This window comes from Procambarus clarkii, chromosome 45, assembly GCF_040958095.1.
Source record: "Procambarus clarkii isolate CNS0578487 chromosome 45, FALCON_Pclarkii_2.0, whole genome shotgun sequence".
Taxonomy (NCBI): Eukaryota; Metazoa; Arthropoda; class Malacostraca; order Decapoda; family Cambaridae; genus Procambarus; species Procambarus clarkii.
Window position 1 is genome coordinate 22,427,111 of NC_091194.1, and position 69,522 is coordinate 22,496,632.

The following is a 69,522-nucleotide window of genomic DNA, read 5'->3' on the forward strand; positions in this document are numbered from 1 at the left end:
ATGGCGTGGTGTTCACTACCCTTGGCATGTTGTTCAATACCCTTGGCGTGGTGTTCCCTACCCTTAGCATGGTGTTCACTATTCATTGTGTAGTGTTCGCTACCCTTGGCGTGGTGTTCACTACCCTTGACGTGGTGTTCAAGACCCCTGACATGGTGTTCACTACCCTTGACGTGGTGTTCACTACCCTTTGTATCGTGTTCACTCCTCTTTGCGTAGTGTTCACTACCCTTAGCATGGTGTTCACTACCCTTTGCGTGGTGTTCACTACACTTGGCGTGGTGTTCACTACCCTTAACATGGTGTTCACTACCCTTGACGTCATGTTCACTACCCTTGGCGTGGTGTTCACTACCCTTGGCGTGGAGTTCATTAACCTTGGCGTGGTGTTCCCCACCCTTGGCTTGGTGTTCACTACCCATGGCATGGAGTTCACTACCAATGGTGAGGTGCTCACTACCCTTGGCGTAGCGTTCACTACCCTTGGCGTTATGTTCACTACCCTTGGCGTTATGTTCACTACCCTTGGCGTGGTGTTCACTACCATTGGCTTGATGTTCACTACCCTTAGCATGATGTTCACTACCCTAGGCGTGGTCTTCACTACCCCTGGCGTGACATTCATTACCATTCGCATGGTGTTCACTGCCCTTGGCATGGTGTTCACTACTCCTAGCGTGGTGTTCACTACCCCTGGCGTGGTGTTCACTAACCTTGACATGGTGTTCACTACCCTGGGCGTGGTGTTCACTACCCTTGCTATTGTGTTCACTACCCTTATCATAGTGTTCACTACCCTTGGCGTGATGTTCACTACTCTGGGCGTGGTGTTCACTACCCTTGGCGTGGTGTTCACTACCCTTGGCGTGGTGTTCACTGCCCTTGGTGTGGTGTTCACTACCCTTGGCGTGGTATTCACTGAACGTTGCGTTGTGTTCACTGAACTTAGCGTGGTGTTCACTACCCTCTAGCGTTATGTTCACTACCCTTGATTTGGTGTTCACTGAACTTGGCGTGGTGTTCATTATCCTTAACATGGTGTTCACTATCCTTTGCGAGGTGTTCACTACACTTAGCATGGTTTTCACTACCCTTGGTGTGGTGCTCACTACCCTTGGCGTGGTGTTCACTTCCCTTGGCCTGGTATTCACTACCCATGACGTGGTGTTCACTACTCTTAGCGTGGTGTTCCCTACCTTTGGCAAGGTGTTCACTACCCTTGGCATGGTGTTCACTACTTTTGGGGTGGTGTTTGCGACCCTTGGCGTGGTGTTCACTACCCTTGGCGTGGGATTCACTGAACGTGGCGTGGTGTTCACTGAACTTGGCGTGGTGTTCACTACCCTTCACATTGTTTTCACTACCCATGGCATGGTGCTCACTACCCTTGGCGTGGTGTTCACTACCCTTGGTTTGGTGTTCATTACCCATGACGTGGTGTTCACTATTCTTAGCGTGGTGTTCACTACCCTTCGTGTGGTGTTCACTACCCTTGGCGTGGTGATCACTACCCTTAACGTGGTGCTCACTACCCTTAGTGTGGTGTTCACTACCCTTAGTGTGGTGTTTACTACCCTTGACGTGGTGTTCACTACCCTTGGTGAGGTGTTCATTACCCTTGGCATAAGGTTCACTACCCTTGGCATGGTGTTCACTACCCTTGACGTGGTGTTCACTACCCTTGGTGTTGTGTTCAGTACCCTTCGCGTGGCCTTCACTACTCTTAGCGTGGTGTTCACTACCCATGGCAAGGTATTCACTACCCTTGGCGTGTTGTTCACTACCCTTGGCGTGGTGTTCCCTGCTCTTAGCATGGTGTTCACTACAAATGGCGTAGTGTTCACTACCCTTGGCGTGGTGTTCACTACCCTTAGCGTGATGTTCACTACCCTAGGCGTGGTCTTCACTACCCCTGGCGTGGTGTTTATTACCATTCGCATGGTGTTCACTACCCTTGGTGTGGTGTTCACTACCCTTGGCGTTGTATTCACTGAACGTTGCGTTGTGTTCACTGAACTTGGCGTGGTGTTCACTACCTTCTGGTGTTGTGTTCACTACCCTTGATTTGGTGTTCACTGAATTTGGCGTGGTGTTCATTGAATTTGGCGTGGTGTTCACTATCCTTAACGTGGTGTTCACTATCCTTTGCGAGGTGTTCACTACCCATAGCATGGTTTTCACTACCCTTGGTGTGGTGCTCACTACCCTTGGCGTGGTGTTCACTTCCCTTGGCGTGATGTTCACTATCCATGACGTGGTGTTCACTACTCTTAGCGTGGTGTTCCCTGCCCTTGGTGTGGTGTTCACTACCCTTAGCATGGTGTTCACTACCCTTTACGTGGTGTTCACTACCCTTCGCATGGTTTTCACTATCCGTGGCGTGGTGTTCACTACTCTTGGTATGGTGTTCACTACCTTTTGCTTGGTGTTCACTACCCTTGACGAGGTGTTCACTACTATTGGCGTGGTGTTCACTACCCTTGGTATGGTGTTCACTACTCCTGGCGTGGTGTTCACTACAATTAGCGTAGTGATCACTACCCCTGGCGTTGTGTTCACTATCCTTGGCGTGGTGTTCACTACCCTTGGCATGGTGTTCATTACCCTTGGCGTGGTGTTCACTATCCTTAGCGTGGTGTTCACTACCCTTGGCGTTGTGTTCACTACCCTTGGCGATGTGTTCACTACCCTTGGCGTGGTGTTCACTACCCTTCGCGTGGTGTTCACTACCCTTGGTGTGGTGTTCACTACCTTTGGCGTGGTGTTTACTACCGTTGGTATGGTGTTCGCTACCCTTCGCCTGATGTTCACTATCCTTTGCGTGGTGTTCACTATCTTTGGCATGGTGTTCACTACCCTTGACGTAGTGTTACTACCCTTGGCGTGGTGTTCATTACCCTTGGCAAGGTGTTCACTTCCGTTGGCATGGTGTTCACTTCCCTTTGCATGGTGTTCACTACCCTTGGCGTGGTGTTCCCTACCCTTAGCATGGTGTTCACTACCCATGGCGTAGTGTTCACTACCCTTGGCGTGGTGTTCACTACCCTTGATGTGGTGTTCACTACCCTTGATATGTGTTCATTACCCTTGACGTCATATTCACTACCCTTAACGTGGTGTTCACTACCCTTGGCGTGGAGTTCATTAACCATGCCGTGGTGTTCCCCACCCTTGGCGTTGTGTTCACTGCCCTTGACGTGGAGTTCACTAGCCATGGCATGGTTTTCACTACCAATAGCGTGGTGCTCACTACCCTTGGCGTGGTGTTCACTACCCTTAGCGTGGTGTTCACTACCCTTGGCGTCATGTTCACTACTCTTGGCGTGGTGTTCACTACCTTTGGCTTGGTGTTCACTACCATTGGCTTGATGTTCACTACTCTTGGCGTGGTGTTCACTACCCTTTGTGTAGTGTTCACTACCCTTGGTGTGGTGTTCACTACCCTTGACGTGGTGTTCACTACCCATGATGAGGTGTTCATTACCCTTGACGTGGTGTTCACTACCCTTGATGTGGTGTTCAGTAATCTTCGCGTGGTCTTCACTACCCTTAGCGTCAAGTTCACAACCTATGGCGTGGTGTTCACTACCCTTGGCATGTTGTTCACAACCCTTGGCGTGGTGTTCCCTACCCTTAGCATGGTGTTCACTATTCATTGTGTAGTGCTCGCTACCCTAGGCGTGGTGTTCACTACCCTTGACGTGGTGTTCAATACCCCTGACAAGGTGTTCACTACCCTTGACGTGGTGTTCACTACCCTTTGTATCGTGTTCACTCCCCTTTGCGTAGTGTTCACTACCCTTAGCATGGTGTTCACTCCCCTTTGCGTGGTGTTCACTACACTTGGCGTGGTGTTCACTACCCTTAACATGGTGTTCACTACCCTTGACGTCATGTTCACTACCCTTGGTGTGGTGTTCACTACCCTTGGCGTGGAGTTCATTAACCTTGGCGTGGTGTTCCCCACCCTTGGCTTGGTGTTCCCCACCCTTGGCTTGGTGTTCACTACCCATGGCATGGTGTTCACTACCAATGGTGTGGTGCTCACTACCCTTGGCGTTATGTTCACTACCCTTGGCGTTATGTTCACTACCCTTGGCGTGGTGTTCACTACCATTGGCTTGATGTTCACTACCCTGGGCGTGGTGTTCACTACCCTTGGCGTGGTGTTCACTACCCTTGGCGTGGTGTTCACTGCCCTTGGTGTGGTGTTCACTACCCTTGGCGTGGTGTTCACTACCCTCTAGCGTTATGTTCACTACCCTTGATTTGGTGTTCACTGAACTTCTCGTGGTGTTCACTATCCTTAACATGGTGTTCACTATCCTTTGCGAGGTGTTCACTACACTTAGCATGGTTTTCACTACCCTTGGTGTGGTGCTCACTACCCTTGGCGTGGTGTTCACTTCCCTTGGCCTGGTATTCACTACCCATGACGTGGTGTTCACTACTCTTAGCGTGGTGTTCACTACCCTTTACGTAGTGTTCACTACCCTTGGCGTGGTGTTCACTTCCCTTTGCTTGGTGTTCACTACCTTTGACGTCATGTTCACTACCCTTGGCGTGGTGTTCACAACCCTTAGCGTGGGGTTCACTACCCATGGCATTGTGTTCACTACCCATAGCGTGGTGTTCACTACCCTTGGCGTTGTGTTCACTACTATTGACGTTTAGTTCACTACCCTTGGCGTGGTGTTCATTACCTTTGGATTGGTGTTAACTACCATTGGCTTGATGTTCACCAACCTTGGCGTGGTGTTCACTACCCTTAGCGTGGGGTTCACTACCCATGGCATGGTGTTCACTACCCTTGGCGTGGTCTTCAATACCCTTTGCGTGGTGTTCATTACCATTCGCATGGTGTTCACTACCCTTGGCATGGTGTTCACTACCTTGACGTGGTGTTCACTACCCTGGGTGTGGTGTTCACTACCCTTGGTATGGTGTTCACTACCCTTGGCATAGTGTTCACTACCCTTGGCGTGGTGTTCACTACCCTTGGCGTGGTGTTCACTACCCTTTGGCGTTGTGTTCACTACCCTTGATTTGGTGTTCACTGAACTTGGTGTGGTGCTCACTATCCTTAACGTCGTGTTCACTACCCTTTGCATGGTTTTCACTACCCTTGGTGTGGTTCTCACTACCTTTAGCGTGGTGTTCAATACCCTTTTGCGTAATGTTCACTACTCTTAGCGTGGTGTTCACTTCCCTTTGCTTGGTGTTCACTACCCTCGACGTGGTGCTCACTACTCTTGGCGTGGTTTTCACTACCCTTAGTGTGGTATTCACTACCCTTGGCGTGGTGTTCACTATCCGTAGCATGGTGTTCACTACCCTTGGCGCTATGTGCACTACCCCTTGGCGTGGTGTTCACTACCCTTGGCATGGTGTTCACTACCTTTGGCGTGGTGTTCACTACCCTTAGCGTGGTGTTCACTACCCTTGGCATTGTATTCACTTCCCTTGGCATGGTGTTCATTACCCATAGCATGGTGTTCACTACCCGATGCGTGGTGTTCACTACCTTTGGTGTGGTGTTCACTATCTTTGGTGTGGTGTTCACTATCCTTAGCGTGGTGTTCACTACCCTTGGCGTAATGTTCACTACTCTTGGCGTGGTGTTCACTTCCCTTGGCATGGTGTTCATTACCCATAGCGTGGTGTTCACTACCCTATGCGTGGTGTTCACTACCCTATGGTGTTCACTACCTTTGGTGTGGTGTTCACTATCTTTGGCGACGTGTTTAGTACCATTGACATGGTGTTCACTACCCTTCCCCTGGTGTTCACTACCCTTGGCGTGGTGTTCACTACCCTTCCTATGGTGTTCACTACCCTTGACGTAGTGTTCACTACCCTTGGCGTGGTGTTCATTACCCATGGCGTGGTGTTCACTACCGTTGGCATGGTGTTCACTTCCCTTTGCATGGTGTTCACTACCCTTGGCGTGGTGTTCACTTCCCTTGGCGTGGTGTTAACTACCCTTGACATTCTGTTCATTACCCTTCCACTGGTGTTCACTACCCCTGGTGTTGTGTTCACTACCCTTGGCATGGTGTTCAGTACCCTTGATTTGGTGTTCACTACCCTTGGCGTGGTGTTCACTACCCTTGGCATGGTGGTCACTACCCTTGACAAAGTGTTGGAAAAAATATAGCTTGAGGGTCGAATTTGGGATGTTTGGGATATTTTGAAAACTGTAGGGAGTTTTTAGGGAAAATGTGATCAATAGCCGCTGTCAGTAATTGGCATATTTTCGGTGAAAAAAGTCGTAATTTCAAACTGCGAATACGTGCATAGAGCCAGAATTTGGCTCCAAAATATGGCTCAAGGGTTGAATTTGGGATGTTTGGGATATTTTGAAAACTGTAAGTGGGTTTGGTGCAAAATGTGACCCATCGCCGCTCTCAGTAATTGGCATATTTTCGGTTCAAAAAGTCGTAATTTGAAATTGCGAATACGTGCAGAGAGCCAGAATTTTGCTCCAAAATATCGCTCAAGCGTCGAATTTTGGATGTTTGGGATATTTAAAAAACTGTAAGGAGGGTTTGGGCAAAACATGATCCATCGGCGCTTCCAGTAATTGGCATATTTTCGGTATAAAATGTCTTAATTTCAAACTGCGAATACGTGCAGAGAGCCAGATTTTCACTTCAAAATATTGCTCACGGGTCGAATTTGGGATGTTTGGGATATTTCGAAAACTACAGGGAGGGTTTAGGGAAAATGTGATCAATCGCCTATTTCAGTACTTGGCATATTTTCGTTATAAAATGTCGTAATTTCAAACTGCGAATACATGCAGAGAGCCTGAATTTGGCTCCAAAATATGGCTCAAGAGTCGGATTTAGGATGTTTGGGATATTTTGAAAACTGCAGGGGGGTTTGGGCGAAATGTGACTTATCGCTGCTGTCAGTAATTGGCATATTTTCAGTATAAAGTCATAATTTCAAACTGCGAATACGTGTAGAGAGCCAGAATTTGGCTCGAAAATATGGCTCAAGCGTTGAATTGTGGATGTTTGGGATATTTTGAAAACTGCAGGGAGGGTTTGGGCAAAATGTGATCCATCGCCGCTTTCAGTAATTGACATATTTTTAGGTATAAAAAGTCGTAATTTCAAACTGCGAATACGTGCAGAGAGCCAGAATTTGGCTCGAAAATATGGCTTGAGGGTCGAATTTGGAATGTTTGGGATATTTTGAAAACTGCAGGGAGTGTTTACGCTAAATGTGATCAATCGCCGCTCTCAGTAATTGGCATATTTTCGGTAAAAAAGCCGTAATTTCAAACTGCGAATACGTGTAGAGAGCCAGAATTTGGCTCCAAAATATGGCTCAAGGGTCGAATTTGGGATGTTTGGGATATTTTGAAAACTGTAAGTGGGTTTGGGCAAAATGTGACCCATCGCCGCTCTCAGTAATTGGCATATTTTCGGTTTAAAAATTCATCATTTCAAACTGCGAATACGTGTAGAGAGCCAGAATTTGACTCCAAAACATGATTTGAGGGTCGAATTTGGGATGTTTGGGACATTTTGAAAACTGCAGGGAGTGTTTAGGCAAAATGTGATCAATCGCCGCTTTCTGTAATTGGCATATTTTTAGTAAAAAAAGTCGTAATTTCAAATTGCAAATACGTGCAAAGAGCCAGAATTTGTCTCCAAAATATGGCTCAAGGGTCGAATTTGGGATGTTTGGGACATTTTGAAAACTGTAAGTGGGTTTGGGTAAAATGTGATCCATCGCTGCTCTCAGTATTTGGCAAGTTTTCGGTATAAAGATTCGAAATTTCAAATTGCGATTACGTGCAGAGAGCCAGAATTTGGCTCCAAAATATGGCTCAAGCGTTGAAGTGTGGATGTTTGGGATATTTTGAAAACTGCAGGGAGGGTTTGAGCAAAATGTGATCCATCGCCGCTCTCAGTAATTGGCATATTTTCGGTATAAAAAGTCGTAATTTCAAACTACGAATACGAGTAGAGAGCCAGAATTTGACTCCAAAACATGATTTGAGGGTCGAATTTGGGATGTTTGGGACATTTTGAAAACTGCAGGGAGTGTTTAGGCAAAATGTGATCAATCGCCGCTTTCTGTAATTGGCATATTTTTAGTAAAAAAAGTCGTAATTTCAAATTGCAAATACGTGCAAAGAGCCAGAATTTGTCTCCAAAATATGGCTCAAGGGTCGAATTTGGGATGTTTGGGACATTTTGAAAACTGTAAGTGGGTTTGGGTAAAATGTGATCCATCGCTGCTCTCAGTATTTGGCAAGTTTTCGGTATAAAGATTCGAAATTTCAAATTGCGATTACGTGCAGAGAGCCAGAATTTTGCTCCAAAATATGGCTCAAGGGTCGAATTTGGGATGTTTGGGATATTTTGAAAACTGTGAGGAGGGTTTGGGCTAAACATGATCCATCGGCGCTTTCAGTAATTGGCATATTTTCGGTATAAAATGTCTTAATTTCAAACTGGGAATACGTGCAGAGAGCCAGATTTTCGCTCCAAAATATGGCTTAAGGGTCTAATTTGGGATGTTTGGGATATTTTGAACACTGCAGGGGGTGTTTGGGCAAAATGTGATCCATCGCCGCTTTCAGTAATTGGCATATTTTCAGTATAAAAATTGTAGTTTCAAATTTCGAATACGTGCAGAGAGCCAAATTTTGGCTCCAAAATATGGCTAGAGGGTCGATTTTGGTATGTTTGGGATATGTTGCAAACTGCAGGGGGTTTTGGGCAAAATTGATCCATCGCCGCTCTCAGTAATTGGCATATTTTCGGTATAAAGTCGTAATTTCAAACTGCGAATACACGCAGAGAGCCAGAATTTGGCTCGAAAATATGGCTCAAGGGTCGAATTTAGGATGTTTGGGATATTTTGAAAACTGTAAGTGGGTTTGGGCAAAATGTGACCCATCGTCGCTCTCAGTAATTGGCATATTTTCGGTTTAAAAAGTCATAATTTCAAACTGCGAATACGTGCAGAAACCAGAATTTGGCTCTAAAATATGGCTCAAGGGTTGAATTTAGGATGTTTGGGATATTTTGAAAACTGCAGGGAGGGTTTGGGCAAAATGTGATCCATCGCCGCTTTCAGTAATTGGCATATTTTCGGTATAAGAAGTCGTAATTTCAAATTGCGAATACGTGCAGAGAGCCAGAATTTTGCTCCAAAATATGATTTGTGGGTCGAATTTGGGATGTTTGGGATATTTTGAAAACTGTAAGGAGGGTTTGGGCAATATGTGATCAATCGCCGCTCTCAGTAATTGGCATATTTGCGGTATAAATTCGTAATTTCAAATTGCGAATACGTGCAGAAAGCCAGAATTTTGCTCCAAAATATGGCTCAAGCTTCGAATTTGGGATGTTTGGGATATTTTGAAAACTGTAAGGAGGGTTCGGGCAAAACATGATCCATCGGCGCTTTCAGTAATTGGCATATTTTTGGTATAAAATGTCCTAATTTCATACTGAGAATACGTTCAGAGAGCCAGATTTTCGCTCCAAAATATGGCTCAAAAGTCGAATTTGGGATGTTTGGGATATTTTGAAAACTGTAGGGAGGGTTTGGGCAAAACGTGATCCATCGGCACTTTCAGTAATTGGCATATTTTCGGTATTAAATGTCGTAATTTCTGACTGCGAATACGTGCAGAGAACCAGATTTTGGCTCCAAAAATATGGCTCAGGAGTTGAAGTTGGGATGTTTGGGATATTTTGAACACTGCAGGGGGGGTTTGGGCAAAATGTTATCCATCGACGCTTTCAGTGATTGGCATATTTTCAGTATAAAAAGTCGTAATTTCAAACTGCGAATACGTGCAGAGAGCCAAAATTTGGCTCCAAAATATGGCTTGAGGGTCGATTTTGGGATGTTTGGGATATTTTGAAAACTGCAGAGCGGGTTGGGAAAAATGTGACCCATCGCCGCTTCCAGTAATTGGCATATTTTCGGTATAAAATGTCTTAATTTCAAACTGCGAATACGTGCAAAGAGCCAGATTTTCGCTCCAAAATATGGCTCAAGGGTCGAATTTGGGATATTTGAGATATTTTGAAAACTGCAGGGAGGGTTTAGGGAAAATGTGATCAATCGCCTCTTTCAGTACTTGGCATATTTTCGTTATAAAATGTCGTAATTTCAAATTGCGAATACGTGCAGAGAGCCAGAATTTGGCTCCAAAATTTGGCTCAAGAGTTGGATTTAGGATGTTTGGGATATTTTGAAAACTGCAAGGGGGGTTTGGGCAAAATGTGACCCATCGCTGGTCTCAGTAGTTGTCATATTTTCGGTATAAAAAGTCGTAATTTCAAACTGAGAATACGACTATAGAACCAGATTTTGGTTCCAAAATATGGCTCAAGGGTCGAATTTGGGATGTTTGAAATATTTTGAACACTGCAGTGGGGGGGGGGGGGGGGAGATTGGGCAAAATGTGAACCATCGCTGCTCTCAGTAATTGTTTTTTTTACGGTATAAAAAGTCGTAATTTCAAACTGCGAATACGTGCTGAGAGCAAGTATTTGGCTCCAAAATAATGCTCAAGCGTAAAATGTGATCCATCACCGCCTTTAGTAATTGGCATATTTTCGGTATAAAAATCCTTATTTCAAACTGCGAATACGTGCAGAAACCAGAATTCTGGCTCTAAAATATGGCTCAAGGGTTGAATTTAGGATGTTTGGGATATTTTGAAAACTGCAGGGAGGGTTTGGGCAAAATGTGATCCATCGCCGCTTTCAGTAATTGGCATATTTTTGGTATAAAAAGTTGCAATTTCAAATTGCGAATACGTGCAGAGAGCCAAAATTTTGCTCCAAAATATGACTTGAGGGTCGAATTTGGGATGTTTGGGATATTTTGAAAACTGTAAGGGGGGTTCGGGCAAAACATGATCCATCGGCGCTTTCAGTAATTGGCATATTTTTGGTATAAAATGTCCTAATTTCATACTGAGAATACGTGCAGAGAGCCAGATTTTCGCTCCAAAATATGGCTCAAAAGTCGAATTTGGGATGTTTAGGATATTTTGAACACTGCAGGGGGGGTTTGGGCAAAATGTGATCCATCGCCGCTTTTAGTAATTGGCATATTTTCAGTATAAAAATCGTAATTTCAAACTGCGAATACGTGCAGAGACCCAAATTTTGGCTCCAAAAATTTGGTTTGAGGGTCGATTTTGGTATGATTGGGTTATGTTGAAAACTGCAGGAGGGTTTGGGCAAAATGTGACCCACCGCGGATCTCAGTAATTGGGGTATTTTCGGTATAAAAAGTCTTAATTTCAAACTGCGAATAGGTGCTGAGAGCCAGAATTTGGCTCCAAAATATGACTTGAGGGTCGAATTTGGGATGTTTGGGATATTTTGAAAACTGCAGGGGGGTTTGGGCAAAATGTGACCCATCGCTGCTTTCAGTAATTGGCGTATTTTCGGTATAAAAAGTCGTAATTTCAAACTGCAAATACGTGCTGAGAGCCAAAATTTGGCTCCAAAATATGACTCAAGCGCCGAATTTGGGATGTTTGGCGTATTTTGAAAACTGCAGGAAGTGTTTAGGCAAAATGTGATCAATCGCCGCATTCAGGAATTGGCATATTTTCGGGGAAAAAAAAGCCGTAATTTCAAACTGCGAATACGTGCAGATAGCCAGATTTTGGCTCCAAAATATGGCTCAAGGGTCGAATTTGGCACGTTTTGGGATATTTTGAAAACTGTAAGTGGGTTTGGGCAAAATGTGACCCATCGCCGCTCTCAGTAATTGGCATATTTTCGGTATAAAAAAGTCGTAATTTCAAACTGCGAATACGTGCAGAGAACCAGATTTTGGCTCCAAAAATATGGCTCAGGAGTTGAAGTTGGGATGTTTGGGATATTTTGAACACTGCAGGGGGGGTTTGGGCAAAATGTTATCTATCGCCGCTTTCAGTGATTGGCATATTTTCAGTATGAAAAGTCGTAATTTCAAACTGCGAATACGTGCAGAGAGCCAGAATTTGGCTCCAAAATATGGTTCAAGAGTCGAATTTGGGATGTTTGGGATATTTTGAAAACTGTAAGGAGGGTTCGGGCAAAACATAATCCATCCGCGCTTTCAGTAATTGGCATATTTTCAGTATGAAAAGTCGTAATTTCAAACTGCGAATACGTGCAGAGAGCCAAAATTTGGCTCCAAAATATGGCTTGAGGGTCGATTTTGGGATGTTTGGGATATTTTGAAAACTGCAGGGGGGGGGGGGGGGGGTTTGGGCAAAACATGATCCATCGGCGCTCTCAGTAATTTCCATATTTTTGGTATAAAATGTCTTAATTTCAAACTGGGAATACGTGCAGAGAGCCAGATTTTCTCTCCAAAATATGGCTCAAGGGTCGAATTTGGGATGTTTAGGATATTTTGAACACTGCAGGGGGGGTTTGGGCAAAATGTGATTCATCGCCGCTTTCAGTAATTGGCATATTTTCGGTATAAAAAAGTCGTAATTTCAAACTGCGAATACGTGCAGAGATCCAAATTTGAGCTCCAAAATATGGCTTGAGGGTCGATTTTGGTATGTTTGGGATATGTTGAAAACTGCAGAGGGGTTTGGGCAAAATGTGACCCATCGCAGCTCTCAGTAGTTGGCATATTTTCGGTATAAAAAGTCTTAATTTCACACTGCAAATAGGTGCTGAGCGCCAGAATTTGGCTCCAAAATAATGCTCAAGCGTCGAATTTGGGATGTTTGCGATATTTTGAAAACTGCAGGTGGGTTTGGTCGAAATGTGACTTATCGCCGCTGTCAGTAATTGGCATATTTTCGGTAAAAAAAAATCGTAATTTCATACTGCGAATACGTGCAAAGAGCCAGAATTTGGCTCCAAAATATGGCTCAAAGGTCGAATTTGGGATGTTTTGGATATTTTGAAAACTGTAATTGTGTTTGGGCAAAATGTGACTCATCGCCGCTCTCATTAATTGGCATATTTTCGGTATAAAAAGTCTTAATTTCAAACTGCGAATAGGTGCTGAGAGCCAGAATTTGGCTCCAAAAAATGGCTCAAGCATCGAATTTGGGATGTGTGGGATATTTTGAAAACTGCAGGGAGGGGTTTGGTCAAAATGTGATCCATTGCCGCCTTTAGTAATTAGCATATTTTCGGTATAAAAAATCATAATTTTCAAACTGCGAATACGTGCAGAAAGCCAGAATTTTGCTCTAAAATTTGGCTCAAGGGTTGAATTGTGGATGTTTGGGATATTTTGAAAATTGCAGGGAGGTTTTGGGCAAAATGTAATCCATCGCTTCTTCCAGTAATTGGCATATTTTCGGTATAAAAAGTCGTAATTTCAAACTGCGAATACGTGCAGAGAGCCAGAATTTGGCTCCAAAATATGGCTTGAGGGTCGAATTTGGGATGTTTGGGATATTTTGAAAACTGCAGGGGGGTTTGGGCAAAATGTGACCCATCGCGGCTCTCAGTAATTGGCGTATTTTCGGTATAAAAATCTTAATTTCAAACTGCGAATAGGTGCTGAGAGCCAGAATTTGGCTCCAAAAAATGGCTCAAGCATCGAATTTGGGATGTGTGGGATATTTTGAAAACTGCAGGGAGGGGTTTGGTCAAAATGTGATCCATTGCCGCCTTTAGTAATTAGCATATTTTCGGTATAAAAAATCATAATTTTCAAACTGCGAATACGTGCAGAAAGCCAGAATTTTGCTCTAAAATTTGGCTCAAGGGTTGAATTGTGGATGTTTGGGATATTTTGAAAATTGCAGGGAGGTTTTGGGCAAAATGTAATCCATCGCTTCTTCCAGTAATTGGCATATTTTCGGTATAAAAAGTCGTAATTTCAAACTGCGAATACGTGCAGAGAGCCAGAATTTGGCTCCAAAAAATGGCTCAAGCGTCGAATTTGATATGTGTGGGATATTTTGAAAACTGCAGGGGGCGTTTGGGCAAAATGTGACCCATCGCTGCTCTCAGTAATTGTCATATTTTCAGTATAAAAAGTCGTAATTTCAAACTGAGAATACGACTATAGAGCCAGATTTTGGCTCCAAAATATGGCTCACGGGTCGAATTTGGGATGTTTGGGATATTTTGAACACTGCAGTGGAGAGGGGGGGGGGGAGTTTGGGCAAAATGTGACCCATCGCTGCTCTCAGTAATTGGCATATTTACGTTATAAAAAGTCGCAATTTCAAACTGCGGATACGTGCAGAGAGCCAGATTTTGGCTCCAAAATATGACTCAAGCGCCAAATTTTGGATGTTTGGGATATTTTGAAAACTGCAGGGAGGGGTTGGGTCAAAATGTGATCCATCGACGCTTTTAGTAATTGGCATATTTTCGATATAAAAAGTCCTAATTTCAAACTGCGAATACGTGCAGAAAGCCAGAATTTGGCTCTAAAATATGGCTGAAGGGTTGAATTTGGGATGTTTGGGATATTTTGAAAACTGCAGGGCGGTTTCGGCGAAATATGACTTATCGCCGCTGTCAGTAATTGGCATATTTTCGGTATAAAAAGTCATAATTTCAAACTGCGAATACGTGTAGAGAGCCGGAATTTGGCTTCAAAATATTGCTCAAGCGTTGAATTGTGGATGTTTGGGATATTTTGAAAACTGCAGGGAGGGTTTAGGGAAAATGTGGGCAATCGCTTCTTTCAGTACTTGGCATATTTTCAGTATAAAAAGGCATATTTTCAGTATAAAAAATCGTAATTTCAAACTGCGAATACGTGCAGAGAGCCAAAATTTGGCTCCAAAATATGGCTTAAGTGTCGATTTTTGGATGTTTGGGATAATTTGAAAACTGCAGGGCGGTTAGGGAAAAATGTGACCCATCACCGCTCTCAGTAATTGGCGTATTTTCGGTATAAAAAGTCTTTATTTCAAACTGCAAATAGGTGCTGAGAGCCAGAATTTGGCTCCAAAATATTACTCAAGCGTCGAATTTGGGATGTTTGCGATATTTTGAAAACTGCAGGGAGGGTTTAGGGAAAATGTAATCAATCGCTTCTTTCAGTACTTGGCATATTTTCAGTATAAAAAGTCGTAATTTCAAACTGCGAATACGTGCAGAGAGCCAAAATTTGGCTCCAAAATATGGCTTAAGTGTCGATGTTGGGATGTTTGGGATATTTTGAAAACTGCAGGGCGGTTTGGGAAAAATGTGACCCATCACCGCTCTCAGTAATTGGCGTATTTTCGGTATAAAAAGTCTTTATTTCAAACTGCAAATAGGTGCTGAGAGCCAGAATTTGGCTCCAAAATATTACTCAAGCGTCGAATTTGGGATGTTTGGGATATTTTGAAAACTGCAGGGAGGGTTTAGGGAAAATGTAATCAATCGCTTCTTTCAGTACTTGGCATATTTTCAGTATAAAAAGTCGTAATTTCAAACTGCGAATACGTGCTGAGAGCCAGATTTTGGCTCCAAAATTTGGCTCAAAGGTCGATTTTGGGACGTTTGGGATATTTAGAAAACTGTAAGTGGGTTTCGGCAAAATGTGACCCATTGCCGCTCTCAGTAATTGGCATATTTTCGGTATATAAAGTCGTATTTTCAAACTGCGAATACGCGCAGAGAGCCAGAATTTTGCTCCAAAATATGGTTCAGGCGTCGAATTTGGGATGTTTGAGATATTTTGAAAACTGTAGGGAGGGTTTGTGCAAAACATGATCCATCGGCGCTTTCAGTAATTGACATATTTTCGGTATAAAATATCGTAATTTCTAACTGCGATTACGTGCAGAGAGCCAGATTTTGGCTCCAAAAATATGGCTCAAAAGTTGAAGCTGGGATGTTTGGGATATTTTGAACACTGCAGGGGGGGTTTGGGCAAAATGTTATCCATCGCCGCTTTCAGTAATTGGCATATTTTCAGTATGAAAAGTCGTAATTTCAAACTGCGAATACGTGCAGAGAGCCAGAATTTGTCTCCAAAATATTACTCAAGCGTCGAATTTGGGATGTTTGGGATATTTTGAAAACTGCAGGGAGGGTTTAAGGAAAATGTGGTCAATCGCTTCTTTCAGTAATTGTTATATTTTCGGTATAAAAAGTCGTAATTTCAAACTGAGAATACGACTATAGAGAGAGATTTTGGCTCCAAAATATGGCTCAAGGGTCGAATTTGGGATGTTTGGGATATTTTGAACACTGCAGTGGGGGAGGGGGACGGGAGTTTAGGCAAAATGTGACCCATCGCCGCTCTCAGTAATTGGCATATTTACGGTACAAAAAGTCGTAATTTCAAACTGCGGTTACGTGCAGAGAGCCAGAATTTGGCTTCAAAATATGGCTTGAGGGTCGAATTTGGAATGTTTGGGATAATTTGAAAACTGCAGGGAGTGTTTAGGCTAAATGTGATTAATCGCCGCTCTCACTAATTGGCATATTTTCGGTAAAAAAGTCGTAATTTCAAACTGCGAATACGTGCAGAGAGCCAGAATTTGGCTCCAAAATATGGCTCAAGGGTCGAATTTGGGATGTTTGGGATATTTTGAAAACTGCAAGGAGTGTTTAGGCTAAATGTGATTAATCGCCGCTCTCACTAATTGGCATATTTTCGGTAAAAAAGTCGTAATTTCAAACTGCGAATACGTGCAGAGAGCCAGAATTTGGCTCCAAAATATGGCTCAAGGGTCGAATTTGGGATGTTTGGGATATTTTGAAAACTGCAGGGAGTGTTTAGGCTAAATGTGATTAATCGCCGCTCTCAGTAATTGGCGTATTTTCGGTATAAAAAGTCGTAATTTCAAACAGCGAATACGTGCTGAGAGCCAGAATTTGGCTCCAAAACATGACTCAAGCGCAGAATTTGGGATGTTTGGCGTATTTTGAAAACTGCAGGGAGTGTTTAGGCAAAATGTGATCAATCGCCGCTTTCAGGAATTGGCATATTTTCGGGAAAAAAAGTCGTAATTTCAAACTGCGAATACGTGCAGATAGCCAGAATTTGGCTCCAAAATATGGCTCAAGGGTCGAATTTGGGACGTTTCGGATATTTTGAAAACTGTAAGTGGGTTTGGGGAAAATGTGACCCATCGCCGCTCTCAGTACTTGGCGTATTTTCGGTATAAAAAGTCGTAATTTCAAACTGCGAATACGCGCAGAGAGCCAGAATTTTGCTCCAAAATATGGTTCAGGCGTCGAATTTGGGATATTTATGGTATTTTGAAAACTGTAGGGAGGGTTTGGGCAAAACGTGATCCATCAGCGCTTTCAGTAATTGGCATATTTTCGGTATAAAATGTCGTAATTTCTAACTGCGAATACGTGCAAAGAGCCAGAACTTGGCTCCAAAATATGGCTCAAGGGTCGAATTTGGGATGTTTGGGATATTTTGAAAACTGTAAGTGGGTTTGGGCAAAATGTGACCCATCGCCGCTCTCAGTAATTGGCATATTTTCGGTATAAAAAGTAGTAATTTCAAACTGTATATACGTGCAGAGAGCCAGAATTTTGCTCCAAAATATGGCTCAAGCGTCGAATTTGGAATGTTTGGGATATTTTGAAAACTGCAGGGGGGTTTGGGCAAAATGTGACCCATCGCTGCTTTCAGTAATTGGCGTATTTTCGGTATAAAAAGTCGTAATTTCAAACTGCGAATACGTGCTGAGAGCCAAAATTTGGCTCCAAAATATGACTCAAGCGCCGAATTTGGGATGTTTGGTGTATTTTGAAAACTGCAGGAAGTGTTTAGGCAAAATGTGATCAATCGCCGCATTCAGGAATTGGCATATTTTCGGGAAAAAAAAAGTCGTAATTTCAAACTGCGAATACGTGCAGATAGCCAGATTTTGGCTCCAAAATATGGCTCAAGGGTCGAATTTGGGACGTTTTGGGATATTTTGAAAACTGTAAGTGGGTTTGAGCAAAATGTGACCCATCGCCGCTCTCAGTAATTGGCATATTTTCGGTATAAAAAAGTCGTAATTTCAAACTGCGAATACGTGCAGAGAACCAGATTTTGGCTCCAAAAATATGGCTCAGGAGTTGAAGTTGGGATGTTTGGGATATTTTGAACACTGCAGGGGGGGTTTGGGCAAAATGTTATCTATCGCCGCTTTCAGTGATTGGCATATTTTCAGTATGAAAAGTCGTAATTTCAAACTGCGAATACGTGCAGAGAGCCAGAATTTGGCTCCAAAATATGGTTCAAGAGTCGAATTTGGGATGTTTGGGATATTTTGAAAACTGTAAGGAGGGTTCGGGCAAAACATAATCCATCAGCGCTTTCAGTAATTGGCATATTTTCAGTATGAAAAGTCGTAATTTCAAACTGCGAATACGTGCAGAGAGCCAAAATTTGGCTCCAAAATATGGGTTGAGGGTCGATTTTGGGATGTTTGGGATATTTTGAAAACTGCAGAGCGGTTTGGGAAAAATGTGACCCATCGCCGCTTCCAGTAATTGGCATATTTTCGGTATAAAAAGTCGTAATTTCAAACTGCGAATACGTGCAGAGAGCCAGAATTTGGCTCCAAAATATGGCTTGAGGGTCGAATTTGGAATGTTTGGGATATTTTGAAAACTGCAGGGAGTGTTTAGGCTAAATGTGATAAATCGCTGCTCTCAGTAATTGACATATTTTCAGTAAAAAAAGTCGTAATTTCAAACTGCGAATACGTGGAAACAGCCAAAATTTGGCTCCAAAATATGGCTCAAGGGTCGAATTTGAGATGTTTGGGATATTTTGAAAACTGTAAAAGGGTTTGGGCAAAATGTGACCCATCGCCGCTCTTAGTAATTGGCATATTTTCGGTTTAAAAATTTCATAATTTCAAACTGCGAATACGTGTAGAGAGCCAGAATTTGGCTCCAAAATATGGCTTGAGGGTCGAATTTGGGATGTTTGGGATATTTTGAAAACTGCAGGGGGGGGGGGGGGGTTGGGCAAAACATGATCCATCGGCGCTTTCAGTAATTTCCATATTTCTGGTATAAAATGTCTTAATTTCAAACTGGGAATACGTGCAGAGAGCCAGATTTTCTCTCCAAAATATTGCTCAAGGGTCGAATTTGGGATGTTTGGGATATTTTGAACACTGCAGGGGGGGTTTGGGCAAAATGTGATTCATCGCCGCTTTTAGTAATTGGCATATTTTCGGTATAAAAAAGTCGTAATTTCAAACTGCGAATACGTGCTGAGAGCCAAATTTGAGCTCCAAAATATGGCTTGAGGGTCGATTTTGGTATGTTTGGGATATGTTGAAAACTGCAGAGGGGTTTGGGCAAAATGTGACCCATCGCAGCTCTCAGTAGTTGGCGTATTTTCGGTATAAAAAGTCTTAATTTCACACTGCGAATAGGTGCTGAGCGCCAGAATTTGGCTCCAAAATAATGCTCAAGCGTCGAATTTGGGATGTTTGCGATATTTTGAAAACTGCAGGTGGGTTTGGTCGAAATGTGACTTATCGCCGCTGTCAGTAATTGGCATATTTTCGGTAAAAAAAAATCGTAATTTCATACTGCGAATACGTGCAAAGAGCCAGAATTTGGCTCCAAAATATGGCTCAAAGGTCGAATTTGGGATGTTTTGGATATTTTGAAAACTGTAATTGTGTTTGGGCAAAATGTGACTCATCGCCGCTCTCATTAATTGGCATATTTTCGGTATAAAAAGTCTTAATTTCAAACTGCGAATAGGTGCTGAGAGCCAGAATTTGGCTCCAAAAAATGGCTCAAGCGACGAATTTGGGATGTGTGGGATATTTTGAAAACTGCAGGGAGGGGTTTGGTCAAAATGTGATCCATTGCCGCCTTTAGTAATTAGCATATTTTCGGTATAAAAAATCATAATTTTCAAACTGCGAATACGTGCAGAAAGCCAGAATTTTGCTCTAAAATTTGGCTCAAGGGTTGAATTGTGGATGTTTGGGATATTTTGAAAATTGCAGGGAGGTTTTGGGCAAAATGTAATCCATCGCTGCTTCCAGTAATTGGCATATTTTCGGTATAAAAAGTCGTAATTTCAAACTGCGAATACGTGCAGAGAGCCAGAATTTGGCTCCAAAATATGGCTTGTGGGTCGAATTTGGGATGTTTGGGATATTTTGAAAACTGCAGGGGGGTTTGGGCAAAATGTGACCCATCGCGGCTCTCAGTAATTGGCGTATTTTCGGTATAAAAATCTTAATTTCAAACTGCGAATAGGTGCTGAGAGCCAGAATTTGGCTCCAAAAAATGGCTCAAGCGTCGAATTTGATATGTGTGGGATATTTTGAAAACTGCAGGGAGGGTTTAGGGAAAATGTGGTCAATCGCTTCTTTCAGTACTTGGCATATTTTCAGTATAAAAAGGCATATTTTCAGTATAAAAAATCGTAATTTCAAACTGCGAATACGTGCAGAAAGCCAAAATTTGGCTCCAAAATATGGCTTAAGTGTCAATTTTGGGATGTTTGGGATATTTTGAAAACTGCAGGGCGGTTTGGGAAAAATGTGACCCATCACCGCTCTCAGTAATTGGCGTATTTTCGGTATAAAAAGTCTTTATTTCAAACTGCAAATAGGTGCTGAGAGCCAGAATTTGGCTCCAAAATATTACTCAAGCGTCGAATTTGGGATGTTTGGGATATTTTGAAAACTGCAGGGAGGGTTTAGGGAAAATGTAATCAATCGCTTCTTTCAGTACTTGGCATATTTTCGGTATAAAAAGTCGTAATTTCAAACTGAGAATACGACTATAGAGAGAGATTTTGGCTCCAAAATATGGCTCAAGGGTCGAATTTGGGATGTTTGGGATATTTTGAACACTGCAGTGGGGGAGGGGGAGGGGAGTTTAGGCAAAATGTGACCCATCGCCGCTCTCAGTAATTAGCATATTTACGGTACAAAAAGTCGTAATTTCAAACTGCGAATACGTGCAGAGAGCCAGAATTTGGCTCCAAAATATGGCTCAAGGGTCGAATTTGGGATGTTTGGGATATTTTGAAAACTGCAGGGAGTGTTTAGGCTAAATGTGATTAATCGCCGCTCTCAGTAATTGGCGTATTTTCGGTATAAAAAGTCGTAATTTCAAACAGCGAATACGTGCTGAGAGCCAGAATTTGGCTCCAAAACATGACTCAAGCGCAGAATTTGGGATGTTTGGGGTATTTTGAGAACTGCAGGGAGTGTTTAGGCAAAATGTGATCAATCGCCGCTTTCAGGAATTGGCATATTTTCGGGAAAAAAAGTCGTAATTTCAAACTGCGAATACGTGCAGATAGCCAGAATTTGGCTCCAAAATATGGCTCAAGGGTCGAATTTGGGACGTTTCGGATATTTTGAAAACTGTAAGTGGGTTTGGGGAAAATGTGACCCATCGCCGCTGTCAGTACTTGGCGTATTTTCGGTATAAAAAGTCGTAATTTCAAACTGCGAATACGCGCAGAGAGCCAGAATTTTGCTCCAAAATATGGTTCAGGCGTCGAATTTGGGATATTTATGATATTTTGAAAACTGTAGGGGGGTTTGGGCAAAATGTGATCCATCGGCGCTTTCTTTCAGTAATATAAACTGAAATTCAGGAACATTTTAGTTAATTCTAAAGAAAACACATTGATTTTTATCATTTGAATTGGAAACACCGTTCATATGCATTCTTAATGATCAAAATAATACGCAACCTCGCTCTATGGTGTGATGTAAAAATCCTCGAATTTGGTATTATAGTGACTTTTTCACGTTTTTCATGTTTAGTGATGTTAGGAAATTTTTTTCGAATTTACTTATATTTTGATACTACTTCATGTTGTCTTGCGATATGTAATTTAGCCTACAAATCTCAGAATTTCGCATAATATGGCGTTTTTAAGCAAGTTTTCTTGAATCGTACTTTGTACTTAATATCATCGAATTTAGCAATATTTTGAAGTTTTTCATCCTTGTTTCGTTTATGAGATTTAAACCAAATATCAAAGAATTAGGCAATATTTAGCCGTTTTTCAGCGTTTTCAAGCCTTTTAGGTTTATTGCCTAAAAGGCTTGAAAGCCTAAAAGGCTCTCCTAATTCAATATATTAATGATAAATATGATGCAAACACGTAATTATTTGCATATTAAAATTAAATACCTTATTTTAAATCGACTATTTGTACCTCATTAAAATAGTGTGACAGATATTGATTCGGAAAGATTTTCTGTTTTTATTGCATATTTCGACGTTTCAGCCGGATTAGAGCGGTTTTATGAGTACCTCTTCCTTTAGTAATATAAACGGAAATTAAAGGAACATTTAATTAATTCTAATGAAAACACATTGATTTACACAATTGAAATTCAATTCATTTGAATTGGTAACAACGTTTTCATGTTGCTTTTTAATGATCAAAATAATACGCAAACTCGCTCAATGGTTTGAAGTAAAAATCCTCGAATTTGGTATTATAGTGACTTTTCACATTTTTCATGTAGAGTGATTTTAGGAAAAAATGTTCGAATTTACTTATATTTTGATACTACTTAATGTTGTCTCGCGATATGTAACTTAGCCTACAAATCTCATAATATTGAGATTAAATATATTAAATTGCATAATATTGCGTTTTAAGCAAGTTTTCTTGCATTGTGCTTTGAACTTAAAATAATCGAATTTAGTAATATTTTGAGGTTTTTCATCCTTTTTTCCTTCGTGAGATTTAAACCAAATATCAACGATTTAGGCAATATTTCGCCGTTTTTCCGCTTTTTCAAGCATTTTCGGTTTATTGCCATTTATTCAATAAATTTACGATAAAATATGATGCAAACACGTAAATAATTGCAAATTAACCTTATATACAAGATTTTCAATCAACTATTGGTACCTCGTTAAAATAATGAGTAAGGTATGTATTAGGAGAGAATTTCTGTTTTTATTGCATATTTCTATGTTTCAGTCGGATTAGAGCATTTTACGAGTACCTCTTCCTACAGAAATATAAACGGAAATTCAGGAACATTTCAGTTAATTCTAAAGAAAGCACATTGATTTTTAGAATTTGAATTGGAAACAACGTTTTCATATAACTTTTTAATGATCAAAATTATAAGCAGCCTAGCTCTATGATTTGATTTAAAAATCCTCGAATTTGGTATTATAGTGCCTTTTCTCACGTTTTTCATGTAGAGTAATTTCAGGTAAAAACGTTCGAATTTACTAATATTTTGATACTACTTAATGTTGTCTCGCGATATGTAATTTGGCCTACAAATCTAAGTATTTAGCATAATATTGCGTTTTTAAGCAAGTTTTCTTGCATTGTGCTTTGAACTTAAAATAATCGAATTTAGTAATTTTTTTATTTTTTTCATCCTTTTTTTTCCTTTATGATATTTAAACTAAAGATCAACGATTTAGGCAATATTTTGCCGTTTTCCGCGTTTTCAAGCCTTTTAGGTTTATTGCCATTTATTCAATAAATTTACGAGAAATATGATGCAAACACGTAATTAATTGCAAATTAAAATTAAATACCTTATATTAAATCGACTATTTGTACCACGTTAAAAATAGTAAGTAATATATTAATTAGGAGAGATTTTCTGTTTTTATTGCATATTTCGACGTTTCAGCCGGATTAGAGCGGTTTTACGAATTCAGTAATATAAACGAAATTCTGGAACATTTTAGTTAGTTCTAAAGAAAACACATTGATTTTTATCATTTGAATTGAAAACATCGTTTTCATATGCCTTATTAATGATCAAAATAATTCGCAACCTCGCTCTATGATTTGAAGCAAAAATCCTCGAATATGGTATTATAGTGACTTTTTTTACGTTTTTCATGTGGGTGATTTTAGGTAAAAATGTTCGAAATTACTAATATTTTGATACTTTTTCATGTTGTCTCTCTATTTGTGATTTGGCCTACAAATCTCAGAATATCACATAATATTGCGTTTTTAAGCAAGTTTTCTTGCATTGTTCTTTGTACTGTGACGGTGTTCCCCCCCCCCTTATATTTCTTCCACGCCTGCAGTAAGAGTCATGTCTACTTTTCCCAAGCGTTCTCTACGTAGCAGGCATCAATTTGATATATGGGAGAGAGTGGAGTGTTCTCGGAGAGCCGAGAAATTTGTGAAACAGTAATATTTTGGCCTGTGGTTTAGGCCCTTTAGGAAGCCAAGATGGCGCTGGCTCTCCTGATTCCCCGCCAAAACTGTGTGACGTCAGTGGCACCGGATTGGTCACCGACAGCAATGTGGCACCGAGAGCCAATGAAAACTTCCCGTGGCGAAAGTGACGTCACGAAGGAAGGGGGTCCGGGCAGCGCGCCGCGCTGGCGCCAGCAGTCAGACACGACACGTCAAGGAGGTTGGACGTTCGACGATTGGTCCTGTCAGTTTGACAGTTGTTTCCCGCTCCCGTGGATTTACGCGTCACCTGAAGTCTGCCAGTACTCTGTGAGGTCTTTCCTAGTTCATGTGTTGATCCAGAGAGGGAATCGACGGTTATTGAGCAACAAGTGCTCCAGTCAGGTACTGTGCAAGAAGAAGTGAAGTCTGTGCAGTGACGTAGGCGACGTCTGAAGCAGTTCACCCAGTCGTGACGGCGTAGTGGCTGACAGAGCCACTGGGTAGCAGAGGAAGAAGAGGACTAATTGGGGAATCCGGACGACTGCAGCTGAGACGTAGGCGACAGCCGTTGTTGGGAGAAGTCGACGGCCAGGAGACCGACTCCAACCCTTCAAGAAGTCGAGGAAGAGTACGGACCTGCAGGGAAGAAGGCACGGAGACGACGCGCTAAACGGTGGGACGACGAGTGGTTCCGGTAGGACACGACAACGTGTGTGTGGGGGGCGTTCCCGACACGAGGACCAGGAGCTACAACTCAACTCTCATCGGAGGATAGGTTGAAGTAGGTGTTTCTAGTTTCCCTCCCCATTCCCCTTTAGTTAGCTATATTATTCGGCTATATTATCTAGCCTGAGGATTTTATATGTCGTGAGCAAGTCTCACCCATGTCACAATAAAGCACCAGTGTGCAGGATAGTACTATCAAGAGTACTTATAATTTTCATGTTTATTATTGGTGTGTACAGACACCCGGAACAAGTGATAAATTTACTGTGTTTTGTATATCTTTCTAGAGACTTTGATGAGAACATATAGTGATAAGTTATATATAATATTATGCCAGTATTTGGAAGTTCGGCTATGTGCCCAGAAACTATTGATGTACCATGTATTGATGTCTGATTTATATACACTATATATGTCTATGTTCATGCAGTGATTAATCATTTGTGAGTACAGTGAATTATCGAGTTATCGCCCACGAGAGAAAGTACTGAAAACTCCTGTGTTAAATACTTCATAATATATCATTGAATGAAGGGCAGGTAAAACCATTACAGTGAGTCATTGTCACATTGATTGTAGAAACGACTGTTTGAGCCCGAGTATAGTGTAACTAAGTAATACGTGCTATTGTAGCCAATATCGAGTGTGCGAGTTTCTAGCAATATTGGAGAACTTAAAGAAACAGCGCGCGTGAATCTAGAAAACAAGCAATAAACTTTCGCGCAGGGCCAGGCGATCAGCTGTTCTTAACATTGATGAGGAGGGGAGGTGTTGCCACTTAGTGAGTGCATAATACTCGTGGGAACTACCGGCCACAGCCAGGATCAGCTGATCTATTTATTGATTGACCTTGTGACATCTTTCATGCATTTTAAGTAAAATACAAAATTACTTCTGTGTTTATATCATCCCCTCCATTGATCTTGTGGCTATATTATACTGGAAAGCAAAGAGTGATAAGAGTAAGTACCTGCCTGATTCCTGATCTTTTGAGTGTGACCTTGCCAAGGCTACCACTAATTCAACCAGTCCACTGAGGTGTTACTGGACACCGAAAACACCAGTTGGCAACCTTGTGGTTAATAGTAAAGCCCTATTGTTGGGTGCGGGCCACACGACAGTTAAGTAAACAAGAAGTGTGTTCCCACTCCTTCTCAATCAGAAGGCCGGTTGAGATTGACTGGGATACTCTCCTGGCATGCAGTGGCGCCGAAAGGATTAGAGTGAAGACCCGCTGGGCTACGGTGAGTGACCTTGAGATACCGTTGCTCACCCAGAGTAAGAGCAAGAGTAAGTGTAAACCCCGACATTGGCGACCTTACCAGGATTTCGATCGAAGTAAAGGTTGCAGTGGTGGTACTTGGCAGTGGTGTTAGAGATCAGGTGCAGGTTATCACTCATAGCACAAGATGGAGGATGAAAAGTAGCAAGGTTTATTGACTCTAGAGATGAACAGGTGCTGGAAGAGTGCACCAAGGCACAGTTACAGGCTATAGCGGATCATTTTGGAATAAAGCTGAGATCTGCCAGAGTGGCAGAAAGAAGACTAGAGATAATGGCACAGCTCAGGGCACGAGACGAAGCTTTGGGGGAGGAACGGCCCCAAACACCTGCCAGTGTGGGAGAACACCTGAGTATTGGTGGAAGCAGCAGGGGATCCAGCGGCAGCAGGCACAACGTTAAGCTGGAAATAATGAAGCTGCAGCTGGAAGCACAGCAGCGCAGAGAAGAGCGAGAAGCGCAGCTGAGGAGAGAAGAAGCACAGCAGCGCAAAGAAGAGCGAGAAGCACAGCAGCGTAAAGAAGAGCGAGAAGCAGAAGCGCAGCTGAGGAGAGAAGAAGCACAGCAGCGTAAAGAAGAGCGAGAAGCAGAAGCGCAGCTGAGGAGAGAAGAAGCACAGCAGCGCAAAGAAGAGCGAGAAGCACAGCAGCGCAAAGAAGAACAAGAGCGAGAAGCACAGCTACGCAGGGAAGAACAAGAGCGAGAAACACAGCTACGCAGGGAAGAACACGAGCGAGAGGTTAGGCTGAGACAACTGGAAATAGAAGCCAACAAGGAGGTGGAGCTGAAGCGAGCTGAACTAGGACTAGGTGCACCTGCTCCGCCGCAACAGGAAGACCGACGAGTGAGGAAACGAGACCTGCCGGTCTATGTGCCTAGTGAAGCCGAAAGTTTCTTCGACCACTTTGAGAGGGTTGCTGCTCTGAAGAGGTGGCCGAGGGCGGAGTGGGCGGAGCTGGTTCAAGGCAGGCTCACAGGTGAAGCTCGTGAAGCCTACACTATGCTCGACTTCCAAGAATGCACTAACTACGATGCGGTAAAACGAGCTGTGCTCCATTCCTTCAAGCTCACGCCGGAGCGTTACAGAAAGGGGTTTAGAGAATGTACCCGTTCACCAGGAAAGTCTCATGCGGAGACGGCGAGGCTCATGGAAAGAAAGTTCCTTAAGTGGCTGGACTCTGAAGGAGTGAGGTCGGTCGAAGAGGTCAAGGAACTAATAGTCATGGAAAAGTTTATGTCCGTGCTCCCTCCTGAGATCAGGTTGAGGGTAAAGGAGGCGGACATAAGAACCTGAGGGCCGCAGCCGACCGAGCCGACATGTTAGAGGAAGCACTACGCCCAAGCCGAGAGGGACAGCACCGATCACCCATGTACTCCGGAAGCAGTAGGAATTATAGGAGGACGGATGGATGGAGGACAGAAGTGAGTTCTCCCAAGTCCCACCTCTCGAGATGGGACGACAGAGGAACAAAAGGTACTGTAGAGCCGATAGAGAAGAACCAAGATGAGAGCTCGGGAGCTGTTGCTGCAACGAAGGAAACGACAAGTGGGGCGAGAAAGACACAGGGAGCGACGGCCTCTGGAGGCAGTGCTAAGGCGAGCGGTGGCGGATGGTCTCCGCCGAGGGTCCGCTGCTACAACTGCGGAATAATCGGACACGTCGCGCGGGAATGCAGACGCCCTAAGCAGCGGGGACACGTTGCTTTAGTGATGTTCGAGGACCAGAGGGCCGAGAGAGTGCGGGATGAACCCGTGCTGGATGGGGAGAAGAAAGTTCACCCATTCGTGTGTCAAGGAACCGTAAGGATGGGGGACGCAGACCCCATCCCAGTGAAGATGCTAAGAGACACTGGGGCTGATTTTACCCTAGTGAGTGAAACCCTGTTCCCAGAGGGTTACGAAAGTACCAGTGTGGGGGTGGCAAGTGTGACCACTGTGGGAGGCTCAGTGAGGATGCCCCTACACCAGGTAACTTTGAGTTCTGACTATGGCTGCCAGACCCTTGTGGTGGGAGTCTGTACATCAATGCCCAAGATGGAAGCACAGGTCATCTTGGGGAATGACGCGTGTGGAGGATATGTCCTTCCGAATCTCGTGAAAGGCGAAGAGTGCCTAGAACAATACAAGGAGACAGGCGGAGAGTTGAACGCCTGTGGGGGCGAGAAGGGAATCGCACCGGTGGCGATCCCAGTTTGTGCTGTGATGCCGAGACAGCGCGAAGAACCAGGAGGTTGTGGATCTGATGGGGCTGAGGAGACGTCCGACAGCCTGGGAAGAGATCACCTCTTCGTAGGACCCGGAGAACGAGCGGAGGGCGAAGGTAGCCCGAATGGTGAGTTGCAGGTGACCCTCACCAGTTCCCTAGGGGTAGACCGCACTCGTCTCGGAGAGTTGCAGCAGGAGGAGTTCCCCGAATTGGTTAGTGAGGCCGAAGGAGGACGTGTGGGTCCTGAGAAGGCTTACTTTCCATTTATCTATAATATATATGCCATGCTATCCATGCTGAGGGAACGATGGACACCAGGAGCGACCGTGGGAACGGTGAATGAATATGTCCAGAAGTTCAAAGAACGTCTCACCCTAGCGAAGGAACTGGCTGGGAAACACCTGAAGGAGGCGCAGCGTAAGATGTCGGAGTGGTACGACAGGAGAGCTACGCAGAGGGATTTTCAGGTCGGATCCCAAGTGATGGTTTTGCTGCCAGGTAAAGGTAGGGTGACCGAGTCGCGGTTCGAGGGACCATACCAAGTGCTGCGATGGTTGGGTCCCGTGTCGTACGAGATTGGGAAGCCGGACAGACCCCGAAAGAAACAGGTGTGTCACGTAGACCGCCTGAGACCTTTCTTCACTGTGGAAGGAAGAGCCGCCAGGCAGGACGGAACGGTGTCCCGAGAACCCCAGCGGAAGACGGTTCTGTGTGTACAGGGGGACCGAGAACTCCCGGAGGAGGAAGGAAAGTGGTCCAGGGCGGACGGCACCCGTCTCACCAACACTGAGAGTCTGACAAAGATCAAGGTCAAGCACATCAAGGGGAAGGACAACGTAGTAGCGGATGCCCTATCCCGCATACACTAACCAGACATGACTCTTATTTTAAGGGGAGGGGTATGTGACGGTGTTCCCCCCCTTATATTTCTTCCACGCCTGCAGTAAGAGTCATGTCTACTTTTCCCAAGCGTTCTCTACGTAGCAGGCATCAATTTGATATATGGGAGAGAGTGGAGTGTTCTCGGAGAGCCGAGAAATTTGTGAAACAGTAATATTTTGGCCTGTGGTTTAGGCCCTTTAGGAAGCCAAGATGGCGCTGGCTCTCCTGATTCCACGCCAAACCTGTGTGACGTCAGTGGCACCGGATTGGTCACCGACAGCAATGTGGCACTGAGAGCCAATGAAAACGTCCCGTGGCGAAAGTGACGTCACGAAGGAAGGGGGTCCGGGCAGCGCGCCGCGCTGGCGCCAGCAGTCAGACACGACACGTCAAGGAGGTTGGACGTACGACGATTGGTCCTGTCAGTTTGACAGTTGTTTCCCGCTCCCGTGGATTTACGCGTCACCTGAAGTCTGCCAGTACTCTGTGAGGTCTTCCCTAGTTCATGTGTTGAACCAGAGAGGGAATCGACGGTTATTGAGCAACAAGTGCTCCAGTCAGGTACTGTGCAAGAAGAAGTGAAGTCTGTGCAGTGACGTTGGCGACGTCTGAAGCAGTTCACCCAGTCGTGACGGCGTAGTGGCTGACAGAGCCACTGGGTAGCAGAGGAAGAAGAGGACTAATTGGGGAATCCGGACGACTGCAGCTAAAACGTAGGCGGCAGCCGTTGTTGGGAGAAGTCGACGGCCAGGAGACCGACTCCAACCCTTCAAGAAGTCGAGGAAGAGTACGGACCTGCAGGGAAGAAGGCACGGAGACGACGCGCTAAACGGTGGGAGACGACGCGCTAAACGGTGGGACGACGAGTGGTTCCGGTAGGACACGACAACGTGTGTGTGGTCCTGTCAGTTTGTCAGTTCCCGACACGAGGACCAGGAGCTACAACTCAACTCTCATCGGAGGATAGGTTGAAGTAGGTGTTTCTAGTTTCCCTCCCCATTCCCCTTTAGTTAGCTATATTATTCGGCTATATTATCTAGCCTGAGGATTTTATATGTCGTGAGCAAGTCTCACCCATGTCACAATAAAGCACCAGTGTGCAGGATAGTACTATCAAGAGTACTTATAATTTTCATGTTTATTATTGGTGTGTACAGACACCCGGAACAAGTGATAAATTTACTGTGTTTTGTATATCTTTCTAGAGACTTTGATGAGAACATATAGTGATAAGTTATATATAATATTATGCCAGTATTTGGAAGTTCGGCTATGTGCCCAGAAACTATTGATATACCATGTATTGATGTCTGATTTATATACACTATATATGTCTATGTTCATGCAGTGATTAATCATTTGTGAGTACAGTGAATTATCGAGTTATCGCCCACGAGAGAAAGTACTGAAAACTCCAGTGTTAAATACTTCATAATATATCATTGAATGAAGGGCAGGTAAAACCATTACAGTGAGTCATTGTCACATTGATTGTAGAAACGACTGTTTGAGCCCGAGTATAGTGTAACTAAGTAATACGTGCTATTGTAGCCAATATCGAGTGTGCGAGTTTCTAGCAATATTGGAGAACTTAAAGAAACAGCGCGCGTGAATCTAGAAAACAAGCAATAAACTTTCGCGCGGGGCCAGGCAATCAGCTGTTTTTGACATTGACGAGGAGGGGAGGTGTTGCCACTTAGTGAGTGCATAATACTCGTGGGAACTACCGGCCACAGCCAGGATCAGCTGATCTATTTATTGTTTGACCTTGTGACATCTTTCATGCATTTTAAGTAAAATACAAAATTACTTCTGTGTTTATATCATCCCCTCCATTGATCTTGTGGCTATATTATACTGGAAAGCAAAGAGTGATAAGAGTAAGTACCTGCCTGATTCCTGATCTTTTGAGTGTGACCTTGCCAAGGCTACCACTAATTCAACCAGTCCACTGAGGTGTTACTGGACACCGAAAACACCAGTTGGCAACCTTGTGGTTAATAGTAAAGCCCTATTGTTGGGTGCGGGCCACACGACAGTTAAGTAAACAAGAAGTGTGTTCCCACTCCTTCTCAATCAGAAGGCCGGTTGAGATTGACTGGGATACTCTCCTGGCGTGCAGTGGCGCCGAAAGGATTAGAGTGAAGACCCGCTGGACTACGGTGAGTGACCTTGAGATACCGTTGCTCACCCAGAGTAAGAGCAAGAGTAAGTGTAAACCCCGACAGTACTTAATATCATCGAATTTAGTAATATTTTGAGGTTTTTTATCCATGTTTCCTTCATGAGATTTAAACTAAATATCAATGATTTAGGCAATATTTTGCCGTTTTTCCGCGTTTTCAAGCCTTTTCGGATTATTGCCATTAATTCATAAATTTACGATAAATATGATGCAAACACGTAATTAATTGCTAATTATCTTTAAATACTTGATTTTCAGTTAACTATTTGTACCTCGTTAAAATAGTGAGTAAGATATTGATTAGGAGAGATTTTCTGTTTTTATTACATATTTCGACGTTTCATCCGGATTAGAGCAGTTTTACGAGTACCTCTTCTCTCAGTAATATAAACGGAAATTCAGGAACATTTTAGTTATTCTAATGAAAACACATTGATTATTATCATTTGAATTGGAAACAACGTTTTCATATGCCTTTAAAATGATCAAAATAATATGCAACCTCACTCTATTATTTGAAGTAAATATCCTCGAATTTGGTATTATAGTGACTTTTTTCACTTTTTTTTTCGTGGATAGTTGTGGTTGTAATGTAGTTGTGGTGGTGTTGGGTAGTGTGGTGGTGAAAGGGGGTGTTGGGTGGTGTGGTGGTGAGAGGTGGTGTTGGGTGGGGTGGTGGTGAGAGGTGGTGTTGGGTGGGGTGGTGGTGAGAGGTGGTGTTGGGTGGGGTGGTGGTGAGAGGGGGTGTTGGGTGGTGTGGTGGTGAGACGGGGTGTTGGGTGGTGTGGTGTTGAGAGGGAGGTGTTGGGTGGTGTGGTGTTGAGAGGGAGGTGTTGGGTGGTGTGGTGTTGAGAGGGAGGTGTTGGGTGGTGTGGTGTTGAAAGGGAGGTGTTGGGTGGTATGGTTTTGAGAGGGGGTGTTGGGTGGTGTGGTGTTGAGAGGGGGTGTTGGGTGGGGTGGTGTTGAGAGGGGTGTTGTAGTGTGGTGTAGTAGTGTGGTGTAGTAGCGTGGTGTAGTAGCTTGGTGTAGTAGCCTGGTGTAGTAACCTGGTGGTGTGGTGGTGGTGGTGGTAGTGTGTGGTGGTGGTTGTAGTGTGTGGTGGTGAAGTAGTGGTAGTGGTGTTTGGGGTGGTAGCAGTTGTAGTGATGGTGTGGTAGTGTGGTAGTGGTAGTGTATTAGTGGTGTTGAAGTAGTGACATTGCTACTGTAGTTGTGGTGATGTGATAGTGTGGTAGTTGTTGTGTGGTAGTTGTTGTGTGGTAGTGGTGGTGTGGTACTGCTGTAGTAGTGGTAGTGTGGTACTGGTGGTATGGTAGTGGTGGTGTGGTAGTTGTAGTATCATAGTTGTAGTGTGGTACTACTCTAGTTGTGGTAGTGGTATTGTGGTATTGGTGGTATGGTAGTGGTGGTGTGGTAGTGGTGGTGCTGTAGCAGTGGTGTGGTAGTGGTGGTGTCGTACTGCTGGTTGTGGTGGTATTGGCAGTGTGGTAGTGGAGATGTAGTGGTGGTGAGGTTGTGGTGGTGAGGTTGTGGTGGTGAGGTTGTGGTGGTGTGGTAGTGGTGGTGTGGTAGTGGTGGTAGTGGTGGTGTGGTAGTGGTGGTGAGGTAGTGGTGGTGTGGTAGTCATGGTGGGGTAGTGGTAGTGTGATAGTGGTCGTGTGGTAGTCGTGGTGGGGTAGTGGTGGTGTGGTAGTGGTGGTAATGGTAGAGTGACAGTGGTAGGTTTGTAGAGGTGGTGTGATAGTAGTGGTATGATAGTGTAGTGACGGAAGTGATAATGTGGAAGTGATGCTGTGGTAGTGGTAGTGTGGTATCGGTGGTGTGGTAGTGGTGGTGTGGTGGTCATAGTGTGGTACTGCTGGTAGTGGTAGTGTGGTTGTGGTGGTAGTGGTGGAATTGTGGTAGTGTGATTGAGGTGGTAGTGGTAGTGTTGAACTGGGAGTAGTGGTAGTGTTCTTGTGATACTGGTTCTAGTTGTGGAAGCAATGGTAGTTGTGGTAGGGGTGGTAGTGATAGAGTGGTTGTGGTGATGTAGTCGTGGTAGTGGTGTGTGTTAGTGGTGGTGTGCTATTGGTGGTCTGGTAGTGGTAGTATGGTACTGCTGGTGGTAGTGGTGGATAGTGGTGGTTTTGATGTGGTTGTGGTGGTGTTGGGTGGTGTCGTGGTGAGAGGGGGTGTTGGATGGTGTTGTGTTGAGAGGGGGTGTTGGGAGGGGTGGTGTTGAGAGGGGGTGTCGGATGGTGTGGAGTTGAGAGGGGGTGTTGGATGGTGTGGTGTTGAGAGGGGGTGTTTGGTAGTGTGGTGTTGAGAGGGGGTGTCGGGTGGTGTGGTGTTGAGTGGGAGGCGTTGGCTGGTGTAGTGTTGAAAGGGGGTGTTGGGTGGTGTGGTGTTGAGAGGGGGTGTTGGCTGGGGTCGTTTTGAGAAGGGAGTGTTGGGTGGTGTGGTGTTGGGTGGTGATGTGTTGGGTGGTGTGGTGTTGAGAAGGAGGTGTTGGGTGGTGTGGTGTTGAGAGGGGATGTTGGGTGGTGTGGTGTTGAGAGTGGGTGTTGGGTGGGGTGCTGTTGAGAGGGGGGTGGTGTGGCGAGGGGGTGTTGGGTGGTGTGGTGTTGAGAGTGGGTGCTGGGTGGTGTTATGTTGAGAGGAGGTGTTGGGTGGGGTGGTGTTGAGAGGGGGTGTTGGATGATGTGGTGTTGAGAAGGGGTGTTATTTGGTGTGATGTTGAGAGTGGGTGTTGGGTGGTGTGGTGTTGAGAGGGAGGTGTTGGGTGGTGTGGTGTGGAGAGAGTGTTTTGATGGTGGGGTGGTGTTGAGAGGGGGGGTTGGATGGTGTGGTGTTGAGAGGTGGTGTTGGGTGGTGTGGTGTTGAGAGGGTGTGTTGGGTGGGGTGGTGTTGAGAAGGGGTGTTGGATGGTGTGGTGTTGAGAGGGGGTGTTGATTGGTGTGGTGTTGAAAGGGGGTGTTGGATGGTGTAGTGTTGAGAGGGGGTGTTGGATGGTGTGGTGTTGAGAGGGTGTGTTGGGTGGTGTGGTGTTGAGAGGGTGTGTTGGGTGGGGTGGTGTTGAGAAGGGGTGTTGGATGGTGTTGTGTTGAGAGGGCGTGTTGGGTGGGGTGGTGTTGAGAGGGGGTGTTGATTGGTGTGGTGTTGAAAGGGGGTGTTGGATGGTGTAGTGTTGAGAGGGGGTGTTGGAAGGTGTGGTGTTGAGAGGGGGTGTTGGGTGGTGTGGTGTTGAGAGGGGGTGTTGGGTGGTGTAGTATTGAGAGGGGTGTTGGATGGTGTAGTGTTGAGAGGGGGTGTTGGATGGTGTGGTGTTGAGAGGGAGGTGTTCGGTGGTGTGGTGTTGAGAGGGAGGTGTTGGGTGGTGTGGTGTTGAGAGGGAGGTGTTGGGTGATGTGCAGTTGAGAAGGAGGTGTTGTGTGGTGTTGAAAGGGGGTGTTAAGTGGTGTGGTGTTGAGAGGGGGTGTTGGGTGGGGTGGTGTTGAGAGGGGGTGATAGTTGGGGTGGTGTTGAGAGGGGGTGTTGGGTGGTGTGGTGTTCAGAGGGGGTGTTGGGTGGGGTGCTGTTGAGAGGAGGTGGTGTGGAGAGGGGGTGTTGGGTGGTGTGGTGTTGAGAGGGGGTGTTGGGTGGTGTGGTGTTGAGAGGGGGTGTTGGGTAGGGTGGTGTTGAGAGGGGGTGTTGGGTGGTGTGGTGTTGAGGGGAAGGTGTTGGGTGGTGTGGAGTTGAAAGGGAGCAGTTGGGTGGTGTGGTGTTAAGAGGGAGGTGTTGGGTGGTGTCGTGTTGAGAGGGGGTGTTGGGTGGGGTGGTGTTGAGAGGGGGTGTTGGATGATGTGGTGTTGAGAAGGGGTGTTATTTGGTGTGATGTTGAGAGTGGGTGTTGGGTGGTGTGGTGTTGAGAGGGAGGTGTTGGGTGGTGTGGTGTGGAGAGAGTGTTTTGATGGTGGGGTGGTGTTGAGAGGGGGGGTTGGATGGTGTGGTGTTGAGAGGGGAAATTGGGTGGGGTGGTATTGAGAGGGGGTGTTGGATGGTGTGGTGTTGAGAGGGGGTGTTGATTGGTGTGGTGTTGAAAGGGGGTGTTGGATGGTGTAGTGTTGAGAGGGGGTGTTGGAAGGTGTGGTGTTGAGAGGGGGTGTTGGGTGGTGTGGTGTTGAGAGGGGGTGTTGGGTGGTGTAGTATTGAGAGGGGTGTTGGATGGTGTAGTGTTGAGAGGGGGTGTTGGATGGTGTGGTGTTGAGAGGGAGGTGTTCGGTGGTGTGGTGTTGAGAGGGAGGTGTTGGGTGGTGTGGTGTTGAGAGGGAGGTGTTGGGTGATGTGCAGTTGAGAAGGAGGTGTTGTGTGGTGTGGTGTTGAAAGGGGGTGTTAAGTGGTGTGGTGTTGAGAGGGGGTGTTGGGTGGGGTGGTGTTGAGAGGGGGTGATAGTTGGGGTGGTGTTGAGAGGGGGTGTTGGGTGGTGTGGTGTTCAGAGGGGGTGTTCGGTGGGGTGCTGTTGAGAGGAGGTGGTGTGGAGAGGGGGTGTTGGGTGGTGTGGTGTTGAGAGGGGGTATTGGGTGGTGTGGTGTTGAGAGGGGGTGTTGGGTGGGGTGGTGTTGAGAGGGGGTGTTGGGTGGTGTGGTGTTGAGGGGGAGGTGTTGGGTGGTGTGGAGTTGAAAGGGAGCAGTTGGGTGGTGTGGTGTTGAGAGGGAGGTGTTGGGTGGTGTGGTGTTGAGAGTGGGTGTTCGGTGGTGTGGTGTTGAGAGGGAGTGTTGGATGGTGTGGTGTTGAGAGGGGGTGTTGGGTGGGGTGGTGTTGAGTGGGGGTGTTCGATGGTGTTGTGTTGAAAGGGGGTGTTGGGTGGGGTGGTGTTGAGAGGGGGTGTTTAGGGGTGTGGTGTTGAGAGGGGGTTTTGGGTGGTGTGGTGTTGAGAGGGAGGCGTTGGGTGGTGTAGTGTTGAGAGGGGATTTTGGATGGTGTTGTGTTGAGAGGGGGTGTTGGGTGGGGTGGTGTTGAGAGGAGGTGTTGGATGGTGTGGTGTTGAGAGGGGGTGTTGATTGGTGTGGTGTTGAGAGAGGGTGTTGGGTGGTGTGGTGTTGAGTGGGACGCGTTGGGTGGTGTAGTGTTGAGAGGGGGTGTTGGATGGTGTTCTGTTGAGAGGGGGTATTGGATGGTGTGGTGTTGAGAGGGGGTGTTGGATGGTGTGGTGTTGAGAGGGGGGTGTTAGGTAGGGTTATGTTGACAGGGGGTGTTGGGTAGGGTGGTGATGAGAGGGGTTGTTGGGTGGGGTGGGGGTGAGAAGGGGTGTTGGGTGGTGTGGTGTTGAGGGGGAGGGTGTGGGTAGTGTGGTGTTGAGAGGGAGCAGTTGGGTGGTGTGGTGTTGAGAGGGAGGTGTTGGGTGGTGTGGTGTTGAGAGGGGGTGTTGGGTGGTGTGATGTTAAGAGGGGGTGTTGGGTGGGGTGCTGTTGAGAGGGGGTGGTGTGGAGAGGGGGTGTTGGGTGGTGTGTTGTTGAGAGTGGGTGTTGGGTGGTGCGGTGTTGAGAGGGGGTGTTGGAAGGTGTGGTGTTGAGAGGGAGGTGTTGGGTGGCGTGGTGTTGAGGGGGGGTGTTGGGTGGTGTTGTGTTGAGAGGGGGTGTTGGATGGTGTGGTGTTGAGAGGAGGTGCTGGGTGGTGTGGTGTTGAGAGGGGGTGTTGGGTGGTGTTGTGTTGAGAGGGGGTGTTGGATGGTGTGGTGTTGAGAGGGGGTGTTGGGTGGTGTGGTGTTGAGAGGGAGGCGTTGGGTGGTGGAGTATTCAGAGGGGGTTTTGGGTGGTGTGGTGTTCAGACGGGGTGTTGAGTGGGGTGCTGTTGAGAGGAGGTGGTGTGGACAGTGGTAGTTGGAGGGTGTGGTGTTGAGAGTGGGTGTTGGGTGTTGTGGTGTTGAGAGGGGGTGTTGGATGGTGAGGTGTTGAGAGGGGTCGTTGGGTGGGGTGGTGTTGAGAGGGGGTGTTGGATGGTGTTGTGTTGAGAGGGGGTGGTGTTGAGAGGGGGTGTTGGATGTTGTCGTGTTGAGAGGGTGTGTTGGATGGTGTAGTATTGAGAGGGGGTGTTGGATGGTGTGGTGTTGAGAGGGGGTGTTAGATGGTGTGGTGTTGAGAGGGGGTGTTGGGTGGTGTAGTGTTGAGAGGGGGTGTTGGATAGTGTAGTGTTGAGAGGGGGTGTTGGGTGGGGTGGTGTTGAGAGGGGGTGGTGTGGAGAGGGGGTGTTGGGTGGTGTGTTGTTGAGAGTGGGTGTTGGGTGGTGCGGTGTTGAGAGGGGGTGTTGGAAGGTGTGGTTTTGAGAGGGAGGTGTTGGGTGGTGTGGTGTTGAGAGGGAGGTTTTGGATGGTGTGGTGTTGAGAGGGGTTGTTGGGTGGTGTGGTGTTGAGAGGGGGTGTAAGGTAGGGTTATGTTGAGAGGGGGAGTTGGGTAGGGTGGTGATGAGAGGGGTTGTTGGGTGGGGTTGAGAGGGGGTGTTGAGTGGTGTGGTGTTGAGGGGGAGGGTGTGGGTGGTGTGGTGTTGAGAGGGAGCAGTTGGGTGGTGTGGTGTTGAGAGGGAGGTGTTGGGTGGTGTGGTGTTGAGAGGGGGTGTTGGGTGGTGTGATGTTAAGAGGGGGTGTTGGGTGGGGTGCTGTTGAGAGGGGGTGGTGTGGAGAGGGGGTGTTGGGTGGAGTGTTGTTGAGAGTGGGTGTTGGGTGGTGCGGTGTTGAGAGGGGGTGTTGGATGGTGTTGTGTTGAGAGGGGGGTGTTGGGTGGGGTGGTGTTGAGAGGGGGGTGTTGGATGGTGTTGTGTTGAGAGGGGGGTGTTGGGTGGGGTGGTGTTGAGAGGGGGTGTTGGATGGTGTGGTGTTGAGAGGGGTTGTTGGGTGGTGTGGTGTTGAGAGGGGGTGTTGGGGGGTGTTGTGTTGAGAGGGAGGCGTTGGCTGGTGTAGTGTTTAGAGGGAATGTTGGGTGGTGTGGTGTTGAGAGTGGGTGCTGGGTGGTGTGGTGTTGAGAGAGGGTGTTGAGTGGGGTGGTGTTGAGAGGGGGTGTTCGATGGTGTTGTGTTGAGAGGGGGGTTTTTGGTGGGGTGGTTTTGTGTTGAGAGGGGGGTGTTTGGTGGGGTGGTGTTGAGAGGGGGTGTTGGATGGTGTGGTGTTGAGAGGGGGTGTCTGGTGGTGTGGTGTTGAGAGGGGGTGTTGGGTGGTGTGGTGTTGAGAGGGAGGTGTTTGGTGGTGTGGTGTGGAGAGGGTGGTTTTGGTGGTGGGGTGGTGTTGAGAGGGGGTGTTGGGTGGTATGGTGTTGAGAGGGTGGTGTTGGTGGTGGGGTGGTGTTGAGAGGGAGGTGTTGGGTGGTGTGGTGTTGAGAGGGTGGTTTTGGTGGTGGGGTGGTGTTGAGAGGGGGTGTTGGGTGGTATGGTGTTGAGAGGGTGGTGTTGGTGGTGGGGTGGTGTTGAGAGGGAGGTGTTGGGTGGTGTGGTGTTGAGAGGGTGTGTTGGGTGGTGTGGTGTTGAGAGGGAGACGCTGAGTTGTGTAGTTTTGAGAGGTGTTGTTGGATAGTGTTGTGTTGAGAAGGGTGTTGGGTGGGGTGGTGTTGAGAGGGGGTGTTGGGTGGTGTGGTGTTGAGAGGGGGTGTTGGGTGGTGTGGTGTTGAGAGGGAGGCGTTGGGAGGTGTAGTGTTGAGAGGGGGTGTTGGGTGGTGTGGTGTTCAGACGGGGTGTTGAGTGGGGTGCTGTTGAGAGGAGGTGGTGTGGAGAGTGGTTGTTGGAGGGTGTGGTGTTGAGAGTGGGTGTTGGGTGTTGTGGTGTTGAGAGGGGGTGTTGGATGGTGTGGTGTTGAGAGGGGTCGTTGGCTGGGGTGGTGTTGAGAGGGGGTGTTGGATGGTGTTGTGTTGAGAGGGGGTGATGTGTTGGGTGGTGTTGAGAGGGGTTGTTGGATGTTGTGGTGTTGAGAGGGGGGGTGTTGATTGGTGTCGTGTTGAGAGGGTGTGTTGGATGGTGTAGTATTGAGAGGGGGTGTTGGATAATGTGGTGTTGACAGGGGGTGTTAGGTGGTGTGGTGTTGAGAGGGGGTGTTGGGTGGTGTAGTGTTGAGAGGGGGTGTTGGATAGTGTAGTGTTGAGAGGGGGTGTTGGATGGTGTGGTGTTGAGAGGGAGGTTTGGGTGGTGTGGTGTTGAGAGGGAGGTTTTAGGTGGTGTGGTGTTGAGAGGGGTGTGTTGGGTGGTGTGGTGTTGAGAGGGGGTGTTGGGTGGGGTGGTGTTGTGAGGGGGTGTTGGGTGGGGTGGTGTTGAGAGGGGGTGTTGGGTGGTGTGGTGTTGAGGGGGAGGTGTTGGGTGGTGTGGTGTTGAGATTGAGCACTTGGGTGGTGTGGTGTTAAGAGGGAGCTGTTGGGTGGTGTTGTGTTGAAAGGGGGTGTTGGGTTGTGTGGTGTTAAGAGGGGGTGTTGGGTGGGGTGCTGTTGAGAGGGGGTTGTGTGGAAAGGGGGTGTTGGGTGGGGTGGTGTAGAGGGGGGGTGTTGGGTGGTGTGGAGTTGAGAGGGGGTGTTGGGTGGGGTGGTGTAGAGAGGGGGTGTTGGGTGGTGTGGTGTTGATGGGGAGGTGTTGGGTGGTGTGGTGTTGAGAGGGAGCAGTTGGGTGGTGTGGTGTTGAGAGGGAGGTGTTGGGTGGTTTAGTGTTGAGAAGGGGTGTTGGGTGGCGTGGTGTTGAGAGGAAGTGTTAGGTGGTGTGGTGTAGAGAGGGAGGTGTTGGATTACGTGGTGTTGAGAGGGGAAGTTGGGTGGGGTGGTGTTGAGAGGGGGTGTACGATGGTGTTGTGTTCAGAGGGGGTGTTGGGAGGGGTGCTGTTGAGAGGAGGTGGTGTGGAGAGGGGGTGTTGGGTGGTGTGGTGCTGAGAGTGGGTGTTGGGTGGTGTGGTGTTGAGAGGGGGTGTTGGATGGTGTGGTGTTGAGAGGGGAAGTTGGTGTGGTGGTGTTGAGAGGGGGTGTTCGATGGTGTTGTGTTAAGAGGGGGTGTTGGGTGTGGTGGTGTTGAGTAGGGGTGTTGGATGGTGTGGTGTTGAGAGGGGGTGTTGAGTGGGGTGGTGTTGAGAGGGGGTGTTGAGTGGGGTGGTGTTGAGAGAAGGTGTTGGATGGTGTGATGTTGAGAGGGGGTGTTGATTCTTGTGGTGTTGAAAGGGGGTGTTGGGTGGTGTGGTGATGAGTGGGAGGCGTTGGGTGGTGTAGTGTTGAGAGGGGGTGTTGGATGGTGTTGTGCTGAGAGGGGGTGTTGGGTGGGGTGGTGTTGAGAGGAGGTGTTGGATGATGTGGTGTTGAGAGGGGGTGTTGATTGGTGTGGTGTTGAAAGGGGGTGTTGGGTGGTGTGGTGTTGAGTGGGAGGCGTTGGGTGGTGTAGTGTTGAGAGGGGGTGTTGGATGGTGTGGTGTTGAGAGGGAGGTGTTTGGTGGTGTGGTGTTGAGAGGGAGGTGTTTGGTGGTGTGGTGTTGAGAGGGAGGTGTTGGGTGGTGTGGTGTTGAGAGGGAGGTGTTGGGTTGTGTGGTGTTGAGAGGGAGGTGTTGGGAGTTGTGGTGTTGAGAGGGAGGTGTTGGGTGGTGTGGTGTTGAGAGAGGGTGTTGAGTGGTGTGGTTTTGAGAGGGGGTGTTGGGTGATGTGGTTTTAAGAGGGGGTGTTGGGTGGGGTGCTGTTGAGAGGGAATGGTGTGAGGAGGGGGTGTTAGGTGGTGTGTTGTTGAGAGTGGGTGTTGGGTGGTGTGGTGTTGAGAGGGGGTGTTGATTGATGTGGTGTTGAAAGGGGGTGTTGGGTGGTGTGGTGTTTAGAGGGAGGTGTTGGGTGCCGTGGTGTGTAGGGGGGGTGTTGGGTGGTGTGGTGTTCAGAAGGGGTGTTGGGTGGGGGGCTGTTGAGAGGAGGTGGTGAGGAGAGGGGGTGTTGGGTGGTGTGGTGTTGAGAGTGGGTGTTGGGTGGTGTGGTGTTGAGAGGGGGTGTTGGATGGTGTTGTGTTGAGAAGGGGGTGTTGGTAGGGGTGGTGTTGAGAGGGGGTGTTGGATGGTGTGGTGTTGAGAGGGGGTTTTGTGTGGTGTGCTGTTGAGAGGGGGTGTTGGGTTTTGTGGTGTTGAGAGGGAGGCGTTGGCTGGTGTAATGTTTAGAGGGGGTGTTGGATGGTGTGGTGTTGAGAGGGGGTGTTGGGTGGGGTGGTTTTGAGAAGGGAGTGTTGGGTTGTGTGGTGTTGGTTGGTGAGGTGTTGGGTGGTTTGGTGTTTTTTGGTGTGGTGTTGAGAGGGAAGTGTTGGGTGGTGTGGTGTTGAGAGGGGGGTGTTGGGTGGTGTGGTATTGAGTGGTGTGGTGTTGAGAGGGGGTGTTGGGTGGTGTGGTGTTGAAAGGGAGGTGTTGGGTGGTGTGGTGTTGAGAGGGAGGTGTTGGGTGGTGTGGTGTTGAGAGGGAGGTGATGGGTTGTGTGGTGTTGAAAGCGGGTGTTGGGTGGTTTGGTGTTGAGAGGGAGGTGTTGGGTGGTGTGGTGTTGAGAGGGGGGTGTTGGGTGGTGTGGTGTTGAGAGGGGGGTGTTGGGTGGTGTGGTGTTGAGAGGGGGGTGTTGGGTGGTGTGGTATTGAGTGGTGTGGAGTTGAGAGGGGGTGTTGGGTGGTGTGGTGTTGAGAGGGAGGTGTTGGGTGGTGTGGTGTTGAGAGGGAGGTGTTGGGTGGTGTGGTGTTGAGAGGGAGGTGATGGGTTGTGTGGTGTTGAAAGCGGGTGTTGGGTGGTTTGGTGTTGAGAGGGAGGTGTTGGGTGGTGTGGTGTTGAGAGGGAGGTGTTGGGTGGTGTGGTGTTGAGAGGAAGGTGTTAGGTGGTGTGGTGTTGAGAGGGAGGTGTTTGGTGGTGTAGTGTTGAGAGGGAGGTGTTGGGTGGTGTGGTGTTGAGAGGAAGGTGTTAGGTGGTGTGGTGTTGAGAGGGAGGTGATGGGTGGTGTGGTGTTGAGACTGAGGTTTTAGGTGGTGTGGTGTTGAAAGGGGGTGTTGGGTGGTGTGGTGTTGAGAGGGGGTGTTGGGTGGGGTCGTGGTGAGAGGGGGTGATGGGTAGGGTGGTGTTGAGAGGGGGTGTTGGGTGGGGTGGTGTTGAGGGGGAGGTGTTGGGTGGTGTGGTGTTGAGAGGGAGCAGTTGGGTGGTGTGGGGTTGAGAGGGAGGTGTTGGGTGGTGTGGTGTTGAGGGGGAGGTGTTGGGTGGTGTGGAGTTGAAAGGGAGCAGTTGGGTGGTGTGGTGTTGAGAGGGAGGTTTTGGGTGGCGTGGTGTTGAGGGGGGGGGTGTTGGGTGGAGTGGTGTTCAGTGGGGGTGTTGGGTGGGGTGCTGTTGAGAGGAGGTGGTGTGGAGAGGGGGTGTTGGGTGGTGTCGTGTTAAGAGTGGGTGTTGGGTGGTGTGGTGCTGAGAGGGGGTGTTGGATGGAGTGGTGTTGAGAGGGGGTGTTGGGTGGGGTTGTGTTGTGAGGGGGTGTTGGGTGGTGTGGTGTTGAGAGGGGGTGTTGGATGGTGTGGTGTTGAGAGGAGGTGTTGGGAGGTGTGGTGTTGAGAGGGGGGGTACTCACCTAGTTGTAGTAACCTAGTTGTGCTTGTGGGGGTTGAGCTCTGGCTCTTTGGTCCCTCCTCTCAACCGTCAATCAACAGGTGTACAGATTCCTGAGCCTATCGGGCTCTATCATATCTACACTTGAAACTATGTATGGAATCAGCCTCCACCACATCTCTTCCTAATGCATTCCGTTTGTCCACCACTCTGACACTAAAAAAGTTCTTTCTAATATCTCTGTGGCTCATTTGGGCACTCAGTTTCTACCAGTGTCCCCTTGTACGTGTTCCCTTTGTGTTAAATAGACTGTCTCTATCTACCCTATCAATTCCCTTCAGAATCTTGAATGTGGTGATCATGTCCCCCCTAACTCTTCTGTCTTCCAGCGAAGTGAGGTTTAATTCCCGTAGTCTCTCCTCGTAGCTCATACCTCTCCGCTCGGGTACTAGTCTGGTGGCAAACCTTTGAACCTTTTCCAGTTTAGTCTTATCCTTGACTAGATATGGACTCCATGCTGGGGCTGCATACTCCAGGATTGGCCTGACATATGTGGTATACAAAGTTCTGAATGATTCTTTACACAAGTTTCTGAATGCCGTTCGTATGTTGGCCAGCCTGGCATATGCCGCTGATGTTATCCGCTTGATATGTGCTGCAGGAGACAGGTCTGGCGTGATATCAACCCCCAAGTCTTTTTCCTTCTCTGACTCCTGAAGAATTTCCTCTCCCAGATGATACCTTGTATCTGGCTTCCAGCTCCCTACACCTATCTTCATTACATTACATTTGGTTGGGTTAAACTCTAACAACCATTTGTTCGACCATTCCTTCAGCTTGTCTAGGTCTTCTTGAAGCCTCAAACAGTCCTCTTCTGTTTTAATCCTTCTCATAATTTTAGCATCGTCTGCAAACATTGAGAGAAATGATTCGATACCCTCTGGGAGATCATTTACATATATCAGAAACAAGATAGGACCGAGTACAGAGCCCTGTTGGACTCCACTGGTGACTTCACGCCAATCGGAGGTCTCACCCCTCACCGTAACTCTCTGTTTCCTATTGCTTAGATACTCCCTTATCCACTGGAGCACCTTACCATCTACACCTGCCTGTCTCTCCAGCTTATGTACCAGCCTCTTATGCGGTACTGTGTCAAAGGCTTTCCGACAATCCAAGAAAATGCAGTCCGCCCAGCCCTCTCTTTCTTGCTTAATCTTTGTCACCTGATCGTAGAATTCTATCAAGCCTGTAAGGCAAGATTTACCCTCCCTGAACCCATGTTGGCGATATGTCACGAAGTCCCTTCTCTCCAGATGTGTTACCAGGTTTTTTTCTCACGATCTTCTCCATCACCTTGCATGGTATACAAGTCAAGGACACTGGCCTGTAGTTAAGTGCCTCTTGCCTGTCGCCCTTTTTGTATATTGGGACCACATTCGCTGTCTTCCATATTTCTGGTAGGTCTCCCGTCTCCAGTGACTTACTATACACTATGGAGAGTGGCAAGGAAAGTGCCTCTGCACATTCTTTCAGTACCCATGGTGAGATCCCATCTGGACCAACAGCCTTTCTAACATCCAGATCCAGCAGGTGTCTCTTGACCTCCTCTCTCGTAATTTCGAACTCTTCCAAGGCCGCCTGGTTTACCTCCCTTTCTCCTAGCACAGTGACCTCACCTTGTTCTATTGTGAAGACCTCCTGGAACCTCTTGTTGAGTTCTTCACACACCTCTCTGTCATTCTCTGTATACCTGTCCTCGCCTGTTCGAAGTTTCAATACCTGTTTTTTTCACTGTTGTTTTCCTTCTGATGTGACTGTGGAGTAGCTTTGGTTCGGTCTTGGCTTTGTTTGCTATATCATTTTCAAAACTTTTCTCTGCTTCTCTTCTCACCCTGACGTACTCATTCCTGGTTCTCTGGTCTCTCTCTCTGCTTTCTGGTGTTCTGTTATTCCGGAAGTTCCTCCACGCCCTTTTGTTCAGTTTCTTCGCTTCCATACATGCCCTATTATACCATGGATTCTTCTGTTGCTTCTCGGATTTTTCCCTTTGGGCCGGGATGAACCTGTTTACTGCCTCCTGACACTTTTGGGTAACATAGTCCATCATACCCTGTACAGACTTATCTCTGAGGTCTGTGTCCCAAGGTATTTCACTTAGGAAACTTCTCATCTGTTCATAATTTCCCTTTCGGTATGCCAGCCTTTTGATTCCTAGTTCTTTTTTGGGGGAGATAAGTTCTAGTTCTACCAGGTACTCAAAGTTCAATACACTGGGGTCATTCATTCCCAAGGGCACTTCCATCTTAACTTCTCTTATATCCCACTCATTTAGGGTAAATATCAAATCAAGCATTGCTGGTTCATCTTCTCCTCTCATTCTTGTTGGTTCTTTGATGTGCTGGCTTAGAAAGTTTCTTGTTGCCACGTCCAGCAGCTTAGCCCTCCATGTTTCTGGTCCTCCATGAGGGTCTCTGTTCTTCCAATCTATCTTCCCATGGTTGAAGTCTCTCATAATTAGTAGTCCAGATCCATTCCTACTAGCAACAGAAGCTGCTCTTTCTATTATGTTAATGGTGGCCATGTTGTTTCTATCACATTCCTGTCTAGGTCTTCTGTCATTTGGTGGTGGATTATATCTGACTACGACTATAATTTTTTTCCCTCCATTTGTTACGGTACCTGCTATGTAGTCACTGAAATCTTCACAGCCCTGAATATGCATCTCCTCAAAATCCCAGCCTTTTCTTACCAGCAGAGCTACACCACCCCCACCTCTTCCTTCCCTCTCTTTCCTCATAACATAATAGTCCTGTGAGAACACTGCGTTTTTTATCGTTTTCGTGATCTTTGTTGATGAGGTTGGTGTTGGGTGGTGTGGTGTTTAGAGTGGATGTTGAGTAGTGTGGTGTTGAGAGGGGGTGTTGGATTGTGTGGTGTGGGAGAGGATGTTGGGTGGGTGTTGTGTTGAGAGGGAGGTGTTGGGTGGTGTGGTGTTGAGAGGGAGGCGTTGGCTGGTGTAGTGTTGAGAGGGGGTGTTGGGTTGTGTGGTGTTGAGAGGGGGTGTTGGGTGGGGTGGTTTTGAGAGGGAGGTGTTGGGTGGTGTGGTGTTGAGAGGGGATGTTGGGTGGTGTGGTGCTGTGAGTGGGTGTTGGGTGGGATGCTGTTGAGAGGGGGGTGGTGTGGCGAGGGGGTGTTGGGTGGTGTAGTGTTGAGAGTGGGTGCTGGGTGGTGTGGTGTTGAGGGGGGGTTTTAAGTGGGGTGGTGTTGAGAGGGGGTGTTCGATGGTGTTGTGTTGAGAGGGGGGTGTTGGGTGGGATGGTGTTGAGAGGGGGCGTTGGGTGGTGTGGTGTTGAGAGGGAGGTGTTGGGTGGTGTAGTGTGGAGAGGGTGGTTTTGGTGGTGGGGTGGTGTTGAGAGGGGGTGTTGGGTGATGTGTTGTTGAGAGGGAGGTGTTGCATGGTGGTGTTGAGACGGGGTGTTGGGTGGTGTGGTGTTGAGAGGGGGTGTTGGTTGGGGGTGGTGTTGAGAAGGAGAAGCTGAGTTGTGTAGTGTTGAGAGGGGGTGTTGGATTGTGTTGTGTTGAGAGGGGGTGTTGGGAGGGAAGGTGTTTAGAGGGGGTGTTGTATGGTGTGATGTTGAGAGGGGGTGTTGGGTGGGGGTGGTGTTGAAATAGGGGTGTTGGGTGGTGTGGTGTTGAGTGGTGTTGTGTTGGGTGGTGTGGTGTTGAGAGGGGAGGTGTTTGGTGGAGTGGTGTTGAGAGGGGGTGTTGGGTGGTGTGGTGTTCAGAGGGGGTGTTGGGTGGGGTGCATTTGAGTGGGGGTGGTGTGGAGAGAGGGTGTTGGGTGGTGTGGTGTTGAGAGTGGGTGTTGGGTGGTGTGGTGTTGAGAGAGAGGTGTTGGGTGGTGTGGTGTTGGGTGGTGTGGTGTTGGTTGGTGTGGTGTTGGGTGGTGTGGTGTTGGGTGGTGTGGTGTTGAGTGGGAGGTGTTGGGTGGTGTGGTGTTGAGAGTGGGTGTTGGGTGGTGTGGTGTTCAGAGGGGGTGTTGGATGGTGTGGTGTTGAGAGGGGGTTGTGGGTGGGTTGGTGTTGAGAGGGGGTGTTGGATGGTGTGGTGTTGAGAGGGGGTGTTGGGTAGTGTGGTGTTGAGAGGGGGCGTTGGGTGGTGTGGTGTTGAGAGGGAGGTGTTGTGTGGTGTGGTGTGGAGAGGGTGGTTTTGGTAGTGGGGTGGTGTTGAGAGGGGGTGTTGGGTGGTGTGGTGTTGAGAGGGTGGTGTTGAGAGGGGGTGTTTGGTAGGGGGCGTGTTGAGAGGGGGTGGTGTTGAGAGGGAGGTGTTGGGAGGTGTGGTGTTGGGTGGTGTGGTGTTGAGACGGGGTGTTGGGTTGTGTGGTGTTGAGAGGGGGTGTTGGGTAGGGTGGTGTTGAGAGGGGGTGTTGGGTGGGGTGGTGTTGAGAGAGGACTTGGGTAGTGTGGTGTTGAGAGGGGGTGTTGGGTGGTGTGGTGTTCAGAGGGGGTGTTGGGTGGGGTGCATTTGAGTGGGGGTGGTGTGGAGAGGGGGTGTTGGGTGGTGTGGTGTTGAGAGTGGGTGTTGGGTGGTGTGGTGTTGAGAGAGAGGTGTTGGGTGGTGTGGTGTTGGGTGGTGTGGTGTTGGTTGGTGTGGTGTTGGGTGGTGTGGTGTTGGGTGGTGTGGTGTTGAGAGGGAGGTGTTGGGTGGTGTGGTGTTGAGAGTGGGTGTTGGGTGGTGTGGTGTTGAGAGGGGGTGTTGGATGGTGTGGTGTTGAGAGGGGGTTGTGGGTGGGTTGGTGTTGAGAGGGGGTGTTCGATGGTGTTGTGTTGAGAGGGGGTGTTGGTTGGGGTGGTGTTGAGAGGGGGTGTTAGATGGTGTGGTGTTGAGAGGGGGATGTTGGTTGGTGTGGTGTTGAGTGGGGGTGTTGGGTGGTGTGGTGTTGAGAGGGAGGCGTTGGGTGGTGTGATGATGAGAGGGAGGCGTTGAGTGATGTAGTGTTGAGAGGGGGTGTTGGATGGTGTTGTTTTGAGAGGGGGTGTTGGGTGAGTTGGTGTTGAGAGGGGGTGTTGGATTGTGTGGTGTTGAGAGGGGGTGTTGGGTGGTGTGTTGTTGAGAGGGGGTGTTGGGTGGTGTGGTATTGAGAGGGAGGCGTTGGGTGGTGTAGTGTAGAGAGAGGGTGTTGGATGGTGTAGTTTTGAGAGGGGGTGTTGGGTGGGGTGGAGTTGAGAAGGGAGTGTTGGGTGGTGTGGTGTTGGTTGGTGTGGTGTTGGGTGGTATGGTGTTGGGTGGTGTGGTGTTGGATGGTGTAGTGTTGAGAGGGAGGTGTTGGGTGGTGTGGTGTTGAAAGGGGGTGTTGGGTGGTGTGGTGTTTAGAGGGGGTGTTGTGTTGTGTGGTGTTGAGAGGGGGTGTTGGGTGGTGTGGTGTTGAGAGAGAGGTGGTGGGTGGTTTCGTGTGGAGAGGGTGGTGTTGGTGGTGTTGGTGGTGTTGAGAGGGAGGTGTTGGGTGGTGTGGTGTTGAGAGTGGGTGGTGTGGTGTTGAGAGAGAGGTGTTGGGTGGTGTAGTGTTGAGAGGGAGGTGTTGGGTGGTGTGGTGTTGAGAGGGGGTGTTGGGTGGTGTGGTGTTGAGAGGGGGTGTTGGGTGGTGTGGTGTTGAGAGGGGGTGTTGGGTGGTGTGGTGTTGAAAGGGAGGTGGTGGGTGGTGTGGTGTGGAGAGGGGGGTGTTGGTGATGTTGGTGGTGTTGAGAGGGAGGTGTTGGGTGGTGTGGTATTGAGAGGGGGTGTTGGGTGGTGTGGTGTTGAGAGGGCGTGTTTGTGGTGTGGTGGTGAGAAGGGGTGTTGGGAGGTGTGGTGTTGAGAGGGGATGTTGGGTGGTGTGGTGTTGTGAGGGAGGTGTTGGGTGGTGTGGTGTTGAGAGGGAAGTGTTGTGTGGTGTGGTGTTGAGAGGGGGTGTTGGGTGGTGAGGTGTTGAGAGGGGGTGTTTGGTGGGGGTCGTGTTGAGAGGGAGGTGTTGGGAGGTGTGGTATTGAGACGGGGTGTTGGGTTGTGTGGTGTTAAGAGGGGGTGTTGGGTAGGGTGGTGTTGAGAGGGGGTGTTGGGTGGGGTGGTGTTGAGAGAGGACATGGGTGGTGTGGTGTTGAGAGGGGGTGTTGGGTGGTGTGGTGTTCAGAGGGGGTGTTGGGTGGGGTGCATTTGAGTGGGGGTGGTGTGGAGAGGGGGTGTTGGGTGGTGTGGTGTTGAGAGTGGGTGTTGGGTGGTGTGGTGTTGAGAGAGAGAGGTGTTGGGTGGTGTGGTGTTGGGTGGTGTGGTGTTTGTTGGTGTGGTGTTGGGGGGTGTGGTGTTGGGTGGTGTGGTGTTGAGAGGGAGGTGTTGGGTGGTATGGTGTTGAGAGTGGGTGTTGGGTGGTGTGGTGTTCAGAGGGGGTGTTGGATGGTGTGGTGTTGAGAGGGGGTTGTGGGTGGGTTGGTGTTGAGAGGGTGTGTTCGATGGTGTTGTGTTGAGAGGGGTGTTGGTTGGGGTGGTGTTGAGAGGGGGTGTTAGATGGTGTGGTGTTTAGAGGGGGATGTTGGTTGGTGTGGCGTTGAGAGGGGGGTGTTGGGTGGTGTGGTGTTGAGAGGGGAAGTTGGGTGTGGTGGTGTTGAGAGGGGGTGTTCGATGGTGTTGTGTTAAGAGGGGGTGTTGGGTGGGGTGGTGTTGAGAAGGGGTGTTGGATGGTGTGGTGTTGAGAGGGGGTGTTGAGTGGGGTGGTGTTGAGAGAAGGTGTTGGATGGTGTGATGTTGAGAGGGGGTGTTGATTCTTGTGGTGTTGAAAGGGGGTGTTGGGTGGTGTGGTGATGAGTGGGAGGCGTTGGGTGGTGTAGTGTTGAGAGGGGGTGTTGGATGGTGTTGTGCTGAGAGGGGGTGTTGGGTGGGGTGGTGTTGAGAGGAGGTGTTGGATGGTGTGGTGTTGAGAGGGGGTGTTGATTGGTGTGGTGTTGAAAGGGGGTGTTGGGTGGTGTGGTGTTGAGTGGGAGGCGTTGGGTGGTGTAGTGTTGAGAGGGGGTGTTGGATGGTGTGGTGTTGAGAGGGAGGTGTTTGGTGGTGTGGTGTTGAGAGGGAGGTGTTTGGTGGTGTGGTGTTGAGAGGGAGGTGTTGGGTTGTGTGGTGTTGAGAGGGAGGTGTTGGGTGGTGTGGTGTTGAGAGGGAGGTGTTGGGTGGTGTGGTGTTGAGAGAGGGTGTTGGGTGGTGTGGTTTTGAGAGGGGGTGTTGGGTGATGTGGTTTTAAGAGGGGGTGTTGGGTGGGGTGCTGTTGAGAGGGGGTGGTGTGAGGAGGGGGTGTTAGGTGGTGTGTTGTTGAGAGTGGGTGTTGGGTGGTGTGGTGTTGAGAGGGGGTGTTGATTGGTGTGGTGTTGAAAGGGGGTGTTGGGTGGTGTGGTGTTTAGAGGGAGGTGTTGGGTGCCGTGGTGTGTAGGGGGGGTGTTGGGTGGTGTGGTGTTCAGAAGGGGTGTTGGGTGGGGGGCTGTTGAGAGGAGGTGGTGAGGAGAGGGGGTGTTGGGTGGTGTGGTGTTGAGAGTGGGTGTTGGGTGGTGTGGTGTTGAGAGGGGGTGTTGGATGGTGTGGTGTTGAGAGGGGGTGTTGGGTGGTGTGATGTTCAGAGGGGGTGTTGGGTGGTGTGGTGTTGAGAGGGAGGCGTTGGCTGGTGTAGTGTTTAGAGGGGGTGTTGGATGGTGTGGTTTTGAGAGGGGGTGTTGGGTGGGGTGGTTTTGAGAAGGGAGTGTTGGGTTGTGTGGTGTTGGTTGGTGAGGTGTTGGGTGGTTTGGTGTTTTTTGGTGTGGTGTTGGGTGGTGTGGTGTTGAGAGGGGGGTGTTGGGTGGTGTGGTATTGAGTGGTGTGGTGTTGAGAGGGGGGGTTGGGTGGTGTGGTGTTGAAAGGGAGGTGTTGGGTGGTGTGGTGTTGAGAGGGAGGTGTTGGGTGGTGTGGTGTTGAGAGGGAGGTGATGGGTTGTGTGGTGTTGAAAGCGGGTGTTGGGTGGTTTGGTGTTGAGAGGGAGGTGTTGGGTGGTGTGGTGTTGAGAGGGGGGTGTTGGGTGGTGTGGTGTTGAGAGGGCGGTGTTGGGTGGTGTGGTGTTGAGTGGTGTGGTGTTGAGAGGGGGTGTTGGGTGGTGTGGTGTTGAGAGGGAGGTGTTGGGTGGTGTGGTGTTGAGAGGGAGGTGTTGGGTGGTGTGGTGTTGAGAGGGAGGTGATGGGTTGTGTGGTGTTGAAAGCGGGTGTTGGGTGGTTTGGTGTTGAGAGGGAGGTGTTGGGTGGTGTGGTGTTGAGAGGGAGGTGTTGGGTGGTGTGGTGTTGAGAGGAAGGTGTTAGGTGGTGTGGTGTTGAGAGGGAGGTGTTTGGTGGTGTAGTGTTGAGAGAGAGGTGTTGGGTGGTGTGGTGTTGAGAGGAAGGTGTTAGGTGGTGTGGTGTTGAGAGGGAGGTGATGGGTGGTGTGGTGTTGAGACTGAGGTTTTAGGTGGTGTGGTGTTGAAAGGGGGTGTTGGGTGGTGTGGTGTTGAGAGGGGGTGTTGGGTGGGGTCGTGGTGAGAGGGGGTGATGGGTAGGGTGGTGTTGAGAGGGGGTGTTGGGTGGGGTGGTGTTGAGGGGGAGGTGTTGGGTGGTGTGGTGTTGAGAGGGAGCAGTTGGGTGGTGTGGGGTTGAGAGGGAGGTGTTGGGTAGTGTGGTGTTGAGGGGGAGGTGTTGGGTTGTGTGGAGTTGAAAGGAAGCAGTTGGGTGGTGTGGTGTTGAGAGGGAGGTTTTGGGTGGCGTGGTGTTGAGGGGGGGGTGTTGGGTGGAGTGGTGTTCAGTGGGGGTGTTGGGTGGGGTGCTGTTGAGAGGAGGTGGTGTGGAGAGGGGGTGTTTGGTGGTGTGGTGTTGAGAGTGGGTGTTGGGTGGTGTGGTGCTGAGAGGGGGTGTTGGATGGTGTGGTGTTGAGAGGGGGTGTTGGGTGGGGTTGTGTTGTGAGGGGGTGTTGGGTGGTGTGGTGTTGAGAGGGGGTGTTGGATGGTGTGGTGTTGAGAGGAGGTGTTGGGAGGTGTGGTGTTGAGAGGGGGGTACTCACCTAGTTGTAGTCACCTAGTTGTGCTTGTGGGGGTTGAGCTCTGGCTCTTTGGTCCCTCCTCTCAACCGTCAATCAACAGGTGTACAGATTTCTGAGCCTATCGGGCTCTATCATATCTACACTTGAAACTGTGTATGGAGTCAGCCTCCACCACATCTCTTCCTAATGCATTCCATTTGTCCACCACTCTGACACTAAAAAAGTTCTTTCTAATATCTCTGTGGCTCATTTGGGCACTCAGTTTCTACCTGTGTCCCCTTGTACGTGTTCCCTTTGTGTTAAATAGACTGTCTTTATCTACCCTATCAATTCCCTTCAGAATCTTGAATGTGGTGATCATGTCCCCCCTAACTCTTCTGTCTTCCAGCGAAGTGAGGTTTAAATCCCGTAGTCTCTCCTCGTAGCTCATACCTCTCCGCTCGGGTACTAGTCTGGTGGCAAACCTTTGAACCTTTTCCAGTTTAGTCTTATCCTTGACTAGATATGGACTCCATGCTGGGGCTGCATACTCCAGGATTGGCCTGACATATGTGGTATACAAAGTTCTGAATGATTCTTTACACAAGTTTCTGAATGCCGTTCGTATGTTGGCCAGCCTGGCATATGCCGCTGATGTTATCCGCTTGATATGTGCTGCAGGAGACAGGTCTGGCGTGATATCAACCCCCAAGTCTTTTTCCTTCTCTGACTCCTGAAGAATTTCCTCTCCCAGATGATACCTTGTATCTGGCTTCCTGCTCCCTACACCTATCTTCATTACATTACATTTGGTTGGGTTAAACTCTAACAACCATTTGTTCGACCATTCCTTCAGCTTGTCTAGGTCTTCTTGAAGCCTCAAACAGTCCTCTTCTGTTTTAATCCTTCTCATAATTTTAGCATCGTCTGCAAACATTGAGAGAAATGATTCGATACCCTCTGGGAGATCATTTACATATATCAGAAACAAGATAGGACCGAGTACAGAGCCCTGTTGGACTCCACTGGTGACTTCACGCCAATCGGAGGTCTCACCCCTCACCGTAACTCTCTGTTTCCTATTGCTTAGATACTCCCTTATCCACTGGAGCACCTTACCATCTACACCAGCCTGTCTCTCCAGCTTATGTACCAGCCTCTTATGCGGTACTGTGTCAAAGGCTTTCCGACAATCCAAGAAAATGCAGTCCGCCCAGCCCTCTCTTTCTTGCTTAATCTTTGTCACCTGATCGTAGAATTCTATCAAGCCTGTAAGGCAAGATTTACCCTCCCTGAACCCATGTTGGCGATATGTCACGAAGTCCCTTCTCTCCAGATGTGTTACCAGGTTTTTTTCTCACGATCTTCTCCATCACCTTGCATGGTATACAAGTCAAGGACACTGGCCTGTAGTTAAGTGCCTCTTGCCTGTCGCCCTTTTTGTATATTGGGACCACATTCGCTGTCTTCCATATTTCTGGTAGGTCTCCCGTCTCCAGTGACTTACTATACACTATGGAGAGTGGCAAGGAAAGTGCCTCTGCACATTCTTTCAGTACCCATGGTGAGATCCCATCTGGACCAACAGCCTTTCTAACATCCAGATCCAGCAGGTGTCTCTTGACCTCCTCTCTCGTAATTTCGAACTCTTCCAAGGCCGCCTGGTTTACCTCCCTTTCTCCTAGCACAGTGACCTCACCTTGTTCTATTGTGAAGACCTCCTGGAACCTCTTGTTGAGTTCTTCACACACCTCTCTGTCATTCTCTGTATACCTGTCCTCGCCTGTTCGAAGTTTCAATACCTGTTTTTTTCACTGTTGTTTTCCTTCTGATGTGACTGTGGAGTAGCTTTGGTTCGGTCTTGGCTTTGTTTGCTATATCATTTTCAAAACTTTTCTCTGCTTCTCTTCTCACCCTGACGTACTCATTCCTGGTTCTCTGGTCTCTCTCTCTGCTTTCTGGTGTTCTGTTATTCCGGAAGTTCCTCCACGCCCTTTTGTTCAGTTTCTTCGCTTCCATACATGCCCTATTATACCATGGATTCTTCTGTTGCTTCTCGGATTTTTCCCTTTGGGCCGGGATGAACCTGTTTACTGCCTCCTGACACTTTTGGGTAACATAGTCCATCATACCCTGTACAGACTTATCTCTGAGGTCTGTGTCCCAAGGTATTTCACTTAGGAAACTTCTCATCTGTTCATAATTTCCCTTTCGGTATGCCAGCCTTTTGATTCCTAGTTCTTTTTTGGGGGAGATAAGTTCTAGTTCTGCCAGGTACTCAAAGTTCAATACACTGGGGTCATTCATTCCCAAGGGCACTTCCATCTTAACTTCTCTTATATCCCACTCATTTAGGGTAAATATCAAATCAAGCATTGCTGGTTCATCTTCTGTTCTCATTCTTGTTGGTTCTTTGATGTGCTGACTTAGAAAGTTTCTTGTTGCCACGTCCAGCAGCTTAGCCCTCCATGTTTCTGGTCCTCCATGCGGGTCTCTGTTCTTCCAATCTATCTTCCCATGGTTGAAGTCTCTCATAATTAGTAGTCCAGATCCATTCCTGCTAGCAACAAAAGCTGCTCTTTCTATTATGTTAATGGTGGCCATGTTGTTTCTATCACATTCCTGTCTAGGTCTTCTGTCATTTGGTGGTGGATTATATCTGACTACGACTATAATTTTTTTCCCTCCATTTGTTACGGTACCTGCTATGTAGTCACTGAAATCTTCACAGCCCTGAATATGCATCTCCTCAAAATCCCAGCCTTTTCTTACCAGCAGAGCTACACCACCCCCACCTCTTCCTTCCCTCTCTTTCCTCATAACATAATAGTCCTGTGAGAACACTGCGTTTTTTATCGTTTTCGTGATCTTTGTTGATGAGGTTGGTGTTGGGTGGTGTGGTGTTTAGAGTGGATGTTGAGTAGTGTGGTGTTGAGGGGGGGTTTTAAGTGGGGTGGTGTTGAGAGGGGGTGTTCGATGGTGTTGTGTTGAGAGGGGGGTGTTGGGTGGGGTGGTGTTGAGAGGGGGCGTTGGGTGGTGTGGTGTTGAGAGGGAGGTGTTGGGTGGTGTAGTGTGGAGAGGGTGGTTTTGGTGGTGGGGTGGTGTTGAGAGGGGGTGTTGGGTGATGTGTTGTTGAGAGGGAGGTGTTGCATGGTGGTGTTGAGAGGGGGTGTTGGGTGGTGTGGTGTTGAGAGGGGGTGTTGGTTGGGGGTGGTGTTGAGAAGGAGAAGCTGAGTTGTGTAGTGTTGAGAGGGGGTGTTGGATTGTGTTGTGTTGAGAGGGGGTGTTGGGAGGGAAGGTGTTTAGAGGGGGTGTTGTATGGTGTGATGTTGAGAGGGGGTGTTGGGTGGGGGTGGTGTTGAAATAGGGGTGTTGGGTGGTGTGGTGTTGAGTGGTGTTGTGTTGGGTGGTGTGGTGTTGAGAGGGGAGGTGTTTGGTGGAGTGGTGTTGAGAGGGAGGTGTTGGGTGGGATGCTGTTGAGAGGGGGGTGGTGTGGCGAGAGGGTGATGGGTGGTGTAGTGTTGAGAGTGGGTGCTGGGTGGTGTGGTGTTGAGGGGGGTGTTGGGTGGGGTGGTGTTGAGACGGGGTGTTCGATGGTGTGGTGTTGAGAGGGGGGTGTTGGGTGGGGTGGTGTTGAGAGGGGGTGTTGGATGGTGTGGTGTTGAGAGGGGGTGTTGGGTGGTGTGGTGTTGAGAAGGGGCGTTGGGTGGTGTGGTGTTGAGAGGGAGGTGTTGGGTGGTGTGGTGTGGAGAGGGTGGTTTTGGTAGTGGGGTGGTATTGAGAGGGGGTGTTGGGTGGTGTGGTGTTGAGAGGGTGGTGTTGAGAGGGGGTGTTTGGTGGGGGTCGTGTTGAGAGGGGGTGGTGTTGAGAGGGAGGTGTTGGGAGGTGTGGTGTTGGGTGGTGTGGTGTTGAGACGGGGTGTTGGGTTGTGTGGTGTTGAGAGGGGGTGTTGGGTAGGGTGGTGTTGAGAGGGGGTGTTGGGTGGGGTGGTGTTGAGAGAGGACTTGGGTAGTGTGGTGTTGAGAGGGGGTGTTGGGTGGTGTGGTGTTCAGAGGGGGTGTTGGGTGGGGGTGCATTTGAGTGGGGGTGGTGTGGAGAGGGGGTGTTGGGTGGTGTGGTGTTGAGAGTGGGTGTTGGGTGGTGTGGTGTTGAGAGAGAGGTGTTGGGTGGTGTGGTGTTGGGTGGTGTGGTGTTGGTTGGTGTGGTGTTGGGTGGTGTGGTGTTGGGTGGTGTGGTGTTGAGAGGGAGGTGTTGGGTGGTGTGGTGTTGAGAGTGGGTGTTGGGTGGTGTGGTGTTCAGAGGGGGTGTTGGATGGTGTGGTGTTGAGAGGGGGTTGTGGGTGGGTTGGTGTTGAGAAGGGGTGTTGGATGGTGTGGTGTTGAGAGGGGGTGTTGGGTGGTGTGGTGTTGAGAGGGGGCGTTGGGTGGTGTGGTGTTGAGAGGGAGGTGTTGTGTGGTGTGGTGTGGAGAGGGTGGTTTTGGTAGTGGGGTGGTGTTGAGAGGGGGTGTTGGGTGGTGTGGTGTTGAGAGGGTGGTGTTGAGAGGGGGTGTTTGGTAGGGGGCGTGTTGAGAGGGGGTGGTGTTGAGAGGGGGTGGTGTTGAGAGGGAGGTGTTGGGAGGTGTGGTGTTGGGTGGTGTGGTGTTGAGACGGGGTGTTGGGTTGTGTGGTGTTGAGAGGGGGTGTTGGGTAGGGTGGTGTTGAGAGGGGGTGTTGGGTGGGGTGGTGTTGAGAGAGGACTTGGGTAGTGTGGTGTTGAGAGGGGGTGTTGGGTGGTGTGGTGTTCAGAGGGGGTGTTGGGTGGGGTGCATTTGAGTGGGGGTGGTGTGGAGAGGGGGTGTTGGGTGGTGTGGTGTTGAGAGTGGGTGTTGGGTGGTGTGGTGTTGAGAGAGAGGTGTTGGGTGGTGTGGTGTTGGGTGGTGTGGTGTTGGTTGGTGTGGTGTTGGGTGGTGTGGTGTTGGGTGGTGTGGTGTTGAGAGGGAGGTGTTGGGTGGTGTGGTGTTGAGAGTGGGTGTTGGGTGGTGTGGTGTTGAGAGGGGGTGTTGGATGGTGTGGTGTTGAGAGGGGGTTGTGGGTGGGTTGGTGTTGAGAGGGGGTGTTCGATGGTGTTGTGTTGAGAGGGGGTGTTGGTTGGGGTGGTGTTGAGAGGGGGTGTTAGATGGTGTGGTGTTGAGAGGGGGATGTTGGTTGGTGTGGTGTTGAGAGGGGGTGTTGGGTGGTGTGGTGTTGAGAGGGAGGCGTTGGGTGGTGTGATGATGAGAGGGAGGCGTTGAGTGATGTAGTGTTGAGAGGGGGTGTTGGATGGTGTTGTTTTGAGAGGGGGTGTTGGGTGAGTTGGTGTTGAGAGGGGGTGTTGGATTGTGTGGTGTTGAGAGGGGGTGTTGGGTGGTGTGTTGTTGAGAGGGGGTGTTGGGTGGTGTGGTATTGAGAGGGAGGCGTTGGGTGGTGTAGTGTAGAGAGAGGGTGTTGGATGGTGTAGTTTTGAGAGGGGGTGTTGGGTGGGGTGGAGTTGAGAAGGGAGTGTTGGGTGGTGTGGTGTTGGTTGGTGTGGTGTTGGGTGGTATGGTGTTGGGTGGTGTGGTGTTGGATGGTGTAGTGTTGAGAGGGAGGTGTTGGGTGGTGTGGTGTTGAAAGGGGGTGTTGGGTGGTGTGGTGTTGAGAGGGGGTGTTGTGTTGTGTGGTGTTGAGAGGGGGTGTTGGGTGGTGTGGTATTGAGAGAGAGGTGGTGGGTGGTTTGGTGTGGAGAGGGTGGTGTTGGTGGTGTTGTGAGGGAGGTGTTGGGTGGTGTGGTGTTGAGAGTGGGTGGTGTGGTGTTGAGAGAGAGGTGTTGGGTGGTGTAGTGTTGAGAGGGAGGTGTTGGGTGGTGTGGTGTTGAGAGGGGGTGTTGGATGGTGTGGTGTTGAGAGGGGGTGTTGGGTGGTGTGGTGTTGAGAGGGGGTGTTGGGTGGTGTGGTGTTGAAAGGGAGGTGGTGGGTGGTGTGGTGTGGAGAGGGGGGTGTTGGTGGTGTTGGTGGTGTTGAGAGGGAGGTGTTGGGTGGTGTGGTATTGAGAGGGGGTGTTGGGTGGTGTGGTGTTGAGAGGGGGTGTTGGATGGTGTGGTGTTGAGAGGGGGTTTTGGGTGGTGTGGTGTTGAGAGGGGGTGTTGGGTGGTGTTGTGTTGAAAGGGGGTGTTCGGTAGTGTGGTGTTGAGAGGGGATGTTGGTTGGTGTGGTGTTAAGAGGGAGGCGTTGGGTGGTGTAATGTTGAGAGGGGGTGTTGGTTGGTGTAGTGTTGAGAGGGAGGTGGTGGGTTGTGTGGTGTTGAGAGGGCGTGTTTGTGGAGTGGTGGTGAGAAGGGGTGTTGGGAGGTGTGGTGTTGAGAGGGGATGTTGGGTGGTGTGGTGTTGTGAGGGAGGTGTTGGGTGGTGTGGTGTTGAGAGGGAAGTGTTGTGTGGTGTGGTGTTGAGAGGGGGTGTTGGGTGGTGTGGTGTTGAGAGGGGGTGTTTGGTGGGGGTCGTGTTGAGAGGGAGGTGTTGGGAGGTGTGGTGTTGGGTGGTGTGGTATTGAGACGGGGTGTTGGGTTGTGTGGTGTTAAGAGGGGGTGTTGGGTAGGGTGGTGTTGAGAGGGGGTGTTGGGTGCGGTGGTGTTGAGAGAGGACATGGGTGGTGTGGTGTTGAGAGGGGGTGTTGGGTGGTGTGGTGTTCAGAGGGGGTGTTGGGTGGGGTGCATTTGAGTGGGGGTGGTGTGGAGAGGGGGTGTTGGGTGGTGTGGTGTTGAGAGTGGGTGTTGGGTGGTGTGGTGTTGAGAGAGAGAGGTGTTGGGTGGTGTGGTGTTGGGTGGTGTGGTGTTTGTTGGTGTGGTGTTGGGGGGTGTGGTGTTGGGTGGTGTGGTGTTGAGAGGGAGGTGTTGGGTGGTGTGGTGTTGAGAGTGGGTTGTGGGTGGGTTGGTGTTGAGAGGGTGTGTTCGATGGTGTTGTGTTGAGAGGGGTGTTGGTTGGGGTGGTGTTGAGAGGGGGTGTTAGATGGTGTGGTGTTTAGAGGGGGATGTTGGTTGGTGTGGCGTTGAGAGGGGGGTGTTGGGTGGTGTGGTGTTGAGAGGGGAAGTTGGGTGTGGTGGTGTTGAGAGGGGGTGTTCGATGGTGTTGTGTTAAGAGGGGGTGTTGGGTGGGGTGGTGTTGAGAAGGGGTGTTGGATGGTGTGGTGTTGAGAGGGGGTGTTGAGTGGGGTGGTGTTGAGAGAAGGTGTTGGATGGTGTGATGTTGAGAGGGGGTGTTGATTCTTGTGGTGTTGAAAGGGGGTGTTGGGTGGTGTGGTGATGAGTGGGAGGCGTTGGGTGGTGTAGTGTTGAGAGGGGGTGTTGGATGGTGTTGTGCTGAGAGGGGGTGTTGGGTGGGGTGGTGTTGAGAGGAGGTGTTGGATGGTGTGGTGTTGAGAGGGGGTGTTGATTGGTGTGGTGTTGAAAGGGGGTGTTGGGTGGTGTGGTGTTGAGTGGGAGGCGTTGGGTGGTGTAGTGTTGAGAGGGGGTGTTGGATGGTGTGGTGTTGAGAGGGAGGTGTTTGGTGGTGTGGTGTTGAGAGGGAGGTGTTTGGTGGTGTGGTGTTGAGAGGGAGGTGTTGGGTGGTGTGGTGTTGAGAGGGAGGTGTTGGGTGGTGTGGTGTTGAGAGGGAGGTGTTGGGTGGTGTGGTGTTGAGAGAGGGTGTTGGGTGGTGTGGTTTTGAGAGGGGGTGTTGGGTGATGTGGTTTTAAGAGGGGGTGTTGGGTGGGGTGCTGTTGAGAGGGGGTGGTGTGAGGAGGGGGTGTTAGGTGGTGTGTTGTTGAGAGTGGGTGTTGGGTGGTGTGGTGTTGAGAGGGGGTGTTGATTGGTGTGGTGTTGAAAGGGGGTGTTGGGTGGTGTGGTGTTTAGAGGGAGGTGTTGGGTGCCGTGGTGTGTAGGGGGGGTGTTGGGTGGTGTGGTGTTCAGAAGGGGTGTTGGGTGGGGGGCTGTTGAGAGGAGGTGGTGAGGAGAGGGGGTGTTGGGTGGTGTGGTGTTGAGAGTGGGTGTTGGGTGGTGTGGTGTTGAGAGGGGGTGTTGGATGGTGTGGTGTTGAGAGGGGGTGTTGGGTGGTGTGATGTTCAGAGGGGGTGTTGGGTGGTGTGGTGTTGAGAGGGAGGCGTTGGCTGGTGTAGTGTTTAGAGGGGGTGTTGGATGGTGTGGTTTTGAGAGGGGGTGTTGGGTGGGGTGGTTTTGAGAAGGGAGTGTTGGGTTGTGTGGTGTTGGTTGGTGAGGTGTTGGGTGGTTTGGTGTTTTTTGGTGTGGTGTTGGGTGGTGTGGTGTTGAGAGGGGGGTGTTGGGTGGTGTGGTATTGAGTGGTGTGGTGTTGAGAGGGGGGGTTGGGTGGTGTGGTGTTGAAAGGGAGGTGTTGGGTGGTGTGGTGTTGAGAGGGAGGTGTTGGGTGGTGTGGTGTTGAGAGGGAGGTGATGGGTTGTGTGGTGTTGAAAGCGGGTGTTGGGTGGTTTGGTGTTGAGAGGGAGGTGTTGGGTGGTGTGGTGTTGAGAGGGGGGTGTTGGGTGGTGTGGTGTTGAGAGGGGGGTGTTGGGTGGTGTGGTGTTGAGTGGTGTGGTGTTGAGAGGGGGTGTTGGGTGGTGTGGTGTTGAGAGGGAGGTGTTGGGTGGTGTGGTGTTGAGAGGGAGGTGTTGGGTGGTGTGGTGTTGAGAGGGAGGTGATGGGTTGTGTGGTGTTGAAAGCGGGTGTTGGGTGGTTTGGTGTTGAGAGGGAGGTGTTGGGTGGTGTGGTGTTGAGAGGGAGGTGTTGGGTGGTGTGGTGTTGAGAGGAAGGTGTTAGGTGGTGTGGTGTTGAGAGGGAGGTGTTTGGTGGTGTAGTGTTGAGAGGGAGGTGTTGGGTGGTGTGGTGTTGAGAGGAAGGTGTTAGGTGGTGTGGTGTTGAGAGGGAGGTGATGGGTGGTGTGGTGTTGAGACTGAGGTTTTAGGTGGTGTGGTGTTGAAAGGGGGTGTTGGGTGGTGTGGTGTTGAGAGGGGGTGTTGGGTGGGGTCGTGGTGAGAGGGGGTGATGGGTAGGGTGGTGTTGAGAGGGGGTGTTGGGTGGGGTGGTGTTGAGGGGGAGGTGTTGGGTGGTGTGGTGTTGAGAGGGAGCAGTTGGGTGGTGTGGGGTTGAGAGGGAGGTGTTGGGTGGTGTGGTGTTGAGGGGGAGGTGTTGGGTTGTGTGGAGTTGAAAGGGAGCAGTTGGGTGGTGTGGTGTTGAGAGGGAGGTTTTGGGTGGCGTGGTGTTGAGGGGGGGGTGTTGGGTGGAGTGGTGTTCAGTGGGGGTGTTGGGTGGGGTGCTGTTGAGAGGAGGTGGTGTGGAGAGGGGGTGTTTGGTGGTGTGGTGTTGAGAGTGGGTGTTGGGTGGTGTGGTGCTGAGAGGGGGTGTTGGATGGTGTGGTGTTGAGAGGGGGTGTTGGGTGGGGTTGTGTTGTGAGGGGGTGTTGGGTGGTGTGGTGTTGAGAGGGGGTGTTGGATGGTGTGGTGTTGAGAGGAGGTGTTGGGAGGTGTGGTGTTGAGAGGGGGGTACTCACCTAGTTGTAGTCACGTAGTTGTGCTTGTGGGGGTTGAGCTCTGGCTCTTTGGTCCCTCCTCTCAACCGTCAATCAACAGGTGTACAGATTTCTGAGCCTATCGGGCTCTATCATATCTACACTTGAAACTGTGTATGGAGTCAGCCTCCACCACATCTCTTCCTAATGCATTCCATTTGTCCACCACTCTGACACTAAAAAAGTTCTTTCTAATATCTCTGTGGCTCATTTGGGCACTCAGTTTCTACCTGTGTCCCCTTGTACGTGTTCCCTTTGTGTTAAATAGACTGTCTTTATCTACCCTATCAATTCCCTTCAGAATCTTGAATGTGGTGATCATGTCCCCCCTAACTCTTCTGTCTTCCAGCGAAGTGAGGTTTAATTCCCGTAGTCTCTCCTCGTAGCTCATACCTCTCCGCTCGGGTACTAGTCTGGTGGCAAACCTTTGAACCTTTTCCAGTTTAGTCTTATCCTTGACTAGATATGGACTCCATGCTGGGGCTGCATACTCCAGGATTGGCCTGACATATGTGGTATACAAAGTTCTGAATGATTCTTTACACAAGTTTCTGAATGCCGTTCGTATGTTGGCCAGCCTGGCATATGCCGCTGATGTTATCCGCTTGATATGTGCTGCAGGAGACAGGTCTGGCGTGATATCAACCCCCAAGTCTTTTTCCTTCTCTGACTCCTGAAGAATTTCCTCTCCCAGATGATACCTTGTATCTGGCTTCCTGCTCCCTACACCTATCTTCATTACATTACATTTGGTTGGGTTAAACTCTAACAACCATTTGTTCGACCATTCCTTCAGCTTGTCTAGGTCTTCTTGAAGCCTCAAACAGTCCTCTTCTGTTTTAATCCTTCTCATAATTTTAGCATCGTCTGCAAACATTGAGAGAAATGATTCGATACCCTCTGGGAGATCATTTACATATATCAGAAACAAGATAGGACCGAGTACAGAGCCCTGTTGGACTCCACTGGTGACTTCACGCCAATCGGAGGTCTCACCCCTCACCGTAACTCTCTGTTTCCTATTGCTTAGATACTCCCTTATCCACTGGAGCACCTTACCATCTACACCTGCCTGTCTCTCCAGCTTATGTACCAGCCTCTTATGCGGTACTGTGTCAAAGGCTTTCCGACAATCCAAGAAAATGCAGTCCGCCCAGCCCTCTCTTTCTTGCTTAATCTTTGTCACCTGATCGTAGAATTCTATCAAGCCTGTAAGGCAAGATTTACCCTCCCTGAACCCATGTTGGCGATATGTCACGAAGTCCCTTCTCTCCAGATGTGTTACCAGGTTTTTTTCTCACGATCTTCTCCATCACCTTGCATGGTATACAAGTCAAGGACACTGGCCTGTAGTTAAGTGCCTCTTGCCTGTCGCCCTTTTTGTATATTGGGACCACATTCGCTGTCTTCCATATTTCTCGTAGGTCTCCCGTCTCCAGTGATTTACTATACACTATGGAGAGTGGCAAGGAAAGTCCCTCTGCACACTCTTTCAGTACCCATGGTGAGATCCCATCTGGACCAACAGCCTTTCTAGCATCCAGATCCAGCAGGTGTCTCTTGACCTCCTCTCTCGTAATTTCGAACTCTTCCAAGGCCGCCTGGTTTACCTCCCTTTCTCCTAGCACAGTGACCTCACCTTGTTCTATTGTGAAGACCTCCTGGAACCTCTTGTTGAGTTCTTCACACACCTCTCTGTCATTCTCTGTATACCTGTCCTCGCCTGTTCGAAGTTTCAATACCTGTTTTTTTCACTGTTGTTTTCCTTCTGATGTGACTGTGGAGTAGCTTTGGTTCGGTCTTGGCTTTGTTTGCTATATCATTTTCAAAACTTTTCTCTGCTTCTCTTCTCACCCTGACGTACTCATTCCTGGTTCTCTGGTCTCTCTCTCTGCTTTCTGGTGTTCTGTTATTCCGGAAGTTCCTCCACGCCCTTTTGTTCAGTTTCTTCGCTTCCATACATGCCCTATTATACCATGGATTCTTCTGTTGCTTCTCGGATTTTTCCCTTTGGGCCGGGATGAACCTGTTTACTGCCTCCTGACACTTTTGGGTAACATAGTCCATCATACCCTGTACAGACTTATCTCTGAGGTCTGTGTCCCAAGGTATTTCACTTAGGAAACTTCTCATCTGTTCATAATTTCCCTTTCGGTATGCCAGCCTTTTGATTCCTAGTTCTTTTTTGGGGGAGATAAGTTCTAGTTCTACCAGGTACTCAAAGTTCAATACACTGGGGTCATTCATTCCCAAGGGCACTTCCATCTTAACTTCTCTTATATCCCACTCATTTAGGGTAAATATCAAATCAAGCATTGCTGGTTCATCTTCTGTTCTCATTCTTGTTGGTTCTTTGATGTGCTGACTTAGAAAGTTTCTTGTTGCCACGTCCAGCAGCTTAGCCCTCCATGTTTCTGGTCCTCCATGCGGGTCTCTGTTCTTCCAATCTATCTTCCCATGGTTGAAGTCTCTCATAATTAGTAGTCCAGATCCATTCCTGCTAGCAACAGAAGCTGCTCTTTCTATTATGTTAATGGTGGCCATGTTGTTTCTATCATATTCCTGTCTAGGTCTTCTGTCATTTGGTGGTGGATTATATCTGACTACGACTATAATTTTTTTCCCTCCATTTGTTACGGTACCTGCTATGTAGTCACTGAAATCTTCACAGCCCTGAATATGCATCTCCTCAAAATCCCAGCCTTTTCTTACCAGCAGAGCTACACCACCCCCACCTCTTCCTTCCCTCTCTTTCCTCATAACATAATAGTCCTGTGAGAACACTGCGTTTTTTATCGTTTTCGTGATCTTTGTTGATGAGGTTGGTGTTGGGTGGTGTGGTGTTTAGAGTGGATGTTGAGTGGTGTGGTGTTGAGAGGGGGTGTTGGATTGTGTGGTGTGGGAGAGGATGTTGGGTGGGTGTTGTGTTGAGAGGGAGGTGTTGGGTGGTGTGGTGTTGAGAGGGAGGCGTTGGCTGGTGTAGTGTTGAGAGGGGGTGTTGGGTTGTGTGGTGTTGAGAGGGGGTGTTGGGTGGGGTGGTTTTGAGAGGGAGGTGTTGAGTGGTGTGGTGTTGAGAGGGGATGTTGGGTGGTGTGGTGCTGAGAGTGGGTGTTGGGTGGGATGCTGTTGAGAGGGGGGTGGTGTGGCGAGGGGGTGTTGGGTGGTGTAGTGTTGAGAGTGAGTGCTGGGTGGTGTGGTGTTGAGGGGGGGTTTTAAGTGGGGTGGTGTTGAGAGGGGGTGTTCGATGGTGTTGTGTTGAGAGGGGGGTGTTGGGTGGGGTGGTGTTGAGAGGGGGCGTTGGGTGGTGTGGTGTTGAGAGGGAGGTGTTGGGTGGTGTAGTGTGGAGAGGGTGGTTTTGGTGGTGGGGTGGTGTTGAGAGGGGGTGTTGGGTGATGTGTTGTTGAGAGGGAGGTGTTGCATGGTGGTGTTGAGAGGGGGTGTTGGGTGGTGTGGTGTTGAGAGGGGGTGTTGGTTGGGGGTGGTGTTGAGAAGGAGAAGCTGAGTTGTGTAGTGTTTAGAGGGGGTGTTGGATTGTGTTGTGTTGAGAGGGGGTGTTGGGAGGGAAGGTGTTTAGAGGGGATGTTGTATGGTGTGATGTTGAGAGGGGGTGTTGGGTGGGGGTGGTGTTGAAATAGGGGTGTTGGGTGGTGTGGTGTTGAGTGGTGTTGTGTTGGGTGGTGTGGTGTTGAGAGGGGGGGTGTTTGGTGGAGTGGTGTTGAGAGGGAGGTGTTGGGTGGGATGCTGTTGAGAGGGGGGTGGTGTGGCGAGAGGGTGATGGGTGGTGTAGTGTTGAGAGTGGGTGCTGGGTGGTGTGGTGTTGAGGGGGGTGTTGGGTGGGGTGGTGTTGAGACGGGGTGTTCGATGGTGTTGTGTTGAGAGGGGGGTGTTGGGTGGGGTGGTGTTGAGAGGGGGTGTTGGATGGTGTGGTGTTGAGAGGGGGTGTTGGGTGGTGTGGTGTTGAGAGGGAGGTGTTGGGTGGTGTGGTGTGGAGAGGGTGGTTTTGGTAGTGGGGTGGTGTTGAGAGGGGGTGTTGGGTGGTGTGGTGTTGAGAGGGTGGTGTTGAGAGGGGGTGTTTGGTGGGGGTCGTGTTGAGAGGGGGTGGTGTTGAGAGGGAGGTGTTGGGAGGTGTGGTGTTGGGTGGTGTGGTGTTGAGACGGGGTGTTGGGTTGTGTGGTGTTGAGAGGGGGTGTTGGGTAGGGTGGTGTTGAGAGGGGGTGTTGGGTGGGGTGGTGTTGAGAGAGGACTTGAGTAGTGTGGTGTTGAGAGGGGGTGATGGGTGGTGTGGTGTTCAGAGGGGGTGTTGGGTGGGGTGCATTTGAGTGGGGGTGGTGTGGAGAGGGGGTGTTGGGTGGTGTGGTGTTGAGAGTGGGTGTTGGGTGGTGTGGTGTTGAGAGAGAGGTGTTGGGTGGTGTGGTGTTGGGTGGTGTGGTGTTGGTTGGTGTGGTGTTGGGTGGTGTGGTGTTGGGTGGTGTGGTGTTGAGTGGGAGGTGTTGGGTGGTGTGGTGTTGAGAGTGGGTGTTGGGTGGTGTGGTGTTCAGAGGGGGTGTTGGATGGTGTGGTGTTGAGAGGGGGTTGTGGGTGGGTTGGTGTTGAGAGGGGGTGTTGGATGGTGTGGTGTTGAGAGGGGGTGTTGGGTGGTGTGGTGTTGAGAGGGGGCGTTGGGTGGTGTGGTGTTGAGAGGGAGGTGTTGGGTGGTGTGGTGTGGAGAGGGTGGTTTTGGTAGTGGGGAGGTGTTGAGAGGGGGTGTTGGGTGGTGTGGTGTTGAGAGGGTGGTGTTGAGAGGGGGTGTTTGGTAGGGGGCGTGTTGAGAGGGGGTGGTGTTGAGAGGGAGGTGTTGGGAGGTGTGGTGTTGGGTGGTGTGGTGTTGAGACAGGGTGTTGGGTTGTGTGGTGTTGAGAGGGGGTGTTGGGTAGGGTGGTGTTGAGAATGGGTGTTGGGTGGGGTGGTGTTGAGAGAGGACTTGGGTAGTGTGGTGTTGAGAGGGGGTGTTGGGTGGTGTGGTGTTCAGAGAGGGTGTTGGGTGGGGTGCATTTGAGTGGGGGTGGTGTGGAGAGGGGGTGTTGGGTGGTGTGGTGTTGAGAGTGGGTGTTGGGTGGTGTGATGTTGAGAGAGAGGTATTGGGTGGTGTGGTGTTGGGTGGTGTGGTGTTGGTTGGTGTGGTGTTGGGTGGTGTGGTGTTGGGTGGTGTGGTGTTGAGAGGGAGGTGTTGGGTGGTGTGGTGTTGAGAGTGGGTGGTGGGTGGTGTGGTGTTCAGAGGGGGTGTTGGATGGTGTGGTGTTGAGAGGGGGTTGTGGGTGGGTTGGTGTTGAGAGGGGGTGTTCGATGGTGTTGTGTTGAGAGGGGGTGTTGGTTGGGGTGGTGTTGAGAGGGGGTGTTAGATGGTGTGGTGTTGAGAGGGGGATGTTGGTTGGTGTGGTGTTGAGAGGGGGTGTTGGGTGGTGTGATGTTGAGAGGGAGGCGTTGAGTGATGTAGTGTTGAGAGGGGTTGTTGGATGGTGTTGTTTTGAGAGGGGGGTGTTGGGTGAGTTGGTGTTGAGAGGGGGTGTTGGATGGTGTGGTGTTGAGAGGGGGTGTTGGGTGGTGTGGTGTTGAGAGGGGGCGTTGGGTGGTGTGGTGTTGAGAGGGAGGTGTTGGGTGGTGTGGTGTGGAGAGGGTGGTTTTGGTAGTGGGGAGGTGTAGAGAGGGGGTGTTGGGTGGTGTGGTGTTGAGAGGGTGGTGTTGAGAGGGGGTCTTTGGTAGGGGGCGTGTTGAGAGGGGGTGGTGTTGAGAGGGAGGTGTTGGGAGGTGTGGTGTTGGGTGGTGTGGTGTTGAGACGGGGTGTTGGGTTGTGTGGTGTTGAGAGGGGGTGTTGGGTAGGGTGGTGTTGAGAGGGGGTGTTGGGTGGGGTGGTGTTGAGAGAGGCCTTGGGTAGTGTGGTGTTGAGAGGGGGTGTTGGGTGGTGTGGTGTTCAGAGGGGGTGTTGGGTGGGGTGCATTTGAGTGGGGGTGGTGTGGAGAGGGGGTGTTGGGTGGTGTGGTGTTGAGAGTGGGTGTTGGGTGGTGTGGTGTTGAGAGAGAGGTGTTGGGTGGTGTGGTGTTGGGTGGTGTGGTGTTGGTTGGTGTGGTGTTGGGTGGTGTGGTGTTGGGTGGTGTGGTGTTGAGAGGGAGGTGTTGGGTGGTGTGGTGTTGAGAGTGGGTGTTGGGTGGTGTGGTGTTCAGAGGGGGTGTTGGATGGTGTGGTGTTGAGAGGGGGTTGTGGGTGGGTTGGTGTTGAGAGGGGGTGTTCGATGGTGTTGTGTTGAGAGGGGGTGTTGGTTGGGGTGGTGTTGAGAGGGGGTGTTAGATGGTGTGGTGTTGAGAGGGGGATGTTGGTTGGTGTGGTGTTGAGAGGGGGTGTTGGGTGGTGTGATGTTGAGAGGGAGGCGTTGAGTGATGTAGTGTTGAGAGGGGGTGTTGGATGGTGTTGTTTTGAGAGGGGGGTGTTGGGTGAGTTGGTGTTGAGAGGGGGTGTTGGATTGTGTGGTGTTGAGAGGGGGTGTTGGGTGGTGTGTTGTTGAGAGGGGGTGTTGGGTGGTGTGGTATTGAGAGGGAGGCGTTGGGTGGTGTAGTGTAGAGAGAGGGTGTTGGATGGTGTAGTTTTGAGAGGGGGTGTTAGGTGGGGTGGAGTTGAGAAGGGAGTGTTGGGTGGTGTGGTGTTGGTTGGTGTGGTGTTGGGTGGTATGGTGTTGGGTGGTGTGGTGTTGGATGGTGTAGTGTTGAGAGGGAGGTGTTGGGTGGTGTGGTGTTGAGAGGGGGTGTTGGGTGGTGTGGTGTTGAGAGGGGGTGTTGTGTTGTGTGGTGTTGAGAGGGGGTGTTGGGTGGTGTGGTGTTGAGAGAGAGGTGGTGGGTGGTTTGGTGTGGAGAGGGTGGTGTTGGTGGTGTTGGTGGTGTTGAGAGAGAGGTGTTGGGTAGTGTGGTGTTGAGAGTGGGTGGTGTGGTGTTGAGAGAGAGGTGTTGGGTGGTGTGGTGTTGGTTGGTGTGGTGTTGGGTGGTATGGTGTTGGGTGGTGTGGTGTTGGATGGTGTAGTGTTGAGAGGGAGGTGTTGGGTGGTGTGGTGTTGAGAGGGGGTGTTGGGTGGTGTGGTGTTGAGAGGGGGTGTTGGGTGGTGTGGTGTTGAGAGGGGGTGTTGGGTGGTGTGGTGTTGAAAGGGAGGTGGTGGGTGGTGTGGTGTGGAAAGGGGGTGGTGTGGAGAGGGTGGTGTTGGTGGTGTTGGTGGTGTTGAGAGGGAGGTGTTGGGTGGTGTGGTATTGAGAGGGGGTGTTGGGTGGTGTGGTGTTGAGAGGGGGTGTTGGATGGTGTGGTGTTGAGAGGGGGTTTTGGGTGGTGTGGTGTTGAGAGGGGGTGTTGGGTGGTGTTGTGTTGATAGGGGGTGTTCGGTAGTGTGGTGTTGAGAGGGGATGTTGGTTGGTGTGGTGTTAAGAGGGAGGCGTTGGTTGGTGTAATGTTGAGAGGGGGTATTGGTTGGTGTAGTGTTGAGAGGGAGGTGTTGGGTTGTGTGGTGTTGAGAGGGCGTGTTTGTGGTGTGGTGGTGAGAAGGGGTGTTGGGAGGTGTGGTGTTGAGAGGGGGTGTTGGGTGGTGTGGTGTTGTGAGGGAGGTGTTGGGTGGTGTGGTGTTGAGAGGGAAGTGTTGTGTGGTGTGGTGTTGAGAGGGGGTGTTGGGTGGTGTGGTGTTGAGAGGGGGTGTTTGGTGGGGGTCGTGTTGAGAGGGAGGTGTTGGGAGGTGTGGTGTTGGGTGGTGTGGTATTGAGACGGGGTGTTGGGTTGTGTGGTGTTGGGTAGGGTGGTGTTGAGAGGGGGTGTTGGGTGGGGTGGTGTTGAGAGAGGACTTGGGTGGTGTGGTGTTAAGAGGGGGTGTTGGGTGGTGTGGTGTTCAGAGGGGGTGTTGGGTGGGGTGCATTTGAGTGGGGGTGGTGTGGAGAGGGGGTGTTGTTTGGTGTGGTGTTGAGAGTGGGTGTTGGGTGGTGTGGTGTTGAGAGAGAGAGGTGTTGGGTGGTGTGGTGTTGGGTGGTGTGGTGTTGGTTGGTGTATTGTTGGGTGGTGTGGTGTTGGGTGGTGTGGTGTTGAGAGGGAGGTGTTGGGTGGTGTGGTGTTGAGAGTGGGTGTTGGGT